The sequence below is a fragment of the Apiospora phragmitis genome, assembly GCF_038363925.1.
Source record: "Apiospora phragmitis strain CBS 135458 chromosome Unknown utg000006l:1.0-5683423.0:1.0-5690449.0, whole genome shotgun sequence".
Classification (NCBI taxonomy): Eukaryota; Fungi; Ascomycota; class Sordariomycetes; order Amphisphaeriales; family Apiosporaceae; genus Apiospora; species Apiospora phragmitis.
Window position 1 is genome coordinate 1,110,856 of NW_027117404.1, and position 54,841 is coordinate 1,165,696.

At 47.0% G+C, this 54,841-nt stretch overlaps 10 protein-coding genes across 10 annotated transcripts; 4 read left to right on the plus strand and 6 right to left on the minus strand.

Annotated features, from left to right (window-relative positions):
- Positions 1-8,019: 8,019 nt before the first annotated feature.
- On the minus strand, positions 8,020-9,128 carry PG994_005644 (uncharacterized protein; the record flags this gene model as incomplete). Its single annotated transcript, XM_066857053.1, has 2 exons — positions 8,020-8,789; positions 8,852-9,128. 2 exons carry the CDS (start codon positions 9,126-9,128, stop codon positions 8,020-8,022), a joined length of 1,047 nt encoding a protein of 348 aa, XP_066716322.1.
- A 1,144-nt stretch (positions 9,129-10,272) lies between these two features.
- On the plus strand, positions 10,273-11,214 carry PG994_005645 (uncharacterized protein; the record flags this gene model as incomplete). The annotated part of the gene is made up of 1 exon (XM_066857054.1): positions 10,273-11,214. One exon carries the CDS (start codon positions 10,273-10,275, stop codon positions 11,212-11,214), a length of 942 nt encoding a protein of 313 aa, XP_066716323.1.
- A 1,756-nt stretch (positions 11,215-12,970) lies between these two features.
- PG994_005646 (beta-1-3-endoglucanase) lies at positions 12,971-14,987 on the minus strand (the record flags this gene model as incomplete). Its single annotated transcript, XM_066857055.1, has 3 exons — positions 12,971-13,330; positions 13,353-14,844; positions 14,911-14,987. 3 exons carry the CDS (start codon positions 14,985-14,987, stop codon positions 12,971-12,973), a joined length of 1,929 nt encoding a protein of 642 aa, XP_066716324.1.
- Positions 14,988-30,930: 15,943 nt separating this feature from the next.
- PG994_005647 (cyclin) lies at positions 30,931-32,072 on the plus strand (the record flags this gene model as incomplete). Its single annotated transcript, XM_066857056.1, has 2 exons — positions 30,931-31,212; positions 31,578-32,072. The coding sequence occupies 2 exons, from the start codon at positions 30,931-30,933 to the stop codon at positions 32,070-32,072; spliced, it is 777 nt and encodes a 258-aa protein (XP_066716325.1).
- Positions 32,073-36,698: 4,626 nt separating this feature from the next.
- Positions 36,699-38,212, plus strand: PG994_005648 (uncharacterized protein; the record flags this gene model as incomplete). The annotated part of the gene is made up of 5 exons (XM_066857057.1): positions 36,699-36,934; positions 36,995-37,256; positions 37,341-37,472; positions 37,540-37,670; positions 37,763-38,212. The coding sequence occupies exons 1-5, from the start codon at positions 36,731-36,733 to the stop codon at positions 38,210-38,212; spliced, it is 1,179 nt and encodes a 392-aa protein (XP_066716326.1). The 5' UTR covers positions 36,699-36,730.
- Positions 38,213-38,542: 330 nt separating this feature from the next.
- Positions 38,543-39,532, minus strand: PG994_005649 (uncharacterized protein; the record flags this gene model as incomplete). Its single annotated transcript, XM_066857058.1, has 1 exon — positions 38,543-39,532. One exon carries the CDS (start codon positions 39,530-39,532, stop codon positions 38,543-38,545), a length of 990 nt encoding a protein of 329 aa, XP_066716327.1.
- A 320-nt stretch (positions 39,533-39,852) lies between these two features.
- PG994_005650 (uncharacterized protein) lies at positions 39,853-40,278 on the minus strand (the record flags this gene model as incomplete). The annotated part of the gene is made up of 1 exon (XM_066857059.1): positions 39,853-40,278. One exon carries the CDS (start codon positions 40,276-40,278, stop codon positions 39,853-39,855), a length of 426 nt encoding a protein of 141 aa, XP_066716328.1.
- Positions 40,279-41,863: 1,585 nt separating this feature from the next.
- Positions 41,864-48,129, minus strand: PG994_005651 (uncharacterized protein; the record flags this gene model as incomplete). Its single annotated transcript, XM_066857060.1, is given in 6 exon segments — positions 41,864-42,897; positions 43,038-44,353; positions 44,420-46,443; positions 46,456-46,796; positions 46,857-47,732; positions 47,788-48,129. The coding sequence occupies 6 exon segments, from the start codon at positions 48,071-48,073 to the stop codon at positions 41,864-41,866; spliced, it is 5,877 nt and encodes a 1,958-aa protein (XP_066716329.1). The 5' UTR covers positions 48,074-48,129.
- A 952-nt stretch (positions 48,130-49,081) lies between these two features.
- PG994_005652 (uncharacterized protein) lies at positions 49,082-49,948 on the minus strand (the record flags this gene model as incomplete). The annotated part of the gene is made up of 1 exon (XM_066857061.1): positions 49,082-49,948. One exon carries the CDS (start codon positions 49,946-49,948, stop codon positions 49,082-49,084), a length of 867 nt encoding a protein of 288 aa, XP_066716330.1.
- A 700-nt stretch (positions 49,949-50,648) lies between these two features.
- On the plus strand, positions 50,649-51,247 carry PG994_005653 (uncharacterized protein; the record flags this gene model as incomplete). The annotated part of the gene is made up of 3 exons (XM_066857062.1): positions 50,649-50,771; positions 50,959-51,068; positions 51,178-51,247. 3 exons carry the CDS (start codon positions 50,649-50,651, stop codon positions 51,245-51,247), a joined length of 303 nt encoding a protein of 100 aa, XP_066716331.1.
- Between the last annotated feature and the right edge of the window lie 3,594 nt (positions 51,248-54,841).

The following is a 54,841-nucleotide window of genomic DNA, read 5'->3' on the forward strand; positions in this document are numbered from 1 at the left end:
TAAAATATTTAATTTCTTTCTCGTACACCTTTTTTAATATATAAAAATAGCCGATATTAAAAGGTTAGAACTTATACGACGAATAAAAAAGTATATAGAGTATAATAATTAAGTTCTCTTTATAATAAAGCTCGAAAATTATCGAGTAATAGCTTTCGTAGCCGTTTAAAACTAAAAGGTAATAATAACCCTTCGTATAAAACCTAGTATATTAATTAAAATATTAAATCTAGTCTTCGCCTCTTTTATTCGTAGTTTAGCTATTTTTAATAACTGCGATCACTTAGTTTTTTAATAATAAGCTATTTTCGTACTAAGAAGAGAGGTATATTTTCCCGGTAAAGATAATATATAGAGGGATAGCGTAACCGTGTAATCCGACGCCTTAAATAATTATAACTTATTCCCGGTTCCTTTACTATATTACCCTAGGTTTTCCGCATCGATCGGAAGTAGTTACGATTATTTCAAACGAGATTTAATTTATAAAAAAGCCGGTTTCGTTAAAGTTATAAATATCCTCTTTTTAAATCTCGTATTTATAAATTATATTTCGTATAAGGGTAAACTACGCGCGATACGCGTCGGGATCTTTATAAAAGACTTTTTAATAATTAATTCTTCGGTTAAAACGCGTCCGGAGGTCTAGTTATCGTCGTACGAAGTTAGAGGCCTAATTAACGCCGACGCGTCCCGCGTCGCGTAAGCTAAATAATCGATTCGCTATATCTTTTATACTACTTAACCGGGGAAAAAACGATCGCGTATTTAAATTAATAATATATCGAATAATCGTATTTTTTTTAAAATTTAAAAGCTTTCGAGAATTCGTAAATATTTCGTATTATATAGGTTAATTATTTCGTCTACGTTATAAGGTTTTTAATAAAACGTAATAAATTAATATAGCTTTTTATATATTTAAAGTAAAGTTTTTTTAAAGCGCTTAAAACGCTAGAATTATATTACTCTCTTTTTAAAGTTATAATATTTTCGAACGTAAAAGAATATAAAAAAAGGTTAAGGCTATAAAGAAATTTATAAAAGTGGGACATTTACTTATATAAGATATTCGCTTATAGGATACGTTAAACTATTAACGATTTGTAATAAAATATAATTACCTTATGTTTTATTATTTAATAACGCTCGAATAATAACTTTTTTAATTTCGATTATTAATACGATATAATTATAAATATCTTAGTTATTCGTTATTAAATATAGGGACCTCTTTTAATTCGTTTATTGTTATTCTTTTATAATAAACGGCGTTTATTTTTTAAACGCTATTTTTATAAGTAATTAATAATTTTTTACGATCGATTATTATATTATTATTATCGTTCTTTTTATTTTTTATAAGGTACTTTTTAATATATTGCCGGAAATAGTTTTATAATTTTTCTTATATAAAGTATTAATTTTAATATTTAAGATTCGGGTTTTTTAAATAGTTTAAAGGTTTATTAAATTTATTAAAATTTCTAAACGTTTTATAAATTCTTTAATATAATAAAGGGTTTTTTTATTAAATATATATTTATACGTTTTAAAAATATTAAGCGCTTTTTTTTAAACCTTTATAAGTTTGCGATGTTTTTAAGCGTATTTTAAGTATTAATTTTTAAAATATTCTTTTTAATCTTATTTCTTTAAATAATATTATCGTAATTATTATAAATCTTTTTATATTAATAAATACGCATGTCGTCTATTAAGAATTAACGTTTAAATTTTTTAATAATATAATTCAAGTATAGTTATATAATAGGTTACTTATTAATTTTTAACAGAAACTATTTATACTCGAGTTTTTTCGCGAGGTGCTTTATATAAACGTTATATATATACGAGATTCATAAAAGCGTAAAGTGTTTTCTATATATAAAGGAGATTTAAATGTCGTTTTTATAGTATAATTACCGTAGATATTTTTTTAATTAAAACCGGCCGTAATAAATACTTAACGTAGGTGTTTTAAATCAAGGTAAAGGATATTAAAGAGAATTAATTACCCGTCGGCTTTTAAGTTATTAAACTTAGCGATCTCGTTTACTAGCTCGTTTTTTTATATATTAATTAAACGTTTAATGTTTATTAATTATTTTAACTAATTTATAATATCGTTTATTAAATCGTTATCGTATAAAAAGAGTTATTTCTTTCGTATTATTATAACGTTTCGGTTATAATTATTTTTAGTTTTAAAGGTTTTAAAGAATTATTTAGTTCTTTTTCGAGGCTCGATATTTTTAAGCGTAATAACCTTATTTTTAATAATTATAATAAATAATATACTAATTTTTATTATATTTATCGTATTTAATAACGTTAAGGTTTATAGGTTTATTATAATAACTATACGTTATAATATTTTTAAGTAATATATTATTATAATAACGTGGTCGTTTTATATTAGTTTAAATTCGATTAGTTTACCGTTATTATTCGCCTTATTTTTTACAGAGTCGCTTATATATACGAGTATCGATCTTCATAGTAAGTTCTATATATAAAAAGAAATTATCGGGGGTATTAAGCCGGCGAAGTTCGTTTTTAATATTTTCTTTTAATTTTTAATAATATATTATAATTTTCGTAGCTTTAGTATAGCTTAGTCGAGTTATGATACGTCGGAGTTCGGCGGTATAAAAAGCGGCTAATCCTTTTTATTTAAAAGTTTCGAGTTCTCTTCTACTTATCGTTTTTTATCGAGGTTTTAAAAGAGTAATTTAAAAGCTTATTCGAAACCGTTATAACTTTCGAAAATTCGTTATACTTTTATACGGCATAGTTTAACTTATTGATGATTTTTTACGAGTTCGTTTAAATAAGGTTCGAATTAAGCGAGGATTTTATTTTTAAAAAAAGAGGCGGCGTAAGTAACTTATTAAATAGCGTTTTAAAACTTTTTTTTATAAAACCGCTAATAAGCTTTAATTCCAACGAAAAAGCTTCGGAAGTTCTCGCTCGTTCTATTAAATAGTATTAATATATTAATCTTTATACTTTTTTTTAAATATAATAAAGGTTTAAATAATATTAATAGCTATATAAAAGAGGCGTATTTTTTCGCGTAACTTATTAATATTATAAGGTATTTATTTTAAGGTGCTTTTAATAAAGAGCTCATTACGCTTTTTTTAAGCTTAACGTAATAATATTAATAATTAGTATTCTTTTATTTAAATTCTTTAATTCGTTTAATTAACGCTTACGGCTTAAAGTTATTATTATTATTATTACTATCGATATTTATAGCGGGGTCTCGCTAAGAGGTATTAAAAGTAACGATAGGAATCTTTTTTTATCGGACGGTATTATTAAGGTTAAGTATAAATATAGTTTTTATAAAGCTATTATTTAAAGGTTTAAATAATAATTAATAAGAATAAAGATAATTAAAATATAATAAACGTTATTTAAGTTTTAAAAGAAACTTAATAAAACGTATTAAAATTTATATTAATAATACGAAAGATTATTTAAACGTATAATAAAAGTAACGCTTTTATTAATATAATATATAATATCCGGGTTATAACGTAATAATAAAAGGTTAAATAAAAGTATTTATATAATAAAGTTATTAAAATAATTTATTTTATTAATAAATTAAAGTTAATATTTAAATTAATTTTTAAAATAAAAATTATTTATATAAAATATATAAAGAATTATTTATCGTTATATACCTAGTTTCTCTTTTATTAATATCCTTTAGTTCTTAGGGATCTCGAGGATCTCGCGAGATCCTATCGAGCCGGCTCTTTAGATCTCGTTAAGATCTCGAGAGCTGCTAACCTCAAGTTATTTTATCTTTACGTAACTCGTAATAGTTATCTTATTTTAACTATTTAATTTATATTAACTATCTTTACTTATCCGCTCTTATATATTCTTAATTAATTAATTTTAATATATTATTATTATAATATTAGTTATCGAGGTTTTATAACGATATAATAGGGTTTATTATCGTTAGTAGGGCGTAAGCGCTAACCGGACTTTCGCGAATCCGTAAGCGTCTCGAGTTATCGTTAGCCCGCGCCGGGAGATATAGGTCCTGGCCGCATAGTTAAGCCAGGTTATAATAAATAAATAACGGTTTAAAAAGCGACCCTTTAATAGATTTAAAATATTTAAAATATATATTATTATTAAAAAACTTAAGCCGAATATTACGACGATTATATTAAAAGAGTACCGGTAATTCGAAGCCCTTTTTAATGGAAAATTAAAAACAGGCTTCCCGCTTTATATACGATAAGATTACGAAATAACTTTAAAAAAAGAGCCTCTTTTTATATTAATTCATAAACTTAATTAAGAATATAAATAAGCCTTAAAAAAGTATATTATAAAAAACCTCGAGAAAAAAGCTATATAATTATTTATATTATTAACGGGCTTTTTTATCCTCTTCGTACTAAAAAAGAACAAGAACGAGAAACTTAAATAACGTATATATATCGATTATTAAAAACTTAACGAAATTATTATTAAAAACCGGTACTTTTTTCTTTAATTAACGACTTACGAAATTAGCTATTATACGTTAAAATCTTTTTAATACTTAACCTCTTTAATATATATAACTTAATCCGTATTAAAAAAAAGAATAAAAAACCGAGTTTTATATTAAATACGGTTATTTTAAATATTAAGTTATACCGTTTAGTTTAATTAACGCGTTAATTTATTTTTAAACTATAATCGACTATATTTTACGCGAATACATTAATAATTTTATTATAATATACCTCGATAATATTTTAATTTATTTTAAAAACAAGGAATAATATAGAAAATATATAAAGTTAATATTTTAAAAATTATAAAACGTTAACCTATTAGTTAATTTAAAGAAAAGCGAATTTTATTAACGATTAATTATATTTATAAAATACGTAATATTTTTCGAAAAGATTTAAATAAAACCTTAAAAAGTTTTAATAATTAAAAAGTAACTTACGCTTATAAGCGTTATAAAAGTTAAATCCTTTTTAAAACTAGCTAATTATTACTAGATTTTCGTCCTCGGATTTAATAAGATAACGACACTTTTAATGAACTTAACGAAAAAGGACGAATTATTTTAATAAACGAAAAAAAAAGCCGAAGCTTTTTATATTATAAAGGAGCGTATTTTTAATAAACTAGTACTTTATATAATAAACTTTATAAAACGTTTTAAAACTAAAACTAATATATTAAATCATACGATTAAAGGGTAATTAAATTAATGAGATAATAATCACAATAGAACATATCACCATTCCGTTAAAGCAACACCGAGCCACCACTGGCGTCTTTCCTAGAAAGCTCCCCGACTCTAATTTACCTCCAGGAGCACTACAGCCCCGATAGCGCCTTTGGTTTTCCCGGTCCGGCTCATAAGAGTCTATTGCTACACTGGCTTCTCTTGTAGTAAACTGCAGCGCCGATTCTGGGGCAGTTGCGGGCTTTGACTTAGTCCCAAGAGGAGCCAGGTAATCTCGTCCCGCCCGTGATATCCACTGCATCGTTTATATCACGTAGTAGTTTTATGGATGGCCCTCTCTCTATGCGACCAGACTGGCCCAACTAATCATTTTAGTACGCAGACACAGGCACGGCTGGATGCTCGTACTGTCTTGGGTTCTTCGACGAGGATAGTTATCCTCCCCTTACCTTCTCAGCTGTACCGAGAGACTCGGACAATGGGATGGTGTTAAAGCGGGTGACAAATATAGTAGCGAAGAGAACCCCGGGTGGGCAGTGAAAGCTGGGTGGCGTCACGACTAGTCGAGAATTCAAGATCGTGCACTTTAACCATATTACACAAAACGAGACTTCATAAGGAGGGTTGAATTCAGTAACTGTATTAGGTAATGACTGGTTGCCCTGCTCTTTCCGCATCCTTCATGGCGTCTGATTGACTCTTCTCTTGCCGTCCTCTCGCTTCGTTTCTTATGGGGATTTATCCTCTATCTCTCTCCTATCCATGTCCCTGCTCACTGCTTTCCAAGGTTGTTGACTTAATGAACGTAATTTCCCACTGATATTTCCGTGTAAATGATCACTTCCCCACATGAACCCTCGTCTGAGACTGGCCACCATAACCGTGTATGCCTCCGCCCCCCAACCTCCACGGCGGGAGCTTCATACTGCAGTGCATCTCTCACAGCACATATGCCCGCATCGGTCATACTTATTGTTGGGCCACAGTACCTGCGTTACACATGACCCATCGTCCGAAGTTTGTCCTTGGCACACACAGCATCGCCAAGTAGGTCCTTTCTCGTGGAAGCGACACAGCGGAAGAAAACACTTGCCCTGCTTATATTCTGGGTGTTGGTCCATCACACGTTGACAGGGTCTAGTTGGTCTACTGTCTGCAAAAAACTGGGCATTGATGCAGTATCTGTATATAGCTTGAACATGATGACAAGGCCAAATGCGCGGACATACGTGACACATTGTGAGCCAGCATGGAGAATATGTATTATTGGTGGTTCTTATTGCTTCTCAGCAGTATATGGAAAGTAGGTTGGATATAAAGGGACAAAAGGTAGATATGGTCTGTGTGGTGTGGTGTGTGTGTGTGTGTGTGTATGTGTGATGTAGTGGCCATGGAACGAGAGAATATTGTTTATTTATTCATCGCATTAGACAAAGACAGGTCATGTTTGTGAGCAGTTGCTCTACTTGGCCATTCCAGAGGCAAAGTACGCAGGTTCTGCAGGGGAGGTCATGGATCAGATGCGAAGGCTCACGAGAAACATGGTTGGAATTTCTTACAAACACAGTCTGGAATAATGACCAAATGGCAAATACTAGACCTCTGAAGCATGATGAGCATGTATTTCTAGGATAAACCTCCCGAGGCCGTCGCATTCCTCAGCTTGCGGCCTTGAGGGCGATTGCCTCTAATTAGTACCTGAGTTGGTTGCTGACCAGTTCTCCGTTCCAAAGGCCATGAAGCAATCCTCCGGGTCGGACTTGAGGTCGTACAGAAAACCCCTGTAGGTCGTACAACGATTACGGGGAACGGCCTCGTGTGCCCCTCCGCAAACCTGACTAATACGGAACTTTTCCGCAATCTTTACAGCACTGATGGCTGCAGTAATGACAATGCGGCTCGACCGCGTCAAAGGTATACTGGCCGCACTCGTGGCACCACCAGTAGGGCATCTTCAAGAGCCATTGGTAGACTGTAGAGAAGCAGTCCGAAGCATGGACGACATCCGGGAGCTGTCGTGGAGTACCGCAGTGCACTTTCTGGCCATCCTCGCCGACGGTGGAGCGACGACAGTAGTGGTACTTTGTGCTTTGGCGACTACAAGGGTATATCTGGTTCTCAACTTCGCACATGATGGGTGGGATAAGGTAAGAGGTTATTCTTGGTATGGTTGAATAGATGGGATTAAAGTGTTGAAAATGAAGGTTGTTCAGGGCAGCTGAATCAAGGTAATGTAGGATAGAGGCTTGAGGTAGAAGGAGTTTGGTAAGTTGGTGTATCCTATATAGGAACATGCTACGTTTGGAAGCCGTTTTCTATAATGGCCTTTGGGGAGTCCCAAGCAAGCAAAACCCCGTGGGGGGCACAAAGCGGATACATTGTTGAGGTATGGTGGTTCTCATACAAAAATGGTTAATACAAATACAGATTCGACATAATTTCGCTAGACGGGAGTACTCTATAAAGCGTTTGAAAATTTGTAGGTTTCTTGGGTACCCCTGAATTCTTTGTCCCGCCCCTTCCCTTATTTACAGCAATCCCTGTTGGGCGAATACATTTCATGGTCCATACTGGGAACGGTATTCTCAGTCTAAGAACAGTATGGATCAGTGCAAATAACCACAATGACATATTAGAACCGAGTGGTCGTCACGGAGGGCTCCAGAGCCATCTGCTTTTCACTGGGTTCTGTGCGGGCATGCTCTACATAGCTAGCTGCATGCGGAACGAGCATGATATTTGACTTGGTTGTTTGGGATTCTTAGACTAGATTGACTCTGGTTATCTCATTGCTAGTCTCTCATCTGCCTCACGTTCAGATTGATGCGCTTGTTCTTCATCCAACCTTTCCACTCTTCGTACTTCCCATCCTCAGCCGGCCAATCTGCCAGAAAGTCTGGGCAAGTGCCTTTCAGTACCTTGGGGACGCCATGCCACGCGAAACGGGAGTCCTTCGTCATGTATATGGCATCTCCAGACTTCAATCGCAGGAGGAGGTATGGCTTCCGTCCGAACTTCTCCTCGAGCACCGACGAACGGGCGTTGTAATCGTTGGGTGCGATCATGAAGAGCGCATCGCATCCGATGCTGAGGCTAGCCAAGCCCTTGTCCGTCTCCTCGCTCACGTCTCGGTGCATCATCATGGTGTCCCCGGGGGTGTAGAAGTTGACAATGGCCGCCTGTGCCAGCGTTTCGGGAAACAGGGTTTGCAGGAGGCCGCAGATATCGGGCGGAAACTCGGGAGGCCTCTGGCCTGGGTACACCCGGTTCGTCCAGTCGTACTGGCCGCCCAGTGTGACCCAGCTCAGCCTGCGATCCATAACTTGCTTGATGGATAGCGGCTTGTGCACATTGGGGTCTTTAGGCTTGAACCTGACGTCCGAATCTGGGGCAAGAGAGAAGAACGACTTGTCTTGAGTGCCATCTCCGTCAATATAAGGTAAATCATAATGGAGATGCAGATTGGTTTGATGAGTAGGGTCACTGAGGTCTCTATGCGCCATCCGCGATACAAGAGTCTTCTGGATGTTTGGCGGTATTAACGATGGCAGAATGAGTAGTCCTGGTGGCACAGTGAGCTTTTCTTCCGAATGTATGATGTGAGAAGTCGGGTTGGGATGGTACCTGGAAGTAAAGGGTGGAAGTAGATAGGGGCGTCGGTGATGTCTGAGCTCGGCTGCCAGTCATCGCCCTCCAGACTCCGGAAAGCAGAGAGGAGTGTCTCTGATGGAATAGAGCCAGCCGACTGGAACTCTTTGGCCTTTTCTGGGACAGATAGGTCATCTATGTCTGGATGATCGACGAAATCGGCATGTTCCGTCCTGGAGTAGGTTTTCCATGTGCCCTTCAGCTCCGGGTTGGGCTGCTCATGTGCATCGAGAGTAGTGAGATTCACAGTCATCGTACTGGGCTGTAATCAGAACCCGGTCTCTTTCTACTCTGGGTTGTCAGACCTCGAAGTCGACAGAATTGCGAGTATTGGTCCAGTGCACAAAAAGAATGAGTGTCTCAATTACTTCTCAATACCTCTTAAAGCATCAACTCATATTATGTAGTTAGTACCATTCATTACTTACCTAACCTAGGCGTGTGACGATGGTTTGGTTTGGAGGGGCAGTAGAAGTAAAGTGCGGACTTTAGATAAGCGATAAGCAGCATCACTGAGTGTGGCTCCCACAAGCCACGGGCAACGCGACCGCCAAGCCACAGATCGCGGTATGCATGATCGTCAAGCGCGCCAGATTTGTTTATTAATAACACTGACAACCACTCAAACCCCTGCCGAGACGCTTGCCAAGGCTCGAGCTTTAGTGGCAAGTGGGCTCAATAGGTCGGTCAGGGCCTGTCAGGGCCTGTCAAGGTAGGCACCTACCCAAGTAAACGCTACAGTAGGTTTAGCTGGCACTAGCATCTGAACAGCACATCGAATCGGTCTGAATTCCAGAGCCTGTGGCTGTCGGCAGTGCAGTAGTCGCCCGTCACTCTCCCTGAAAAAGCTGGTTTCCGTGGTCAACATATCAACAACAACACAACACCATCCCCAGCCCATCCCTTCCTCTTCGTTGATGGAGTCCAGTCACTAAAGCCACAGTAAGTTCCATTGCGCGCACATACCCAAGCCCTCCGACGAGGCTTCTTGTTTTGTTTCTTTTTTTTCCCGCCCCAATCGCTCCGTACTTTCAGCCTTTCGATCTTGTTTCTTCGGGCTGCCCCTCGTTTTTCCCCTTTGGTCCAAACACCCGACTTCGACAAACCCACCCCACCATTGATCCATCAGATCAGAGTCTGTGTCGCAACCAGCCAACGAACATCCCCCCGGACACCTTGTCGTGGTTCTGAATTGCCTCCTCTTGGTCACAAGCCGGACGCGATAGCTTATTTCAACCCCCATCTTCTCGATCCAAGTAGCGACTGCTGGTGTTTGTGTCATGGAGAACTATCAAAAGTTAGAGAAGATCGGTGAAGGTACGTAATCTTCAAGACCCCTAATGCGTTCCAGTTCTCTGCTTCGTTCTTCTTCCATCCAATATGCAACCTATTTGCTGATGCAGCTGCACCTCACAGGCACCTATGGTGTGGTTTACAAGGCCCGAGACTTGCTCCACGATGGGCGCATCGTTGCCCTGAAGAAGATCCGACTCGAGGCCGAGGATGAGGGTGTCCCTTCGACTGCCATCCGTGAGATTTCCCTCCTGAAGGAGATGCGAAACGACAACATCGTGCAGCTGCTCAACATTGTCCACGCCGACGGCCACAAGCTCTACCTCGTCTTCGAGTTCCTCGACCTGGATCTGAAGAAGTATATGGAGGCTCTGCCCGTGAGCGATGGTGGACGAGGCAAGGCTCTTCCCGAGGGCTCGAGCATTCAGTTGAGCCGACTTGGTCTGGGTGATGCTATCATCAAGAAATTCATGAGCCAGTTGTGCGAGGGTGTACGATACTGCCACAGCCACCGCGTGATCCACCGTGATCTGAAGCCTCAGAACCTGCTGATCAACCGAGAGGGTAACCTCAAACTTGCCGATTTCGGTCTCGCCCGCGCCTTCGGTGTGCCTCTGCGCACCTACACACACGAGGTCGTCACTCTGTGGTATAGAGCCCCCGAGATTCTGCTGGGCGGTCGTCAATACGCAACGGGCGTTGACATGTGGTCCGTTGGCTGCATTTTCGCCGAGATGTGCACAAGGAAGCCTCTTTTCCCTGGTGACTCCGAGATTGACCAAATCTTCAAGACCTTCAGACTACTTGGCACCCCGAATGAAGAGACATGGCCCGGTGTCACTTCATACCCCGACTTCAAGTCCTCGTTTCCCAAGTGGCAGCGTGACTACTTCCAGACTCTATGCAGCAACCTCGACAAGTACGGCCTAGAGCTTTTGGAGTTGACATTGAAGTATGATCCGGCTGGCCGTATCTCTGCGAAGCAGGCCTGCAACCACCGCTACTTCGATCCCCGGCCAGCTTACGATGACGAAGAAGACTACTGAGGTGCTGAATTGGAAGCCTCGAAGGAAATAGGCCTATCCGCCTAACGAAGCATCCTTAGTGGCTTTTCAGGATAACGGACGAATGATAGTAGAGTTGGTCGGCACAAAGCTTATCTCAGGCATCGCCTTCTGCTGTTGAAGAGGCATGTCTTAGTGGCATTGCCCTTGTTCCATGCTTCACCCGTGGAGACCCGACCCCCTCTCCCGACTGGAAGTATGCGGACTGCCATTGCATGTAATGGATGGGAGGCTCTAGAGGCGTTGGGGAAACACTGGCATATTGAAGAGGTTTCTTTGGGAGGGAGCCGTAGCTGAACCTGTACATGGATACATATGGCACTTCGACGCTCACTGGGCCTTTTGCTGGTTGGGGCCGTAGGCGGAGGTCCACGTCATTCTTGAGGGTAGACTGATGTTGATTCTACACCTGGCATTGGGGGTTTAGCGAGAAAGTACTTCCCAATAGGTTGATGCTAATGATAAAACTTCAGATACATAAAGAATTCCCCATGAGGTTCAAGACATACATTAAAGTGTTTACTTTTGTGCCTTAGTGCAAAGCGTTTCTCCAAACCAGCTACATACGAAAAATGGAGTCCTTCAAGCCCGGGCAGGACGTGGAAATTGGCGAGGCTCTCATCAGGAGAACCCCATTCTTCCCTATGAGATATCATCATTCTAGGAACGCCGTTCCGTTACCTGGCAAGTGTGACTAACTATGTTGTCGTCCTTCATGCCGTACTGTAAACATACAACACCATATAAGGTTTCCATCCATATGTTTCCCTCAAGCAGAGCAAGGAACCCGAGATCCGGGGGCTATTGCTCGGTTGCAAGTATGACCTGAAGACTTCTGACCCAGTATCCACTCCATCCACCGCCGGTAAAGGAATTGGGAAGGGCCGGCTGCGTGGATAGATGGCTTAAGAAAGCTATGGTCATCATCATCGCCGCACTGTATCAATTGAGATTGTGCTATGTTCATTTATCAGTGCGTCGCTTAGGAGCGGGTTATCCATGACCGCAACAGATTGTGGTGGCTCGAGTATCTCACCACATCATCTACCTACGCCTGGAGACCTAGAACTGAAATGCAACACTGCCGCACCGTTCTCGACTACGCTGTATCATCATAAGCCATCATATTTGAGAGAATCGCCCATTCCATATTTGGGCTTCGAAGGCGCGTTTCCTAGTTTGGCCTTGATGCGAATTGCTCATTGGGATGATTATTACTGTTAAGGCCACAGGATAACGGATGGCTCGAGCAATGCGAAATAATGAATGACATATCATTATGTATATCCTCTATCCAACGCTGTGTGAGAATGTGTCCGCGGCAGGTGGTATAAAATCATCAAGTCATATCCCAAATAGTTCCTTCCTTCCTTCCTTTACCCCCTCATGGTTTCCTTCCCCGATGCCGCCCGTATCTATAGTGAGAGAGTGTAGAGAATAAGAAAAAACATTATACTATGAAGTGAAAAGTAGACACAGAGAAGTAAGATTTTTTGGATTGTTTTTCGTTTCGGGTTTCCTGTAAACCACTTGCGCCGACACACTTATTTTCCACTACTCTCCGACACATTCTTCCCCTGTCTTCTCATTTTGCGTCTTGCGACTCGCTTTTCTTATTGATCGTGAAGCGTACCCGTTAAGGTTTGTTTAGAGCAGGAAAGCAACAGCGGCGACAACGCCGGCAGCGACAGCGGCTCCGTTCATGTGGGAAGCACCAGCGGTGACCACCGGGGGAGCACTACCCGTGGGGTAGGGGGCCGGGGGTGGACTTGGTCGGTGTAGGCATGGGAGTGACCGGGTAGCTGTGCAGAGTCGACTCGGCAGGGTACGTGGGAGCCGGGGGCTGGACCGGGTAGCTTGCGGGCTGCTCAGGCTGCTGGGGCTGAGCAGGGTATGTCGGCTGCTGAGGCTGTTGGGGCTGCTCAGGCTGCTGGGGCTGGGCAGGGTAGGTGGGAGCAGGAGGCTGGACCGGGTAGCTTGAAGGCTGCTCAGACTGCTGAGGTTGAGCAGGGTAAGTCGGCTGCTGGGGCTGCGCAGGGTAAGTCGGCTGCTGGGGCTGCGCAGGGTAAGTCGGCTGCTCGGGCTGCGCAGGGTAAGTCTGCGAGGGTAGAGCAAGTGACCGTCGTCACAGCAGTGGGGTAGAGAGTTGTCGAAGTGACAGCAGTGCAAGCCTCGCACTTCTTGGTCGTGTAGACGGTAGTAGAGTACAGAGTCGACGTAGACACGACCGGCACGGTGACCGGGTAAGTAGTAGGGTAAACCGGGACCGAGGTGTTGGCGATCGGGTAAGGAGCGGTCGGGTAAGTAGGCTGCTTGGTCGTCAGGGTGACAGTTCCAGTGGTGGTAGCGTAGGTGGTGGAGACCTCAGAAACCGGGCAGGTAGTGATGGTAGTCTGGATCTCGGTGGTGACGTAGGGCTTGGTAGTAGCCGGGCAGTCGGTCACGGTAGCAGCACACTTAGTCACCGAGTACGTCGCGGTGGTGACGACGGTGGAGGTCGTGTAGCCGGTAGGGTACTGAGGAACGCTGGTAGGGTACACCGGGGTGGTGACCGGAGTGGTGACCGGGTACGAAGTAGCCTGAGTAGAAGTGACCTCGCTGACGGGGCAGGTAGTGATGGTAGTCTGGATCTCAGTGGTCACATACGGCTTGGTGGTAGCGGGGCAGTTGGTCACGGTAGGAGCGCACTTCGTCACGGAGTAGGTCGCGGTCTGGTAAATCGTAGACACGGTATACTTGGTCTCCGGGCTGGTGACCGGGTAACCGGGCTGGCTGGAAACAGGCGACGCAGTTGAGACGCTGTAGACAGGGCTCGACACGGGGTATCCAGGCTTGGTAGTAGTGGCCTCGGTAGTGCAAGGAACAGTGGTAGTAACAACTGTGGTGCTTCCGTAAGGGCAGTTTGTCACCGTCGGGGCACAGCTAGAGATGGTGTATGTCTGTGTGGTAGTCGTGTAGCTGTAGGTAGTAGGGCTAGAGACCGGGTACCCGGGTGCCGTGGTCGTGTTGTACGACTTGGTGGAAGTGCTAGACAGCGAGCTGGCGGAGTAGCTGGGTGTCTCGACGGGGTAGCCAGGCTTGCTTGAGGTGCTCAAAGACTGGGAAGCCGACGAGGAGACGCTGTAGACAGGGCTGGACACAGGGTATCCAGGCTTGCTGGAGGTGGTGGACTCAACGGCCGTGCTGGACACTGAGTAGACGGGCTTGGAAGAACTGGGCACGGTGCTAGCGGAGTAGCTGGGGGTCTCAACGGGGTATCCAGGCTTGGAGGATGTAGTCACGACAGACGAGCTGCTCAAAGAGATGGAGTACACCGGGGCCGACGAGGTGGTCGACTCAACAGCGGTGCTGCTCAAAGAGGAGACAGGGTACTCCGGGGCCGACGAGGTGGTCGACTCAACAGCAGTGCTGCTCACGGAGGTGACGGAGTAAACTGGGGCTGACGATGTAGTCTCCTCAGCGGTGCTGGTAGAGTAGCTGGGGGTCACAACAGGGTAGCCAGGCTGAGTCGTGGTGGTCTCGACAACCGAGCTGCTGCTGATGGGCGCCACGGGGTACCCGGGCTGAGACGTAGTGGGCTGCTCAGTCGGGTATGTCGGGTTCACGACGGGGCTATCATGGCATGTTAGTATCACAAGGTTCTAACGTGTTGGCAAGTCGAGGGTGTTGGCGACTTACTAGTCACGCTTGATAGGGTTGGCAGCTGCCAGGCCGGTGAGGGCCAGGGCGCCGAGGGCGAAACGAGCAGTCGACATTGCTCAGATTAGATTACGGATTATAGTCGAACAAAGCTTCGAAAGCGAACGTATTAGTGTTGAGTTGTGTAAGTAACTCTAACGACGGGACGTGCTACCAGATAAGCGAGTGACTGGTTGGCTGCTGCTGGTTATTGTCGAGAGCAACGGAGGAGCGTGGGTTGTACGGCTTCTGTTGAACGACGACGGAATGCGGCAGCATCTTATATCAAAAGGAACCACTGGATCCCCCCGGCACGCCTTATTTTTCTTGTGGGCTGATGCTGCGGAGCCAACCTCTCCCAATGATGGCAGGAGTGGACTTTGGATGCTCCGAGAGCTCCATCCCAGTCATCACGAATGAAGCGCATCCCATCGAACGTCAGCGACTGCGTGCAGTACAGAGCTGTTCGTTGCCCAATCGTTAGTCGGGTTTACCCCTGGTAGTGGAGCGACAGGGGTCGTATGGATTCGTTGGAGGCGCGTATCGCCAATGGGCGAGGGTGTAGGGGGGGAGCCGGAGTTCTTTTTGCCAACCTTGTTTTCTGTAAGAACCCGATCGCTCGGACCAGCCCCGTCCCTTACCGGGCATGGCCCACCGTTGGACAAAACGGCCGCGGTGCAGAATAGCACACGCTGATGCTAGTCCGACTTGGGCATGGCCCCCCTAGGAAGAGCCAGCGTTTATGCGGAATGATTGGTTGACGAACGTCGGCCCACTCAGGCTCGTGTATGCAAGTAAATACATGGCGACTGGTGAGCAGAAACTAGCAGCTCGTGAAAGGCCTTTCTTTTCCAATACTCCATACTGATGGTTAATAATAGGACACCACCACTTCCCTTTTCAGGCACCTTCTGGCGATACGAACCTGACCAAAACGACCAGATTCTACCTGACATCACTCGTTTTCCTGCCTCTGCCCGCCCATACGAGCCCATCGATATGTGGAAAGGCTGGGGGGACCGAGATGACAGACGATACTGGCGGGGTAATCTACACCTAATTCCTGGGCACATCAGCGTCCCCTCCAAGGAATCGAGCACTCATCGCCCTGTCAGCGACGACCCCTGCCAACTCCCTGCTGGCTACTGGAGCCAGGTCAACATGACTGCGGTTGCGGAGGAGGCCCTTCTAGAATTTGGGCTGCGAGGAGAATATTGAAGAAATTTCCACAGGGTCTATGTAGTGTTCATCATATTTTCAGGTGAGCTGTCTGCTGTGTCTTTTCTGGTGGCAGGTTGTGTCCTGCTTTGTCGTCCCAGTCTTCTTGGTAGACTTCAGTTCCTATTCCTTTTGGAGGGCCCTTCAATCCAGGAACGCTCTGCTCTAGTAGAATAGAGCAGAACAGCCTTAGCAGCCTAAGCCTGGTGATGTTGTGTAGCGCAAAGATCGGCATGTACTGTGAGTAGGTCTCGCGGATGCCTTCCTAGGTTTCTCGTACCACGTAGCTTCCCAACGTAGCTCGCAGTGAGCATGCCTAAGCCTAGCTGCCTAGTAGGAGGAACGCCGTCGTGCTTCCATGCTTCCATGAGGCAATTGAGTGTCCTGTCCTGCCCGCTACGTGACGTAGCGAAGGTGGTAGCGAGGGTGGGCCGAGTTGGTGTCGGGGCTGTCTACTATTTTGTGTGTTGGTGACTGTCGAGCTGGCGAGCTATGCGAGCGATGCCAGGTTTTGCGAGCAAAGACCACCCACCGCCCCACTGCGGCTCCGCGGAATGGGTGAAATAACGGACACCTTACAGGGCCACAGGCAGCTAACCTACTGTAGCAAACATTCCCACTGCGTCTTTCTTGCACAACCGACACCCGAGAAGACTACATACTAGTAGAAGACTACCAACACCGCTAGTCAACGACTTTTTACGTACTTCATGTAGACAACCTTTGACTAAACGAGGCCGCGATGCCCACTGCGGAATGACCGGTCGACCCGACACCAAGAGATACGAGGGCATTTTTGACCACATTCGACAAGGATCGCGATGGGCGACCATCTCTTCACGCATCGAACCACTGTCTCGCTGTGTTTCTCTCTGTCCAATGCAGCTTACCTTCTCTCCTCCTCTAGGCTTCCGAGCTGCTTCATTACGCCGTTCGGGTGCCGCCCCATTACGTAACATGGTAGAATCCGATCTCCATATGCTAATCTATCTGCTTATCTCTTTTACTTTTAGTCAATTGGGGTCGAGCCGTTCCAAAATGCGATTCAGGCACAGGCAAGTAGGGTAGGACGGGCAGAAGGACGGATATCGGGACAGATACGAGCCCTACTAACAAAGCACCGGTGGATGCTCAGCAGCAGGGACCACATATATATATTACTTTTCTGAGCTAAGATGATTCTAGTTTCTTTGTCAGAAAAGCCAATTCGGCTGTAATCGCCCATTCATCAATCCGAGAGAGAAAAGTCGTGCCACAGATTTTGCAATAAGCAAGATATTGTGGGCAGGTGTGTCGTCATATATCAGCAATTGGCCGCTTCGGGCAGACCTCCTAGCTCGCTCGGCCACCTCTACCCGAGTGAGGCCTGTCCCGATCTGCTTAATTCCTGCATGTGGTACTCCGTATCTGTTATTTGATACATTCCGCATTCTTTAGTTTGTCCAAAAAAGAATTGTGGAAAGAAGAGAAGCTGGCAAGCTGGATATCGTATTCGCTACCAGCTGAAGGGAAGTGCCGACGCTTTGATGCCCAGCTGGCCTTGCTGAAGCACATGCCAACCCAGATTTGGCAGCTCTTCAGGGGTCAGGCCTGTATCGACACAAGGAAAGTACTGGAATCCGTACCAAACCTTCGGTACCGCACCGAGGAGATAAGAATAAGTGGACTGCTCAATGGCAATACGACCTTTATTCTCTTGATTTATTGAATCTTAAACTTTACCCACCAGAACAAGGCGCTGCTCTCTAGTCGTCGTCGGCCAGGCATCCCTTACGTTCGGCCCCTAAAGATGGATGTCAGCAGGTCGGTCGCCTCAAGTCCGCCGCTATGTAAGTCAACAACTCGCGTTCTTTGGATGGACGGCAGCTACGGAAATTAAACCGACGCCACAATAATGCTGCCCGGCTTTCGCCCGGCTTTTTACGAGAGATCGTATTGCATGAGGTGGTATGGAAAAGCTGATATGTAAGCTGAGTGAGCACGGATGAGCCACCACAAGCACGCACGCAATTGCGGTGAGCTGTAAAGAATGGTGCGCAGCTTACCCCTATCATATTAGTCATGCCTGCACCATCGCTCTTTGATTCCTACATTGGCTGTTCCGATGCCTCGGTTGACGTGTCGATCAAATATCCATAAAATATTGAGATCAGGCGCCAACAATTTCTTTCCCTCGAAGGGGCAGGAACCTATAATACATAGGATGATGAAAATTGCAAGAAGGCGTTGACCCTCGCAATCAGGACGAGTGAGGCGACTGCTAAGCCGAAGTTGGCCAAATCCAGGTATCAGCTTACCAAGAGTTGGAATACTAGTACGACGTCTGTCGATCGCCAGCTCGCTTCATTTCCGCTAACTCCAGGTGGTAAAACGGCTTTTGGCACCGCCCATGCACAGAAGAATATGATATATCGATATGAAGCTTCGAAGAGAACATGGAAGAGCCGTTCCCAGTTGGGACGATGGCCCCTGCATTCAGCAGCCAAGTAAACAAAGAGACCATGTTCGACTTCGTTACCCAGCAAGTCTATCCTGCCACGTTTTCCCAAGCTGCTTTGCCTCCTGGCTGGCAAACAGCGAGCTTATGGGATGGTGGCTTGCACTGTGTTGTCCAGACACTGCGCCCATAGACTGTATATAGGCTAGGGTTAGCCAATACTGCCCAATTCGTTGCTGTTGTTGATACGAGATCACCCTTGTGGGGGCATACGGAGCTCATTTTCAGCCCTCGGCCAGAACTCGGCAGGGCTTGTTGTCATCGACTACTATTGACCTACACGAAAGAGACAGGTTCGGTATGGCCGTCCGCACGTTGAACATCCACCAGATATGGCCGTGTAGTTTGCAAAGCAATGGTGCTTTCCTGGCAAAAGGAGTCTGTTATGGCGAGCCAGTACACATCTGTGGTCGTAAATATAGCTAGAGTCCCCCCCTGTCTAACACATGCAGATGCCGTGTTGTCGTCCCATAAGCTGCAACGGTTCGACCATTCTGGTTGGCCAACGAGTTCTGTGTCGTTTGCCCTGAACTCTTTAGCCACGCTTCTTGGCAGAAAGGTCACGCAATCAAGGTCTTTATAATTTAATGAAACAGAAGCTATAAGTAATTGGGCCGTTGCGTCCAAATTATGATCCTCGTTTCTCTTGGGCGATATAGTCCTCTCAGGACATAACGACAACCACCATGCATGGTGATTCTCGTTGTTTGGTCAGGGGTGAACGAACAGCCTATTTCGATCACAAGTTCAACCTGTAATCTCCGGAGCTTGGTGAGCCATGATATTCTGTCAGGCATGAACAGCTCGGTCGCAATATCAAAGTGTGATTGGGCACTGGTGAGCATTACGAGTCGGTGAGATCAATTTGATGGGGAAACCGGAAGGGGGATGGGATTGTAAGTGATATGGCCATGTACTGCGCGGCTCGACTATCCGTCTATCTCTGGTCTATCCTCTTTGAAAACAGGACTAGTCCCAATATTGTACGTGGCTGAGTAGAACTATGGCGAATTCAAGGTTCAGGCTTAACAACAGCCGCCCGAATATTGGATAGTAGTTGCCCAAGTATGGTATGGTAGTTGACCAACCTCTAACAATGACAGCCCTTTTCACATCTCAAGAATATGTACTCACGTTGTCACTGTATGCATAATATACTTATTTCAATATGAATTTTCAACTTTAAATCTTTTATATTATAAGCATCTGTGAGTATATGCTCTTTAGCAAACGTAACAACCAGCAGCGAAATACTCAATAGGATTCCGATATCAGAGACGAACAGTCTTCTAGGTATGACAGTCTATATTCCCAAGGCAAAGCAAACTTCATATAATAAAAACATAAGTACCGATTTATTTACATTGACTCGTTACTAGAGCTCCGGATCCATTTATCAGTGAGAGCGACTGTTCCGTCACGCTTCCCTACCTACGGCTTCTCCGCTGAGAGGCGTTATAGTAGCACCAGTTGTATGTAGTGAAGACTTTAGAGGGCGGCTCTCGTTTCATATTCCAACTCGAACGATACCAACGACCCTCTATACCAGTGTCATCATGATGTACCATTCGGCTGAGGAGTAGCTAAAGATCAGGCTGGTTGACCCGATGTTCCAACTGCAACGCAGATGCCAGAGGCTCCTGTAGACTGGCGCAATGTGCACATGGGTAACATGTTCCCCTATGCCCAACGCACATATCTCTGAAGCATACCAGTATCGCTAATCTATCATTTTGAAGTATGCCGTTTGATGGTCCCTCGCCTGATCTTGCCTCTGACCAACTCCTTCAGGTAGCCTTTTCCATCTGCATTGCATAGCTGGTTGTTGGTTTATCTGTCAAGTCAAGCCTCTCGCCATTATTTCTGAGCTACAAGAAGCCAAGTTAAACCAGAGACTTACCATGCCCTCTAAGTTAACCCAACTTCATGGCCTTCTCCTGTGGCTTCCCCTATTTCTAACGAGCTAGCAAAGTTATACTACTCGGCGTAATGGTCTGTCACTTTACTTAAATATAGTTTAGGAACATAAGCAACGGTTAGCGACGGTCTTAAACATGTTAGACAATATTTCTGGTGTTCATTCCTTGCAGGCTTCTCCGATAAGAAGTGGTCTCTAATTCTGGTTGGTTGATATGCTGTTAATCGGCTCAACTGTTGAGTCCAGGCAGGTTGTACTCGTGCGATTTAGTTTACCATCTAACAATGACAAGTTCTGTCAACTAAGATGCAGCCTTGGATGTTCGACAACAAAGTTAGTTGTCACTTGTGGCTTTTTGTTGGCTTATTCCTGCGGAGGCGGCGAGTGAAAACGCTACTACCAGTCAGTTGTAGAGATGAATACAGGTCGAAGGCAGGCCTTTCCACAACCCAGAAAAAGCATATGCTAAATGGCTTCGTGCAAGTCAAGCACGGAGAATGCATTCGGTCACTAGTAGCAGCAGCATCATCATCGCGGGTACTTGAGGTGACAAGATGGGCGTGACGACTCTTTAAATCACGCCCTGAAGCACTTACGATGGTTAGCACACGGTCTTCTCTTAACAACGGATCAGTTAAACCATATTTCTACTTATCAACTAAAGCCTACGAGGGAACAAGTGTCAGCATATCTGAATTGGGATCGCACACAGGAACAAAGCGCTTCCTGGGTGTGCTTTGATTCACCCCCTTGGTTCAATATCGTAAAAGAATTCTATTTTGATATAAATACACTATTCCATTCTCAACGGTATCAAGCGAAACTCCCACATCACTTGAGCGTGCGGAAAGCACAGTGAATTATCAAGAACCCTATACGTTCCTAGGGACGAACTAATTCTCTGTAAGGGTCAACCAGATCAGCATGTCTTAATGAGTCCAAGCGTAGTATGTCAAGAATAGCTGAGGTGACGTACGGGTATCTTCAGGGCATATCCATTCACCCTTGGTAAACGTGTAAAGCAATAGAACTGTCAGATCTTCACGCGGAACAGCCAACCGCGATGTTTGTTCTGAACAGGATGTTGTTCCCGTCAGGACCAAAACCAGACACTCATTGGTATTATGAATGAACACGGAGCACGTAGATGCTTTCCGAGTATCCATCACGTGTGAGTTCGCTATGCAGGACTCATCGATTTGCCTCAAAACCTAGCGGTCTGCCCTTCCATTATACATGGGGCATGTTAGTACGCAGGCAACAAATGGGGGATGTATGAAGTACCGTCTTATGTGAAGGTACTCTTCTAGCCAGGTTACCCACGTATCAAAACCTACGTTACGAGTCACTCTTGGCAACACCATGATAGTTGTAATGCCTAAGCGGAATTTGAGGTGTACACGCGAAATCGTAGTATCATCTGTAGCAGTTCCCCAAGATACATCGCCGAGACATTCATCGCCAGCAGTCACGGAGCGGCTGGGACTATCCAGAACCAAGTAAGAAATGCGTGCCATGCCTGATATCTACAGCCCGACGAACCGATAGCACTCGACCTGGTAGATGACGACGCACCATGTTCTCTACGTACATTTGGTCAACCTCAACTGCCGTCGATGTCTCCTGGAACGGCAGGTTCACTATGTAGACCCATCATCTGTGGCAGACGAGAGAGCTCAACGCACTCAACCTCGAGACAATGGCAAGGCTGGTTGCTATGAGCCTCACGAACCGGATTGCAAGCCGGCAGGTGCTTGGCACGTTGGCGCTGACGCAAGCGAGCGAGGGACCACGTACACGTCACTCAGCCGCTGCCGATAAACATGATCCGATCCTACTCATCAATCGCCGCGATGCAATGAACCACCGCAGCCTAGCAACGAGGCGATGAATGAGACATGACGCGGATCGATGCGCGCTGGTGCCTGGACAATTCCCGCGCGGCATCTGTTCGCGCCGGTCAATGTCAATGCCAGCTGCAGCAGCGGTACTCAAATCTGCGTAGCCGCTGGCAGGGGTAGGGGAGGATCTAGACCGGGGGAGGGGGGTTGCTCCCAACTCTCGAAACGATCAAGACAGGAACCAAAGTCAAATTTAGAAACATGACCCCCCGAAACGAACCATCGATAACCGCGACAAACAGTCAATTTCCCATTGAAGATGACAGCGGCAATTGGCCGTGCAGGCGCATCTCATGTCCCGGAAAGAGATCCCTTATTCCTGTGCGGCAATGAGTTGATATGAACGGACCAATAATAAATAAAAACGGGCAGGCCAAGAGTGTAACCAGCACGTCCTGACGATCCAATTGGCCTCGACAAGCGCCCGCCCCTTGCAGATTCATCCAGAGTCCCACCGCGGCAAAGAAGATGGTCAAATAGCGCCGGCGCTTCAATTGATCGATATTATACTGGGCCTCTCTACCTCTCCTCCCCCACACATTGAGCCCTACGGAGTATGCCTGGCTCACATCTACTGCTTGTCGATATGCTTCATCAGATTGTCTAGGATCGATATGGGAGCCGGCCGCTGCGTGAGATGAAACAACATGGGTTCGATGCAGTTCTCCAGCTGCCGATCGGCTACGTGCATCTTCAAGAAATGCAAGGACTGATGGGAAGCAAGCCCCCGGGCAATTGCTCCTGACATTAGCCGCCTCAGCCCCGAAGAGAGCCGCCTGCCTTACCCGCCCCCATCTGCCACCTGCCGTAGAAGCGACGCCAGCCTTCTTGGAGTTTGGGAGCGTGTGGTTGCAGTCAATACCTGGGGAGTTACAGCGATGACACGGCTCACTGAGCAGCACTGAGCATAAGGTTCGATTTTTAGCAACATGGACAAACCCATGCAATGCACATGCGCACGCTCGCGCAGTGTTCGCCGAGGATGTTTGTCTTGGAAGTTTGAGAGCGGGAAGGAACCACTGCACTCGTAAGACATTGAGAAAAACCTGCCAATCCCGGTTGATGCAACAACAGCGGCAGCGTATTTACCCGTTCGTTCGAAAGAAGCCACCTGCACCCTTCAAGACAAACCATCTGCATAGGTATGAAGTCTTCTCTCGAAGGAGGAACTCCCAGTGGTCACGCGGCCCTCCCAGGCCACGCTTCCCGTTTGGACGGCCCCCCGATACCTACCTACACAGTAGAACACCTAGATCGATGGACGCGACGATCACTCGCTTGACCCCGAAGCTACTGGCCACATGCCTTTGGATCCCGTTTTGCTCACTAATAAAACCCCTAACCTAGAGCGACGCATGGCTCAGGGGCCGTGTGCCGTTGCGGAACCGCACTTCCTAGTTGTTGTCTGTCACCAACCCAAGCAAGTGGGATGCGGAGGGAGGAGCGAGCTAACGCGATGAAAGGTAACGGACAATTCACAGCAGGCTTGCGTTAGTTAGTGAGATGGCAACGTTGGGACGGAGCGGTACCATAGAACGAGCGGTGGTGGCTGGCTAGAGCGCTCTGGGCAGCTGCTACGGCACGGGCTGGTGCTTTGCTTTGCTGGACCTGCATATGTATGCAAGTAGTAATTTGGAAGTAGCTTGCATGGCAGTAACGTTGAAGATAGCGCCATGCCATGCACAATACTCGGCCTATATTTTCCCACTACGTACATGCATACATAGTAACACGGCATAAGATGGGCTATTGAAAAAGGTGGATCTCTGTATGCATGGCAATGTAGAGGTGAGAGTGTGTACGGAGGTCCCCTTCAAAAGTCTTTACATACCCCCTGTCGCCAAGTTTCTTGGCACAGCTGCAGACCAGCTGTCGCTATTCCGTACAGAGCGAACGGATCCAGACGGGATGGAACAGGGATTATCTACCCAATCAAAATGTACATTCAGGGTATAAGCTGTCTAAAACGGCGCGCTAGTATAGCTGTACGTACACGACGGTACGCCAGCTGACAGGACGGTCTCTTAGAACAGTCTTGGCGACAGGGGGTATGTAAAGACTTTTGAAGGGGACCTCCGTACAGGACGTGTACATGATCAGAATAGGGGAACGATCCCCCCTCCCACCACGGTTGTTAGGGGCCTTTGCCGATCGGTGCACAGTATTTCGTGATCGGCTCTATGGAGATCTTGGCAGCTTGGCATAATGATCCAGTCCTGATTGGCGGCCCCAGGGGAGTTCAAGCCAGAGTCGTCGAGTCTTGCCTCCGCCCTCTCTCTTGCCCCTGACAAGAGTCATGTGGCGCATGGTCTCTTCATATGCTTCCCGGGTTGCCCGGTGCGGGCAAAAGAAAAGAAAAGAAAAGAAACTCAATGCATGGAAGGGAACTGCATTATTGAAGCTAACAATGACTTGTTGAAATTTTGATGAAGATTCTCGGCTGAGGGCTAAGACAGTGTGTTTACTCCTGTCCAGCTGAATGGCCCCGGAGCTTCTTCGCTAGCTAGCGTTCGGCCGAACAAAAACCAACGAACCGTTCATGAATAGTCTTAGATCAGCACACAAGAAGCAATGACGATAGGCAGATAGGGGTCCGTCCGATAGGCCCTCGACTGCCTATTCAGCTTGCCGGCAGCGCCAGCGCCAGGAATGCCAGGACTTCAGCTGCTCACTGGCTGGCTATCAGTCCGTCTGTATGCGGAGGGAGGGTAGACTGGGGCTTAGCTTATGCTGTTTGAGCCTGATGCGACAGTGTTCATGGCGTACGCTGGAGAGATACATCGTGAATACAGAAGTTGGTTCTTGCATCTCATCCTGGCAGTTCCATGCGAATGTTTATTTCCTGTTGTGTCCCACCCCATCTGCGAGGCCTCAATGCGTATGACCATGCGTGTGAATAATGAGTCGTGGCACAGGGGGCTTACCAGAGACACGCATAAAGTAGAGAGGTCCTCAGCCACAACAGGAACGCGCACCCCTTTTTTTCCCCCCTCCTTCGATTTCGCATTGCGCGGGGTAGTTCGCCATGGGTGCACCGCCATTGGCCCTTGATGGCGTGGTCTGGACGTTTCGTTTCGAGGCGGTCCCGGCCAATGACGGCGTGCGCAGACCAGTTCGACCAATTCCACCGATTTTCTCCAGACAGGAGGGCACCGCATTCAGGCTAGCCCCGTCTTAAACCGAAAGGCCGCCGCTTCCGTTTCGTTCGATCGTGGTCCAGCAGCATGAAGAGAAAACAAAAAGAAAACGGCCCTTCCTTGGGATGTTGGTAAATACTGTAGGTTAGCCTGGTAGCATCGGGCATCGCGGGATCCATCCATCCATCCATCCTGGACTAGCACGGCCAGCCGAAAAGCCAAGACAGAGGGAGGAAAAATCTGGGGATGCACTTAACTTGAGTAACTCGGCAGGGCGGTGAGGTCCGAATCCCCAGTGTTTTAGCAGCCTGAATTATTCACGATGGCTGGATTGACAGGCATAACGTTGGATGCATTTCATGGACAACGCATAATGCTTCCTGCGGGGGTTGGTCCTCGACTAGGAAGCTAATTTTATGAAGACTGCTAACGTCTATGCCTGATCTACCAGTGTATATCGTTTGTACCTGATGTAAAGAGCTATGGCTATCATCAATAAGGCTATGTATGATATAGGGAATAAGCGTACTGTAATATCATCCCTATCTAATTGTAACTGCCTGATTGAGACCCGAGTTGGTAAGGAGTTGCTGGAGGCATACTTCAAGGCTCGGCATCGGCTGCGAGGTTCAGGGTCATGGATGAACGAACCCCTCGCTTTGAGCAGTGCCGCAGTTCCTGGATCGATCACCAGTTCAAGAGCCGCCATCCCCTACGTGTACATAGAGTACCATCTCAACCCTCGTTAGATAAGGGAGATTGGAATGCAACTTCAATAGCCAAATACAATGCCTTGTTCATCATTCAGCAGCAAAGGGGAGAAAAAGCAGGTTTACTTTTTTGACAGATCATCAAGGCGCAGGGGGTTGACGCTATCCTGTGCGCCGGAAAGGGTAATAAACCATCTGTCAAATGATGCGCCCAGCTCATTCCAGCCGCAGTTCGCTAAATCTTAACCCTAGGTGGTGATGGATGAGATGGGATTGACAAGGGGACAAGGGCAAGGGCAAGGAGACGCTCGGACTCGCTGGTGCTCAGTCGGTCAGATGTCTGGGGAAAAGCCAGCGATAAGGTTGACGAAGCCTCAAGCCACACGGGATACTGTAGGTCCTGTAGGTTTCGGCTTCGGTCTGCACGCCGCTCGCTGGAATCCGGACGGACGGGCCATTCAGGGGTCCAAGACACATGCAAGGGCAAATGATAGTTACGAGGTTAGGTTTCCTTCAATGCCGTAATCATCAAGGGTTGAGAGACAAGAGGACACAGCTTCTAACCTAGCGCAATTGCGAGACATGCTGCCGTGCTAAGGAAATGACTGCGTTTCAACCTCCTTCATCCTCCAACCTATCCAATCTTTAAACAACGCTGGACGGCAGACGCACGAGTAGTCGCATAGACCAGCAAATGAGGCATCGTCATGACCCATGGTCAAGCCGCTCGCTAATTACTTAGTAACGCTGGCCACCGCACGTCACGGTATATACAGAACGTGCTCACTTCGTATTGGTACCATGCCTGATACGATGCGACGAGTTTGTTATGAGGCAAAATTTTCATATCTGCGTTTTGAGAACACCTCGGCACGATGGTTGAGTTGCGATGGTGTTGGGGGAAATGTATGCCCCGGCCGCTGCCGACGTGCCGCGACCGCCTGTTCGACCACAATATTGAAGACATCGTGGAGACATGTCCTGCGTAATACCCTCTTAATATGGTGAATACGACCTCGCGGTGGCATTTTTGGATTCTGTCCCGCGACCAAGCACCCAATCGGTCACGATCAAAGTGGGCGGGAAATTTGGAGGAGCCAACACGATAGTGAAAATAGCACGATTGTCCAGACGTTTCGTTTCAACGGGTCACACACATAACCCTGTGCAAGTCCGTCCAAGGCCTGGCTCGGTCATTGGACGACCCACGCATCTGCCACAATCGCGGCGGGGTGGGGTTACATACAGCTCTTCGAACTTTGCACTGTAATGCCTTCCTGGCATATCGTGATGGCTGCTATTGACGAGAGGGGGGTTTTGATGAAAGGGCTTGGAGAGGAGTGAAGGGCCGGTTGAGACGGCCATGCGCGCGAGGCTCTAAACATTCCTGCTTGTGGTGTCTAGCTTTTTCATGGCTGGCTGGCGTACAAGTTACAACACGCCGCCTCGAGACCCTCTTGGCGGTCGATCTGATGGGCTCGTGGGCTGATGCCACGAAAGGGCTGGCTCATCAAGTTGCCACCGATTATCATCAGTGTTGATGTGTCTCTCTGAGCCCATATTTACCATTCAGGTACCTGCATTCAGCGGATCGATCCATCATCGATACCGATACAAAGGGCTACGCGCTCTGTCATTCGATGTGTATCTTGTTTCAATTCTCCTGCGAGGTTGACATTGTGCATGTTGGCGTAGCCTGATTGGCCGGGGTTGACGGCAAGCTACCAACCAAGTCATGTAGCCCCCTGCCCGCCGGCTCCACCTTCAGCCACAGCCTACCTCGTCCCGCTGCTGGGTTCCTCCCGTCTAATTCGCCATTAGCCTACCGGGCTCGACTTGTCAGGTAGGTTAAGTTCCAACCTTAGGCTCTCGGTAAGTCAGAGGTTACTCCAGTAGTAACTCTTCCCGCCTATGGATACCAGCCGGTACACACCACGCTTGGCCAAAACGCTTGCCCCTACTCGCTTGTTTCAAGTCTTTGCTGCTTTCGAACCACACCAGCCAATGATTCATGCGCAAGCCAACTGACCGTCCGACGCGCTCGCCATTCATCTAAGGGCTTATGCGGCGCCATGGCCGGGCTTGGTCGGCAAAATGCAGTTGTCAGCCATTCAAATCGTGGTAACGCCGGCCTTCTGGGGGGCGTCTGGTAAGGGGCCCTGCCGAAGCTCGAACAGCGCGATCGCTCTTTTGTTATTGTGAGCCAGAGGACATCTCGCGCCCAATTGTCTGAGCGGGACCGATGGCCCTGGAGACAGGCCGCCGAAGGAGTTCTCCAAATAGCATATCGGTTGGATCTTCATGCCTCCCCGGTCGTATCCAGTAGTATCCAGTATGGGAAGGGTTGTGAACAAGTCGAAACTATATGAGATCCTGACGTTTCCAATTCCTCAACGCCAATATTCTGTCCCTTCCTCTCGTCAAACTAGTGACTACTATTGCAAGCGAGAAAAGGTGTTTCGTTTCAGCTTCTTCTTCTTTTCCATCCAAAGGGAGTTTTCATCTGAAGTCTTGAAGACGCCTCCTCTCTTTTCGGCTCCCTCCCAGCTTAGACTGATTCACTGCGTGGAGCTACGGACACGAAACATTCGACCCCTCCGCTCCGACTCGATTACGAACCCACGATTGATTCGATACTTTCCCTATCCCATCTTGCAGACTCAGGCCAGTCTCGACTCGAAATCTAATTAATATTTCCACATCCCTTTCAAGGCGCCCTTTCTTGCTTCTTGACGATTACTTGAGAACTTTTGGTGTCTGCCAGGTCAACGCCAACCGATACATATACACAGCCCAGGACTGTTTGCAAGGCAGATCGAAAGAGCTTCTATATATCTGTCCCAAGGCTGTGCACTTTTCGGGAACCGTCCCACGAAACCCGCAAGGCCGCATCCCGTCACCCGGAAACGAGCATTCACTCATCTCGTCGACCATCCATAAGATCAGCTTGGCAGTGCTTCTTACGTCGCTTGATACGAAGACTTGTTGCGCGTTCTTTCGCCATTCTCTGGAGCCCCGACCAATATTTGTTTGCGTTGGGCTTACCGACTCCGCCTCCCAAAACGCTCGGTGCCACTGGCAACTTGACGGCTTCTTGTGACTCCCACACCCCCGAGAACTCCGACGACAACGACAGAGGCTCGGATATTTCATCGAATCTGCTGATTCAAGCAACGTGCTACGCATCGCCAGCTAAAACAGCAACAAACCAAAAAGGCATTTCCGCAGGCTCCGGGCTCCTTTCTTGACGATTACCTATCTCAAATATCCGGATTTTTGTTGACTGCGACATTCGGTGTTCTGGATTAATCTTGAATTCGTCGCACCCACTTCCGACTTCCCGCCACCTCTGATTATTACTTTACTTTTACGACGACCTCAGAAGACCCGACCCCACGTCATCCGGGCCTGAATACGACCAACCGTTCTTTGCTATTGAATTCTCTCTCTATCCTGTGGTGATTACCTGTCGCTCCCACTTGATTACTATACCTAAGCCACATCTCGTCACGGCACACGGCCCTACGGCATCTCAGCCAGCTCATATCGCCATTCATTCAAACTAGGTTCAATAGGCGCTTGTCACTTTCTCTTGGTAAGTCAATCAATCAATCAACTCATTACGCACCGACCATCGTTATGTGTGTGTGCGGGAGAGAGAGAGAGCGAGATCAGGTAGTACCGTTTCTTACTGAGGAGGCGGGATAATACTTGTTCATTCACTCTAAACTCTCACCTGCCACCACAGATGGGCCTTCTGAGACACCCTTGTCGGACAAAACCGGCTGACTGACCAACTGACGCAGCTCCCCCCTACACTACGCCCAGGAAGCCCCTGCGCAACAGCAAAGAGGTACTCGTGCGGTACCTTCAACCCCCCCCCCCCTGTCGTGCGCCATCGTCCACCGCCTAAAGGCGACCCCACAGCCCACACCTCAACCTCACATTCCCACTGCGACTACTCTGGGTCCAGCCCAGCCCAGGCACTTCGTGTCGATCAACACCCATCCACCCAGCATCCTAGCTCAGTCCTTCGGCTCAGCCTCGTCCTGACTGGCGTCACCGTACCACGTATCTTCTAAGATACTTCCTGGGTCACTTTTTTTTTTCTTTTTCCTCCTGCGTCTCTTATAATTCCTTATCCTCCCCCTCGTGGCCAAGCCAGCGGGTCTTATAGCGGGGATTACTTGGTCTCTTCTGGTATCCGCATTCCTGTCTTGTAACTGAGTGCTGTCTCTTTGCAGCCCCAGTCGCGTGCCCACTGGGGATTCTCTTTGCTAGTCTCATATGAGTACAGGCCCCTCGCCGCGTGATACATATCTCATCCACTCCTTACTACACTCTCATAAGACCACACCAACCACACACACAAACACCCACACACATATTTGCTACTGCTGGTTCATTCATTCATTATATTACTAGTAGTCCCTCCCAGTCTCACTTCCCCGGACTTGCTCCTTTCGGTCTCTCTTGTTCCGTCTTGAGCATTCTTGTTGCATCCATACCTTTGGACAACCAACACACATAAAGCAGGCTACCCCCTTGTCGGCGCAGCTGCTTACTTACACAACAAACTCATCGACACATTCCAGCCTCTCCTGCTTTTGCAGTTTTCTCAAACCACACATCCGTCACCATGGCGTCGATATCAGGCTTAACCATGGAGGAGCTCAACTCCGAGGCCCTGGAGCGGTTTGTCTACCAGCCCGTCAGCAACACCATGATCTCCTACTTGGCCGATGCCGCCTACAGTGTCATACAATGCGACCCCAACATGATGCCCCCGCCGGCTCAGAACAGGACACAACTTGCCACCCCGCCTAGGACGCCGTCGCCCAAGGCTATCCCGTGCCACGATGCGGGCCTACCCACATTGGAGAAGTTCATCACGCAGCTGGTTGTCTCATCCAACGTCCAGGTGCCTACTTTGATGTCCACTTTGGTCTACCTCAACAGGCTAAAGTCGCGGCTGCAGCCGATGGCCAAGGCCTGCGCTGCACCACGCACCGCATCTTCCTCGCCGCTCTCATCCTCGCGGCCAAGTATCTGAACGACAGTTCGCCCAAGAACAAGCACTGGGCCAACTACAGCGCTATCCACACCGAGGGCTACAGCTTTGGGTTCAGCCGGACTGAGGTCAACCTGATGGAGAAGCAACTGCTGTACTTGCTGGACTGGGAATTGCGGATCACGGAGGAGGACCTTTACCGCGAGCTGGACTCTTTCCTGTCGCCCATCCGGGCCGAGGTTGATGCCAAGCACGCGCGCCGCATTCAACGAAAGATGGAGGAGGCTTTGCGCAAGCAGCAGGAAGCCGAGCGGTGGGCTACCGCGACCCGGTACCCCACGCCACCATCCTCGCGAGGCAACTCGAGGTCGAGGACCAGGGCTGCACCGTCACCCGAGTCAGTGCGCCTCGTGCAGGATCCCTCAACACCGCCCAGCCTTGTATACAGCTCAGGCAGCTCGAGCAGCTCTTACGCATCTTCCATCTCCTCGCGACAGCACTCGCGGTCGAGCACGCCTCTCTCGGATCTGGAGGAGCCTTATGTTTACCCCGAAGGTGGTGATCTCTACGAGTCACCGGTCGAGGTTGTTCTGGATATGCCTCAGCCAGCTGCAGGCATGTACTACAGGAAAGACTGCAAGGTGCGACTGCCCTACGAGATCAGCCCCGAACAGCTCCGGGAACTCCAGGACGGGCACAGCAAAACGAAGCGGGCCAAGACGGGCCGGGGCATGTGGTCGCGATTCTTTGATAACGGCGTTACAGCATAAGGGCGTTGATCTGGCATTATTTATCACTAGCATGGAGTTTACGGGAGAGGTTTCCGAGGGTAAAAGAAAGAGCGATGTATTTTCTTAGAGGGGCGTCTAGAGCAGACACCCCATCGTTGATACCTCTTAGGCGCATTATGGTTTCTGCTTTTTTTCAGCAATCGGTTTAGGATATAATCTACAGGTTGCATCTGGAGGGTGTTTCCCGGGCATCGGGAGACTGGGATCTATTCAAGCTGCATACAAGCTTGAGGAGTTGGGAGGAGGGCATGAAGTCATGGAGGCTACTACTGCCTATTTACCTAGGATAAGGAATCATGAGCTGGTACTACTACAACGACTACTCTACTACTATTGCATAGTTAGCTTTGGGCAAGTGAACATGGAACATCGGGCTTCGGACCCTGAGCATGATTCACTTGCCCGTTATTCAATACAGCACGGGGTCCCACTCCGGTTGGCCCCCGCATTGTGTTAATACTATTTTTGAGAATACCTCAATTACAAGGCGAGATGAAAATTCTTGAAGAAGTGCAATCGATCGAATTGTAATCCTTGTCCTTTGGGAGGTGAGTCGTGACACGAAAATAGATAAAACGGCCCCGAGGTTACACTTCATCTTACGGGATGCAGCATTGCCTCCAAAAACGTCATCCCAGCAAAGCGATCAATCCTCCCGAACGCAAGGTACCCACCACCAGTTTCCTTTCTCGGACTTGCATGCAACATGGATTCGTATCAAGGAACGAGGGAACTTGGCTCTCGTATGCTGTTGGATAGGAACCGGTTTCGATTGTTCCGTACTATATTTACTCATAATTGTGGTGACCTAGGTTACTCTGGGGAGGCCGGGGGAGTCGCTGCGATAGCATCTTTCAATGGGGGTTGGGTGCAGTTATCTAGGTTAACGACTTTTGGTGCGGTGGTGCAATGTAAGTATGCAATTTCCGGGACTCTCGAAAAGGGTCAATATCGGAAAAAAGAGGCGTGTTTGCCGTTGGTGAGATGTAGCCAGGTTCGGTCTTGTCCACCTTGAGATTCCAGGGTCCGGATGATATCGTTTTCGGGGTCCATGTACGGGACGGGGGGTGGACTAGGAACCAACATGCGGCATGACCACCTGGTGTTCGCTGGTTCAGGCGACGGTTGGTTATTTTCGCTGCTGCTGCTGCTGTTTGCTCCAGATTCTATTCTTTATCTAGGTATGCATTCAGCAAAGTAGTAAGTTCCAATGTGTTGGTGATTTGGATATCCCATCCTCCCCCGGTCATTCACCTTGCGGTGGCACGGTGGCCGACCTGCTGACCTAATGGTGGCGGGTGATGGGCTGGGGTCGAGAGGATTCTGGGCGCGGCTGGAGCAAGGGCGGTCTGGTCATCAAGAGTTATCACGATGCCCTGCCCGGTTCACACAAAAAATTATTATGTACTCCATAGGTTAACCTGCTTTCATGAGTCAGTTCGGAGGGATCTCTTCAGCCCAACGGCACAACTCCAGGTTCTCTGCCCCTGTTCTTCCCCAGTATTTACGGCGTGCCCGCCAGAGCCGCTGCTAGACGGGCAATCAACTTGTAACACCTGCGAAGACAGTCCAGAGTTTCTATTTTTGCATTTTACTCAAGTCATGAAGCCTACCTATGGTAACATACCATAAGGGATATACCATGTGCATACTACATGCCTAATAAAGCATCTCTGGGTCGCACCAGCACCATCGCCGTCGCCGTCACCCGTGCCGTCGTCGATCAGGGTTCCTTCCGCTCAGGGTATTGGTTCTTTGGTTCCCTGCTGACCATCACTAAAATACTTGTCAGAACGCTCGGCAGCCGGCCCCGCCGTTGCATTGTGGCATTTTTGGCAGGACTTGCAGCATCGCATTCGGCGCTACTGGATTAACCTTATGTCGGCCTGAAAACCAGAAACTCGATGCGACGACAGCCAATGGTTGGGTTCGCTACTGCAGCAAGATGCAAGATGCTGCAGGCCATCCATGGTTTTTGTGCGCGTTGCTTTTAACCGTCTTTCTTTTTTCTGTTTGCTTGCCTCGGCATACCAGCACTTCTTCTTACTATGCAATGCATGCGTCTCGCACTAGTGGAAATGCGTCATTGCAGATTGGGCTCTATTGGAAATCTTTGCTTCTTCTTCGCCCTTCGATATATCTATCAAATGATTGAATAGATTGAGTCGTTATTCGTTTTTCTCCCTCGCTACTTGCCCGAACCCAACCCCGATGCGGCATCTCATGCATGAAGCAGCTGGAAACTGCGGCAAAGGCGAAGCACTGTAAATGTAAACCATCGTCATCCTCTCAATAGACCCCATCCCCATTCCGTCCCATTCCACTTTCCCCTGGTTTCCTCTCCAACCACCCGACGACATCTGTAAGGTACGTGTCTCGTCTCATGTATCAATCATGTAGGCACTACCACTGGTAATGAGTAGGCAGTGTGATGCCATTATCGGCAGCACTTGTCTTGCAACGGACGAAGCTCTCTGGCCGTGTTGTAGCGAAACCACTTTGCGGCCCAGCTGCCGATCCTCGTATCAGGGTCAATCCCTCCACTCCATGACACCGCATTAGCCATCAAGGAAGGCCCAGGGAGACTTTCAACCCAAATCCAAAAAGGTACATTCGGGCTACTAGTTGACAATTGCGTCGTCCACCCATGGCGGGTCGCGCTGCGACTGCACATCATCATCTGCACTACAATATAGCACTCGAGGTATGTATTACCTAACCTACAGCTGAATATGCATGCATGGTAGCATGTGGGGTCCGGCCTGAAATCCGGCGCCGATTTCCAGTGTTGTCTGGGAGCACGAGAAGAGGAGTTCCTCCAACTGCGAGTCGGTGTGTGTTGCCGTCGCTACCGCACCTGCCAAATTACTTGGGGTGCTCGACCTGTCTGGTCTATCGGTCCGCATCGGGTCGGGCGGACGGACGCGCATGCAACGGTCCTCGTGTCGCTGCATCTCACCAACCCTTATTGGGGTCATTGCAACGTACGACCATACGCGGCGAGTAGTCGGTCGGCCGTTTGCCGCCCGGGTTTCCCTTGCTCGATTTGTGTATACATCTCCGATGGAATTAGGTCGGGTTCACATTCGTCAAGGCTCCCACATTGTTTCAAACCGTCTTACACATCGTGAGTTTCCGGCTGTGGATCGATCAATCGACGGCTTACTAGCCATGACCCTGTCCAACAAGGCTTACTTTACTGTTTAGTCTGCGCTTCGAAGGCTCCGAGAAGCAGCAACAAGTGCCGAATGCGATGCCTAATGAGTCATTCCACCGCTTTTTTGGACTTCATGTCACCTCCTCGTTCTTACGGAACATGCATACCTAGTACTCACATTATCGTGCATCTTGATAATAGGGAGGCACGAATAGTCCATTCAACTGCTCTCGCCACGCCCGTAGGTGAGACATTTGACGACTGACAGCACGCTTTCCGACGTTGATTCGTTTTCATGAGGAATGCACTTGCGTCATCAAGTAGGCAGCTCTTTATTCCAGTGCTGCGTAGCGGGGCTGTGCCCATGGGGGGCTCCGGGCCGTCTGATTGGCCAGAAGCCCACTTACACGGCCTCGCACCCTCAACAGCTCCGCCGTGGCTCGACCTTGCCAGGCTGCCTTGCCTTCTTGCAGTATACATTTGCTTCGGGCCCTCCAGAAGTCCGGGCGAAGAGGCTTGCTATGCGGATGTGGGGATTGCTCCGGGAAAGCCCATAAGCAGTTGACAGACTGAGGGAGCTAGGGTTTTTGTACTCTGCTGCCAATTGGTTCAACGCGGAGGGAGGAGTTGCGGCGATGTCGTCGCATACAACGACCAATGCCGCGACAACCATAGGAATCTTATTTCCTCGCCAGTGTCGGCATCTTCGGTAAGCGCATCATGAAAAGTTTTCATCAGAGCCTGGCTGGGTGTGCGGATGTAGCCTCCTGAGCCAATGAGTGAGGGGTCGTCGAGGCTGTGTTAGAAAAGGGGGCGCATGACTCCTGGCGTGGTGTGTTATTCGGCCCTTGTATCGTGGCATGGCTGAGGGAGAGCCCCAGTCGCGCGACAAGATGTGTTGGTTCGCTCCCATGGCAGCATCTTCCAATCACAGTTTTTGGCTTAGAGGAGGTCATGGTTCTGGGTCGGATCGATGTGAAAAGCTAACTGAAGAGCCCCTGTCGTCCATATGGCGGACCAAGCTGATTCGACTGAGGCAGCGCTATCATAAGTCGTAGTTAGGGAGTAATACGTAATTGGGGAGTGATACTCTGAGCAACTTGTGGTGCGGGACTCAGGGGTACTACTCATGCGTGCGAACTCATGACGGCCACCTAGGTCGTTCGCCCAAGCTACGGTATCACAAGCCATAGCTAGTCTCAGTGTATTCCATACGTCGACCCAAACACACAATGGGCTTTGTCTCTTTGACTTACAGTAACTCATTGGCAATGCCTTTCTTTGTGGCGATCCAACATAATGAAGAAGGTAGCCAGATCAAAAAGAAGAGGGGGTACTGATGGAACTCTCAGTAGTTCGGTGCCAACTCCGCTATATTGACTTCAACGAGGTAAACAGACTGCCAGCGTGGAATACCGGCAAAAGTATGTCTGATTTCCCCTCTCTAGGCTCCGACGTATTGGACACCAAGGCCATCGGCATGATCCGCGACCACTTCAACAGCCAGCAGCCGCGCTTCGTGTACGAGGACGTGGCCGGCAGAGGCAGCTTCGGCATTACGTACCGCGTGCGCGAGAAGCTGCCCGGCGGCGGCCAAAAAGATGGCACGTCGAGGCGGCTGGCGGTGAAGAGGGCTCTGGATGGGGAAGAGGACGTGCTGCGGAATGAGATTCGATGGCTCAAGGTGAGTAAATGCCCCCCTTCTTTCGATTCTGCCTGCGGTGCTCTTTACTGACCGAATCAGGAACTAGCGGGCTCAGCGCACATTGTCCGCATCGTGGCGTCCCACGACGGCGTGAAGAAGCAAGGTCCAGTCGCGCGGTTTGTGCGAAAACTGTCGCTGCGGGGATCCAGGGGCAATGTCAAAGACTCGTTGGTCGGGCTCCAGGGACCTGTACTCATGATGGAGTATCTGGAGAACGGCGACCTGGCGCAGCTGTACTACATGACCATCAAGTACGGCCTGGTGGTCCCGAACAGGGTGCTGTGGTCGGTTCTCCTTTGCCGTAAGTCCCTCCGTGTCCCCGCCCCGAAGCACTATCGGCTCGTCCGAGTTCGAGCTCGTATGCTAACTGACAATGTGAGCGAAGTCGTGCGTGCTTTTATCGCTATGGCGTACCCTAGGAAAGCTGACGAGAATGCAGAGCCCTGCCTCGAGGAGATACCGGGCGAGGGAACGCAACCCTTGAACCTCGACCATGGCGATTTGCACATGGGTAACGGTAAGCTGAGTCCTCATCTGTTGCTATCTATCCCCCAATACATCTGGTTCAGGCTAACAGTTTTCAGTTATGATAGGGGATATCGCAAGTCCCTCTGGTGATGAGCATGAGCTTGTCCCCATCCTCAAGCTGATTGATTTTGGACAGGCCATAGAAAGCCAAGATGGCATGCGAGAGAATCTCTTCAAGATCTCCAAGGTGAGTCTACACCCCCCTATCCCCTATCTCCTGACACCCTGCCCCCTTTCATTCAACAGAAGCGAAAGACTAGTTCTGACACGGATTACCAGATAATGATCAACCTCATCACGCGCCGGGTCATCCAGGTCAACGATAAGACGGCATCCGACTACAAAGGCTACCGGGCGCACGCGACTGAGATCCTGCCGCCGCCGCCCGAGGACCCCTACCGCGAGTACAAGTACACGAGCCTGGACCCAAGGCTCCGAGATCTGATCGCGCGATGCCTAGCGCAAGAACCCGGCGAGCGGCCCGGCCTGGCCGAGATGTTGCGCGTGGCCCAGGCCGCTGCCGCTGCCGCTGCGGGTGAGACGCCAGCGGCAGCCGCAGCAGTGTCTTCCCTACCGGCAGACCGGGACGGGGATGTGAATGAGACGGACGACGCTATTCACGCATTCTTAAAGAAAGCCCTGTACGACGCCGAGGATGGCGCCCAAGGGGGACAAAGAGACGCGCGAGGATCCGTTGGGCGGGATCGGAGGCTTCGGGTTCTGAGTTGAGGTAAGTCCGCATCTCGTTGACATCGTGTACTAGACATATATTGGAGAGGTAAGTGAGTACCAAGGCAATTACAGGAAATGTGTAGGGCCATAGAAAATGCTTAATAGGTCATGAAAGGTAACCACGACGGAAGGTTTTGAACAGTCACACATCACGGGAAACAGCAGTCTTCTTTCTCATGTAGCTCTCTGGTCTATTATGCTTTGCGTTTCTCCCTACTCTAGCAAATGTTTCTTTAATGATTCTCTAGCAAATGCTCCCTATCCCACTGGTCCATTTCCCCAGTGTAGACGCCCTAGGCCGAGCATATCACCAAGATACTCTGTCCTTCATTGCGACGACTTTTGGAAATCCGCCTCGGTCAAGATCTCACCGGTTAGCATGCGGCCAATGTGAGTTCTGTTGATGTCCTGCCGGTCTCGACGCACATTCGCCATGAGGAATTGCAGGAACGCCGTGGGGCTCTGCGTGAACAGGCAGTCTGGGTTCTGGGCCCGGCCGACAAAGCCGTCGATGGAGGCAGCAGTATTTCCCTCGTTTGGGACGTAGGATAGTCCGAGGTAGGCACACATGTTCTTGTATTCCTCAAAGTTGTCGAAGTATAGCTGCCCGGCAAAGAGGTTCAGTCTCATAGTAAGATCGGCAGGCGCTTCCCAGTTGGATGGGGAGGCCGGAGTGATGTAAAGTCTGAGATGCTGTAGGGTTGGCGATGTCAAGTTTGAACGGGGCAAGTATATGTGAAGCAAGACATGCGGACTCTTCTCAATCAGCGGCAAAAGCGCGTTGGCCTCAAAGGGGCTCAGAATTGCCATGAAGTGTGAAGCTAGTGAGTTCTTGAATGTCATAATCCATTGCACAGAGCGCTGGAAAGCGTCGGGGCTGGAGCGCTCGTCCAACTCGACGGTTCGGGAAAAGTCAGTGGTCACTAGCAACCCCTGTCCGAACCCGCCCAGATCTGTCAGCGAGGTGACATTACTTGTGCGTAGCGAAGTAAAGGCCCCTTCAAATCCCTTACCAGATTTGCGTAACTCCCCATTGCTGACCATGCGCAAGACGTCCGGGTGTACTTGGTGCTCCAGGGGTTGTATGGTAGCCGGCTTCTCAACCTGGCGTTCCTGCTCGACTTCCGGGGCCAACTCTCGTTCTTGTTCTTCTTGAAGAGTAGCCGATGCCAAAGTTGTTACACCGAACTGCTCGCACTTGGCCCGAATCAACTCGGTTTGTGTTCGCCGTTCGGATGCATGAAGATCCCGCAGATGTCCCTGCAAGACTTCAGCGGCATTTGCCACAGCTGGGCAATACCTATGCTCCAGACTCATTGTCTCGTCTTCAAATTAATCTTTGAGATCATCTTGGGAAACATCACTAACAGTACCACGTTCAATCTTGCTTCCCCAGATCACCTCTTGGCGTTGATGTCGTAGTCCTTGCAAAGCCCATGACGGCACACTCTGACGTGTGTCGGCCCAAGTCTCCGAAATTGACCAGCAAAGGACATCCGAAACCTGGATAGACGTACTCCGATGGGGAGTTACTGCATTGATCTTCTCTTGAATCTCCGTGGGTACAAAAAAAATGATGGATTGGCCTTTACCGAGTTTTCTCATCCTCATACAGGCCTGAACCAACCGGTCCTTGATCAACTTCGGACCAAGCATCGTTGCGGCCCGGTAGTGATCAGGTAGTTCAAGTCTATGCCCCGCGTATGCGCCTCGTCGAGGAAAACAAGGCAGGCGTCTGTGTTCGCGACGAATGATGATGTCAGGAATGGTTCAACAAACCCGTTGCGGTCCATCACAAGAATATCGTCTTCTTTGCTCAGGAAAATGACAGCTTCCTTGCCTGAGTGAGGTGTCATCTCGAGCCATCTGCGTGCGACCTCATCGTTTTCCAGGTCAACGATTAATGCGCCCACGTCGAGAATCACCTGTATTGGTATATCGTTCCCTACGACAGCCATGAGTAGCGCTTCGCTACTCAAATCTGGTCCAAGGAGTTTCACCGTATTCTCAGGGCGCAGCAGGTTGCTGAGGACCGTGGCATTGGTGTGTAGTTGAGATGGCATGTCCATATGCGAGATGTCTGTCGGTAAGACATACTTCGAGTCACAAGTACCGTTGAAGCCTGTGATTGCTTGTGGCCTTGGCTTTGCAAGATCCCATCCCGAGGCAGACAACTTGCTTGGAAATTCCATACACCCCTTTGGAAATACCACTTTGGCCAAGTAGTAGTCTACAACAGATTTTGTACGCCCTAAGGCAGGGAACACTTTGTTCAAGCACTGATAACGATCTTTACGGTTAACACCTTCGAGCTGGCGGAAGGCGGGCTCAAGCGATGGTGAGTTGGCTACCCACTCGCTGTATACGGTCGTCGACTGGTCAGAACGTTCGAGATGTTCAAAGGCTGTGTCCATCTCATCGTCGGACAAACCGCCGTAGTAGTATGACAAACATGTCAGCAAGATAACCACGTCCGGATGTGCTGAATTCTGATCGTGGAGCAGGGGAGTCTTTGGCTCTATACGGGACTGCAAGCATTGTGGGAGGGGTTCGGGTGGTGAGGCCATAGTTGACACGCCAACGTTTCTGTCCGAACGCGAAAGCCAAGACGCCATGAGCAAACAAGCCTCGTAGCAAGAGCAGAATGTCCCTCGCTGTGCCACAGAAGCCGGTTTTCTTGTCTCCCACGCGTCGGACTGTGTCTTGGTCAACGTCGAACTGAGTGATGTAAGAAAAAATGAGTTCCCTGTTCTCCCTGCCTTGATGGGACATTGGAAGACCTTGACATCCGTAGTCACAAATGTGACGGGCTACTTTCTGCAGCAGTATATGCCCAGCCTTTGCTTTCAGAAAGCGAAGTGCCGCAAACTGGCCATTTTGAGCAGTCTGGAGCTGTATCGACTCGGGGTGCGACTTGCTGACATCTGGTGCATATCTAGCGACGTACGTAAGAACGTTCTGGATTACGACCCAGCGGTCAGGGCTCATCTCAGTAGGTCTTTGAGAGCCGATAGTGTACACAAGCTCAAACTTGACACTGAAGTTTTCGTCACTTTCATCGATGATGTCTCTGGATAGAGTGTCGAGGTACTTTTGTGACTCTATCAGTCGATGACCTATGTCCGTCCGCCATGCTGTTGCTGGAGGTTGCAAGCGGGGCTCTAGGTGCGCCAACATGTTCCAAACCCATCAATTTGAAAGATAGTAACTCCTCCGGCTGTACAAGTAATATACCGCCAGCCTTTGCACGTTTCAAACTGGGCGTGGATCTGGGCCAACTTGGGTTTATCCATCGCGATTGACCGCGAAAAAGGGAGGAAAAACACTCGACGGTCTAGAAGTCCGCCGAGTTTTGTCACAAGCATATGTTGCATCTGTTTTGACTGTGGCTTAGCCACAATGACTCGGACGAGTCTTTCTCCATCGGCCAAATACGCGGCGATAATTTGCATGATGACTGACGACTTGCCTTCACCCATGTTGAGTTGCAGAGCGCGGTTTCCCTTCGACTCACGCATCGATGCTGCAACTTCTTTTTGGACGTCTCTGATTATGATTCCGCTCTCGACTTCCATAAGAAGAGAATCGGGGAACTCCTCCAAGTCCCACGAATGACCTATGTTATCTGCTTCTTTCATCAAGTCTGGCTTATTTCTGACAAGGCCCAGCATCCTTCGGGCTCTCTGTAGATGGGTCAGGGCAAGCGCATAGTTGGTGATGCAAGATCGCCATGGGCCCGGTAGGTTGGTTCTTGCTCAGCTGCTGTAAGATGAATACAGGGCTAAGTCTTGGAAAGAAAAGCCTGGAGTGTGGCATGATAGACTTCTCGTCAGATTCGAGGCATGCAAGTATGATTGCTTTGAAGTTTTGGGCCTGTTCAAGGCACAGACGTAAATTGGTCTGTAATCTCTCTGAAAGCGCATCGTTATCAACGGTGAACTTGCTGCAAGACACATCCCTTGTTATTGTTTGATAACTGTCAAAACTCATTCGAAGCTCGTCAAGGTACTGAGCGTCATGTGGCTCTTTCACTATGCCTTGCAATGATTCGATCAGAGGTCGAGAGGTCTGGTGAGACAGGTCGTCATGCCCATCCGCTTGTTCGGGGCGACTCGATCGGAAACGGCAATCCTCTAATGTGTCGAGAGCCTTACAAGTAAGCCCGGGGGCCTTGCTCGTAAACAACTTGGTAGAAATGATATGCGCTGTTTGAGATGCCACCGGGAGAGGGTGAAATGAGAACTCGCAAGGAATGGGAGGGAGTGGACTTTGTGGTATTTTGACAACAATACCAGCAATAGACTTGAGGTAGGCATGAAATGACTGGTTTCGCATCCAAGACTGAAAACAGCTGTCGACTTCGCTCATGATACGACTAACATCGAAGCAGGTCCCCATCTCGCTTGATGTGGGCGCTACTGGTAGAGTTGATGGATATTGCTTGTAAACTGCTGACTCGAATGCCGTTTTCAATACATCTAATTTCGATTGCCATGCATGCACCCGGCGTCGATCAAAATTGTCAAAAAGCTCGTTGTGGCGCCGAGATAGGCTCGATTCTGGGGTATTGTGAAAAGGCTGCTTGTGTCTATCCAAGCACGTTAGGATATGCGTCCTTCCGTAGTCACGCCCGTCACTCAACTTGAAGACCGCGTGTTGCGGATGTTGATGATAACGAACATCTGGACAGTTGATTAGCTTCACGAGCAGCTAAATAATCCCAAAGTCCGCCTGCGGTGCGAATATCAGGGCGCCAAAGAATGTTATCAACTTGAACTTGGGCTGCAATGATTTCACATTAGTGAGATGATGATGATGCCACGCCAGTTCTTGCCAATAGTGTGCGCCGGGTCATCCAGCCATTGAATATCAAACTCGCCGTAGGGAACAGCCGAGGGCTCAGATGAAACTTCAACTGCACTGCCCAGGATGGAGTAGATCTGGCTGACAAGATCATCAACTTTCGGCAACGGTTCTGTTAGATATTCATCTTGAGACAGCAGGAGCTTGGTGATATGGCACAATCGCCTCTCGCGCTTCCTGGTTGAAGATCCCTCAACTTTGATAGTATTCCGACTTTGGTAGGTACAATCTTGCAAATTCGAGAAGAACTCAGCACCAAATCCATCCACTCTGAATACAGATTTACGGATCATGGCACGGCTTACTAGCTGCGTGTTGCTCTCTTGGGGTATTCGAAAACATTTGGTAGGACGGAAGTAAATTTCGCAGGATTCTGCTTGTTGCAGTATGGCGAGTGCAACCCACCGATATTCATCGTTCTGCGTCAGCGGGTGTAGACTATCATCCCACTTTATCTGTTGCATTTCCATGAGGTATTCTGGATAGAAGCTGCGAATCGGACTCAGTTGAGCAATGCCGAAAAGCATTCCGGCATCGGTGGCATCTAGTCGCGAAAATGATGCCACCGCAGCAGACTTCAAGATTCGCAATGATTCTTCAGTACCAGTACGGCCAGTCAGTGGGTCGACCAGACAGTGTGAAGTCATTGCATGGAGATGGCAAAGCAATAGCTTGCTCCGCAAGGAGCCATTGTCTATGACTCGTCCGAGAGTGGTATCAATTTCGTAGTAATGGTGTGTGCGACGTGTTATGTCTGGGTTATGCTCCCCTATGCCTTTGAACTCGGTAGGCAATATGACCGTCACGGGATGCGAATGCTGATCTCCATGAACTTTCGGGGTGCCAAAGGGTATGACTAAGGCTTTTCTTCCGTTGATTTCGGTCTCTGATCGTAGAACAAGCTTGTTCTTCAGTCCAATGAGGGATCCGACAGATTGGGCGCTGTCAATACACATTCCGGGGTATTTTTTGCATCGAAGTTCAACAGTCCCTGGTTTGAGGGTAAATGTGAGATCGTAGCGGGGAAGATCGACCTCTAACTCGGAATTGACTTTGTCAAGGATGATGGTGATATAGCTTGGATTCTCCAGTGCCTCGAGAATACGGCCAACCAACATCGCCGTGTTGCTTCTACAATCGATCAGAATTTTGTCGTTCCTTTTCAAGGTTATCGTAGCCGAAGACGTGTTCGCGCGCCATAGGGCCCCTGCCGAACACCACAGATGCTTATGGTGTCGAAACTCCAACAACCCAGTTTCAATATTTAGCCAGTGGCTGTAAGGAGCGATCAGTGATTCTGGAAAATCCCCAGTCAAGATTTCTGGTGGAATGAAGTCCTACTTCGATCCATCCTTACATGCCCGGACGATCAGATGCTCATTCTTCATGGCAAAATGGATTATCGCACCTTCTCTCGGTCGGGTAGCAGTGAATTGCATGCCAAATTCAGTAGAAGGTGAAACTTCGAGGGGCTGTTTGCCAAAAAGACGATGATAGGTTGGGCTCTGAAGGTATTCGGATGGGAGCCGCGAGAGAGGTCGTCCGTTGACTAGGAGACTGCCTTCAAACAGGTCGTAACTAATAGGGATATTAGGGACGCCAGGAGACGAACAACAACTCGATGCCATCACATGTCGATATCCCTTCTCACCTAAAGTCCACTCCGACCCTGGTGAAAAACCTGCCCAAAAGGTACTAATGGCGTTATCTATGCACCAATGATCTTGATATATTCTATCCGCTAGAAATGGCTGGAACAAATAGCATAGCCGGTGCCATGACTGCAGGGATATCGCCATCAAAGGAGATAGTGACTCAGCCTTCCTCGAACGGGCCGTCCAGGGAGCCTGCAGTCCTCCCGAATTGACTTGATTCTGCTGGTCATATGCTTGGCCTTGATCATGAATTAGAGTGGAAATCTCGAGATAAGTGGCGATGGATTCTCTGGTGCCGAAAATGAGTTCTACTTCATCAAGGCCAACAAGAAATGTGCTGCAGCAGGCGAGCGACATGTCCAATACCCGACGATCGAAGTCTTCTGCCTCTTGTTCAATGTCAGACTCATCTCTCCTAGCGAGGAGATAAAAGACCCAATCTCGTGTTGTGGACCGGATTGTCGAAAGAAGGTCGCCGCAGGCTACTCGGATATCTTGATCACGCGACATGACCAAGAGTCTTGTGCATATCGTGGAAAAAATTAGAAGGGAAACGTCGCATTCCCAATTCTTGTGTACTCGGTGAAAAGCAGCCCGAAGAGCCTCAAGTAGACTGAGGGCAAAAGCCTGGTCATGCAACAGTGAATGTGCATCCCGGAGCTCATTTGAGACGTCGTCAGCGCAAGGGCCTGCCTCGTTGATTGATTGAAAGATGACTAATGCTGTTTCAACTTGGTTGAAATCAATCGAAGGCATTGCTAGTTGAGCCGATATATTCCTCCATTGCAGTCGATGACCAGACCGTATATGACCGAAGGATTTGAAGCTCTCAAGCGCCATGTTTGCAGGGCATGATGACTGCTGTGCAATGATCTCATTCGAGGTATGGGTGTAACCCCTGATCCAATGGGGTAAGGGGAACCTTGACAAATTGGCGAATGAACAGCTTGGTGGAATCGTTGGTTTCATTGCTCCGAGGTTAAAGCACGATCTGCCGGCGAGATACGAAGAGTCCCAATCATAGTATGCATATTCACATTCATGCGGCGTACAGATAGATTGTTGAGTTGCCTCTGGGACAGGCTGTTGTCTGTAGTGAGCCACTTTGAATGGTTTCGCAGCTGACAGGATTCGCAAACGATTGGTAAGGTCTCGTTGATATTTGCATAGTTTAGAGTATTCAGAAGTGCCATAAAGATTATGTACAGTCCCGCGAGATGCAGGATTCCCGAGGACTAGCATATCAGTGAGAAACTTCAGAGTTGTAGAACGCCATGCGGCGATGGGATCGGGAATTTGAAGCTCGAAGATGACGGCATTAGCTTCATGCTTATCTGTTGGCAGCGGCCATTCATGTACGGAAATGTACATGTTGCCCATTTTTCTCTCAAGATCACACTTTGGGCAAGCATTGATGCACACCTCTTCCAAGGCCTGCTCACCCATGACATGGTTATACCATGTTTTCAGATATTTCTCATGGGAAGTACGAGTGTATTCGCTGAGCAGTCGCTCGTACACCGTTTTCTCACGAGCAAGTTCTGCAACTTTGGCGATGCGAGTGGACTCAGCAGCTGCCACTATCTCCTGGTAAATTGATTGGTGAGATGGTGAGCTATTGTAGAACCTCACAGCAAAGGAGTGAGGGTGTCCAAAGTTGCTGAAGATAGAGGGATACCCAGGCTGGGTGTGCGTTTGTCTGAGTTGAAGCTATGATTCGACGTCGTGCAGACGTTTCAGCAAAGACAAGGAAGGAAGAAGCAAAAGCTCCAAGAGTTTGGCCAGGATCTCAGTGCCGTAATCTCTTAGAAGGGGCACTTGCTGAGTGGCTGCTTTATCACAGGCAACCCACAGCTCCAGGATGGAGAGCCACATGACTGACAAATTGAGAGGATTCTGCTGGTAAATGTCCGACGCGACACTGTGGTAATCTTCAATCAATTGAGAGAGGTTTCCACATGTTTTCTGCTTGTCAATGTTGTTTTCCAGCCAGCCTGAAAGGTTTGTGGCAATCCATGTTTCGAAATCAGCCAGTGTAAGGCATATATGATTCCGAACAGACCCTATGTCTGGGGGCAAAAGTCACTCTGTTCTTGAAAATGCGTAAATGCTTTGGGATCCACCGGGGCCAGACGAAGTCTCTGCTTCTATCTTGACTTCCGATGTGTATTCCTTGAAGCTAGGAATGCTGAGTATTGAGTCCGCAGTGAATGACAGTGTCTTGAGTTCCTCAAATGGTAAAAGACGCATGTCAGAGTCCTGGGTTTGTGTCCAGTGCTTTTCAAGATACTCTTTTGCTGCGGTTTGTACCTCTGAACAGTAGCTGAGCCAATTTGGCTTATTGTTCTCGAAGTAAGGCAGCTGGGATAGCTTCAAGCATCGACGGTTGAGCTTTGCCAACATGCAGTACAACAAGTGATCAGGTATACTCAGCATCTGTGCCTGGACGACACTAGACGTAATGAAGAAAACGACAAAGCTCTTGAATAGCGGGATGCTACTGGGTGCTTTGTACTTCCTACTCCAGATCAATTGCAGGGTGACGCGAACGAACAACCAAATAGCAGAACGATGCCAAGGCAATCTAGCGTCGTTCCAAAGAACCTCTTCATGGCTGCGCTTCTCGATCTGGACTACCTTGGCTTCGGCACCCAAGCCGCGTAGGAATCCGTTCAATAGACCAGAAAGACGTGGATCGATCGTGTCGCGTTCTTCATCACGTTCGCCTCGTTTCTGTGACTTGGGCCAGCAGCTTGAATGAGTCGAGCTATCAAGTTTGGCAAGGCACTGAGCAAGTACGGACGTGAATCCACTTGCAGTGTACTGTGAGTACTGCATCGAAATGCAGGTCGAAGGGAATGATCTTCGAACTCGCCCTTGGCAACTCATTACAGCACTGTTGCTTGCCAGTAATTCGAATTGCTCGAAAAAGACTGTCTGGTCTTGTCTGGTGATGAGAATACCAAAGTTCTGTGCTGTCAACTGAAAACAAAGAACACCTGCAGGAACAGAGTCAGTCCATGGAGATCAGTGGTTAGGCTGGGTTATGTTTACCTTCGGGCGTCAAGCCCGCCAATGCATCACCGACTTTCTGCTCATCCAGGTTGACCCTAGGCCGACAATTAATCATCGTCGTAACCATGTCGACAGCACGCTGGATGTCAGATACATGATCATGTACGACATGTTTTCCAAACTGGCGCAGGACGTCGAGAACGTGCTTAAGAAGAGCCCGGTTTTGGGGGGACGTGAAATCATCCTTTTGAGGTAGCTTCGGTGGCAGGAATACATGGTCGGTCAGGTACAGCAGGGCTGACCGGTTGTCGATGCTAACCTCCATCTGGCGAAGACGGGTGCTTCGGAGAGCTCTCCGAGGCAGGACGAGTGTGAGCCAATCTGCATATGAAGGCAAGCACAAGAGGGATTGGTTGGGGATGGTGTGAATACTAGAGGTCTGGGGAATGAAGAAGAGGTGTTAGTGTGCAGGACCAAGCAACATTAATTCTGGACTTGAATGGGAAAAGTAAAGTCTCTGTGAGCTCGCTGCGAGGATGATTTGCAATCCCAATGGCGAGAACAGAAACGGTCTAGGTTGGAGTTGGCAAGAATAAACGATCAACTCGAACTTGCCTGTGCAGTGAATTCAGCATTAATTTCAGTCGAGATTGAGAAGAATGAAAAGGTGGAAGTATCCTAATCATGTTGGATATTTCCAGAAGGGGTGAAGCAAAGGTGTTGGCCCAGTGCCAGGAGCAATTGAAGGAAAGCTCCCAAAGCTGCATACCAAATGTCCTTCTATCAGGTTCCAGACTACAACAAGTCTCTATCAGGTCTTCAATATCTTGATTGATTGTTTCTTGAATACCAAAGCCGGACCATAAGGCCAGTACCAGGATGCAAAATCAGCAGCTCAGCGGCTTAAGTGAACGGCCATAGGTATCCTACAATATGTCATAGACACTCCTAAGCCTTCAAGACATCGCAACTACAAGTGCAGTGTTATCAGATGTAATAAAGAAAACATAGTCACATGGATGCATGTACATACAAATAACAAAATGGGCCGGCCAGAACGACTTCATGATAAAGAAATCATGCATGGCCATTACATTGAGGTATAAGGGGTAATCATAACATTTGAGTTGAAGCAAGACAAGGACTCACCGGCAGCCCCATTACTTAGTCTGACAAGATCCATCTCTTTTGCATGGGCATTGATTAGCTATTCTCAATTCCAATGGAAGTCGTTGCTGGAAGGTTGAGAAATGGGATGCTGGCTGATTGGGAGATCTGGAAACCCCAGATTCAAATACATGATGTATGGTTCCAGCATAGACAAGGGAGTCCATCATTTCTGTCGCAAGTTCTTTGGTTTTCGCTTCTTGAATACCACTGCTGGCACTTCCACTCCTGCGGCTGAACTCTCTTCTGCTTTGACAGGAGCAGTGTCAGTTGAGTCCTCTGCAGTCTTGGCGGCTGCCATTATCCCTCGGTCGTTTTCAGGAGACTCCTCTTTGATGGGCGATTTCACATTCTCCTCCTCCTTCTCGACTATATCGCCACTGTCACTCCCTAGCTTCTCTTGCTTCACAGGCTCTGCCTGCTTCAGGCTGCCGCTGAGGAGAGCATCTAGATCGAGATCTTCTTCTTCTGCGCGTTTTGTATCACGTCCCCATTTCCTGGGCTTCTTGAATAATCCCTGAAGGGCTTCCTCTTCCTCATCTTCGCCTTTGCATTTAGCCCGCTTTCGAACACCAGTGGCAACGGCTTCGACCTTGACATTGCCAGTCTCGTCTGTCTTGGGGGTATCGTCAATAACTTTCGTGTTGGTTACTGTCCACTCGCCCGCCATGGCCATGTTGCCTCTTAGCTCGGTAGGCACATCGATCCCCATGTCCGCCAACTGCTCCCATTGTTTTTGCCTTTGTGCGGTGGTGGCCTGCGCCGAAGTTTGCGGTGCTGGTTTCGTCGCGCTCGAGGAACTCCCGCTACTTGTGCCCACTACGCCATTCAGTCTGTCGATCTCGCGCTTGGCGCGGTCCTTCTCTTTCTCCTCGTTCTCATGGCAGCGGTGGAGGTCGCGCAGGAAGCGCTTGATGGCGCCTTGATGCTTGCCCGTTGCCTCGTGGTTCTGGCGCTCGAGCTTGGTGTCGCGAACGTACACGCTGCAGTGTTTGCACCAATATTTCGGCGTCGACTTCCAATATTCAGACATCTTCGGTATCGGTAGATTCCAGGCTCCTAGGGATACGAGGTAGGCGATCGAAGCCGGAGGTAAGGGTGTTTTTGATGTCGAGACTTTGAATACTTGAATGATTCTATCTAGGCTGGCACTGATGGAAGTTGGCCTATGACAGCAGTGGTGGGGCTGAAGTTATTTGTGGCGCTCATGGCCTCTGTGGCGTGCTAAATTCCACCCAAAGCTTTAGAGGTTGGGGGAATCACGATGCACCACAGAGCGCCCCGAAAAGATCGACATGCTTTTAAAGGTCGTTTCAAGATTCAGTAAGTAGGATATGTGGTTACCTAAAGCAGGGAATTATGCATTACTATGACTTACCAAACTCTCAAGACTGTTGCCTTTCTGAAGAACAGAAGCGGAACTAGTTGCCCCACTGCCAGATATTCTTTGTGCTCCTCTAGGAGTCGAGATGTCTACAACTACATAGCCAAGCATGATACAAGCACTTACTATGTCTTGCTCTGTCATTCTATAAGAGATATGCTACTGTGTTTTCGTCTGGGCTCTCCTAGCCATCAGGATCTACTGCTATCATCCTTGATCCCTAGAACTACACTCACGTTAGTTAATCATAATGACATACCCTACAAAACGGCCGACTTCATTATGAATCACACAAGCACGGCCTCACTGAACCAAGGTGACACTACCCGCGTGTACGCCACCACTTCCGATGGCAACATCGTGGAGTCTCGCGACGAGAACGGCTGGACCAGAGGCCTGGCCCGACGCCATTGCCTTGGGCAAGGTTATGATGACCATCGCAACCACCTGCACAGGCATCAAGCGCATCCGGGTCTTCTACCTCGACCAGAATAACTTCCTTGTGGAGAGAGTCTTCGACCAATTCTGACGCTAGTACATCGGCCCCCCTGGGCCACCAGCGGATGCAGGTCGCGTCCTGGTCGTACCTCGCCACCTGTTTCCTGAACGACGAGAGCGGCATGCGGCTCTTCGGCCAGATGCCTGACAACAAAATATAGGTGATCAAATTCGATGTCTGTACCAGTTGGCAGAAGGCCGACATGCTCGGCGAGGCTCTGCTGGCACTTCCCATGGCGTGCACCTCACACATGTCCGCTAAGGTGATCAGGTAAGCAACCCGAATATTTGTCTTCAAGAGTTAGACCATGGATGATTCCGTACTATATCAAGGATGTACCATTAAGATAAGGACATGAACATCCTAAATAACTATTTAGATTCGGGGCAGTGGACCACGAGCTGTTTCCGCCAGAATGCACGATACCACGTGTGCCTCTCACAACATAGTCGCCAGTTCCAGGCTTTACCTCGCCTTGACTTAGTCCTGCGATATCAAGTTATCTTTGCCAAACTCACGCATAGTATTGTAATTCCTGCACACACGCATCCTCGGCATATCGGTAAGTAGGCGTCCCTCCGATCGTTCCAGAAAAGAAGACGATTCCCACTTCCGCGGTACATGTCAGTCTATGGCGGACACACTCGACGTAACGATCTATTACACAGCTCGTGAAAGGCGGAGGTTATACAGCACTTGCGCGCGGCTTTGTTGGCTAAAGGGCACTGAGACCTAGGACTGAAGTTACAAGTTTAGATACAAAGAGTTGGGGTTTTGGGAACAGAAAACGGAAGAAATAAAACGTGGAGGGACAAGGGGGAAATATAAAGTCATCCCATGACTATAGTGCATATTGTCTTCCTACCGGGATAAAAGCCCAAATCCAGTCCAGTCATCTAATCCCAGCCCTCACAGCTAACGGATAATTAGCACGCAAATGTATGTATGTTTCTCTAGCATCACTGACCTAATCCTCCTGGAATGTAAAATCATCCGTACTTACCTTTGCGTGGTATGAGCTGGAGCCTTGATCTTGAGCCACTCTGACTTATTTTCTACTCCATAATGCAGCTCACGCCAGTAAAACATATAGCTTTTGGCTGCGTGGACACTGACTCAGTATATATTGGCGTTTTAGACTCCTGTCCCTAGACAAGGCTGTTATATACCAACCACACTAACTAACTGGCATCGTTTAATTAGTTAATCATGACTAGCTGGTTAGTTAATATTTTTAGTTATTTAAGAGCTTATGATTTAGTTAATTAAGAGTTAATTAATTAATTAACTAGTATATACTATTTAATAATAATTTTTTAATATTAAGTTATTTATTTTACCTTTTAATAATTTTATTAACGTATTTTATAAGCGAATTTATTAAATAACCGAATTTATTACTTATAATTACCCTATATATTAAAGTACGAATTAATTCCGCCATAACGTATTTAATATATTTAAATTAATCGAAATCCTTATCTCTAGATATATTTATATCGTTCTAATAGGTACGCGTATTATGCCCGGGCTCCCCGTAAATTCTATAGCGTCGCGGGCGCGTCTCAAGCCTTCTCGTATAACTATTACTCCGGCGCGATTTATTTTATAACTATTTATTAACGTCCTTTTAAAACTATACGTCTTTTCTAGCTTATATACGAAGTTATCTTCCATCTTGTAGCCGTTTTTTTTATACGGCGGCGTCGGTTAAGTATTTTATTTATTTTTTATAATACGCTTACCTTACTTTTTAAAAAAGCGAGCCGGTATATAATTTATATTATACTTTTCGTAATTTAGTTAAGTTTAATTAAAATCGATATCGGAAAGTTATTTTAATTTTATAAAATACGGTTCCAAACGTATTCGGTTTAAGATTAAATTTTAATCGAATTATTTAAAGTTTTTAATTTTTAAACGATAAATAAGTTAAAAAACGTTCTTAAGAATATTAAAATATATAGCTTTATATTTAATTATAAAATAATATATTCCGGATTATATAAAACGAGTTTTATTTTTTAAAAACCTTTTTATATATTTAAAACGGTAAAAGTCGCTTAGAATATTTTTAAAAACGTTAATAAAAAGTTTTCTTTTAAAATATAAATAATATACGTTTATATAAAACCTTCGATTTTTTTTATAATTTTTTTAATATATAAAAATAACCGATACTAAAAAATTAAAATTTATATAATAAATATATAAAGTATAATAATTAAGTTTTTTTTATAATAAAGTTTAAAAATTATGAAATAATAATTTTTATAACCGTTTAAAATTAATAAATAATAAGGTTTTTTTTTATAAAACTTAATATATTAATTAAAATATCGAATTTAGTTTTCGCCTTTTTTATTCATAATTTAATTATTTTTAATAATTACGATCACCTAGTTCTTTAATAATAGGCTGTTTTTATATTAAAAAGAGAAGTAAGTTTTCCCGGTAAAGATAATATATAGAGGGATAGCGTAACCGTATAATCTGACGCTTTGGATAATTATAACCTATTCCCGGTCTTTTTACTATATAGCTTTAGGCTTTCCGCGTCGATCGGAGGTAGTTATGACTATTTCGGATAAAATTTAGCTTATAAGAAAGCCGGTTTTATTAAAATTATATATATCTTTTTTTTAAAATTTTATATCTATTAATTATATTTCGTACGAAGGTAAATTACGCGTAATACGTATTAAAATCTTTATAAAAGATTCTTTAATAATTAATTTTTTAATTAAAACGTGTTTAGAAGTTTAATTATTATTATATAAAGTTCGAAGCTTAGTTAATACCGACGCGTCTCGCGTCGCGTTAACGGAGTAATCGATTCGTTATATCTTTTATACCGCTAAATTAAAGAGGAAACGATCGCGTATTTAAATTAATAATATATTAAATAATCGTATTTTTTTAAAATTAATTAATTTATAATAATTAACGGATATTTTATATTTTAATTAAAGACTAAGCCGTCGGTTACGAAGGATCGCGTAAAAGATATCGTATATTTTAAAAATAAATTAAAGACTTAATTTTAAGTTTTTTTAAATCGTTTAAAGCGCTAGAATTATTTAGTTTTCTTTTTAAGTACCGATTATATTATATAATAAAAGAATAAAAAAAAGAAATAAGTTTATATTAAATTAAAAGGAAGTAATAAATTCGGTTATTTAATAAATTCGCTTATAAAGTACGTTATAATTATATATTAATATATATTACCGCGTTATTTATTTTATTTATTATTTTTATTAAAATTAATAAAAACATCGGGTTAATTTTATAAATAATACCGGCTTTATCTTAAGATTAAAGCATTAATAAAATCTTTATAATCGTAATATTAAGAAAGTAACTGGTTATAATTAATAAATAATTAATTATAAAAAATAACCTCTCGTATTTAATTAATATAACTTATATAATAAGAAACTTTTATATTATAAAAGAAAGCCGAGGGTATTTTAAACGTTATCGATACTAGTATTCTATTAGATTTAATATATTCGAATCGAAAGGCTCGATCGATTTATTATACTATTATATATATTTATTATAAAGCGCTTCGTTATTATTTATCGGCTCGCGGTCGTTTTTTATTAAAGATAATTAATATTATTTATTAAAGTAAACTCGAAAGTTATTAATAATTTATACGAGTTATTTATTTAAAGTTGATTATAATATAAAATTTATTATATTTAAGCCTTTATATTAATTAACTTATATATCTCGTATTATCTTTTTTATATTATTAATTTTCGCGTTATATTCTTTCTATTAATACTTATTATTAAGCTAAATAAAAAATATAAGCGACTTAATATATAAGCGTATTAATTAAATTTTTATAATACGCGTTAAACTTTATTTACGTAGTATTAATATCGATTTAATATTTCACCGGATCGAGCTAATTAATTGCGTCGGCATTAAAAGACTTTAATTTTAATAAAATAAATTCGAATTTATTAAAATAATTATAAATGCTATTATAAAATCCTTTAAAGCCGTGTAATCGTTACCGGATTTAA